General features: G+C 37.5%; 2 protein-coding genes and 1 pseudogene across 2 annotated transcripts; 2 read left to right on the top strand and 1 right to left on the bottom strand.

The window, feature by feature from the left end:
• The first annotated feature begins 40,609 nt into the window (after positions 1-40,609).
• Positions 40,610-41,227, top strand: LOC142520173 (uncharacterized). Its single transcript, XM_075623173.1, has 2 exons — positions 40,610-41,009; positions 41,106-41,227. The coding sequence occupies exons 1-2, from the start codon at positions 40,610-40,612 to the stop codon at positions 41,225-41,227; spliced, it is 522 nt and encodes a 173-aa protein (XP_075479288.1).
• A 7,151-nt stretch (positions 41,228-48,378) lies between these two features.
• On the bottom strand, positions 48,379-50,874 carry LOC142520172 (uncharacterized). Its single transcript, XM_075623172.1, has 2 exons — positions 49,521-50,874; positions 48,379-49,271 (listed from the first exon to the last, which is right to left on the bottom strand). The coding sequence occupies exons 1-2, from the start codon at positions 50,872-50,874 to the stop codon at positions 48,379-48,381; spliced, it is 2,247 nt and encodes a 748-aa protein (XP_075479287.1).
• A 2,881-nt stretch (positions 50,875-53,755) lies between these two features.
• LOC142520804 (cytochrome P450 81Q32-like) lies at positions 53,756-57,421 on the top strand (annotated as a pseudogene).
• Positions 57,422-72,089: the final 14,668 nt, after the last annotated feature.

Here is a 72,089-nt window from a genome sequence, read left to right as displayed (position 1 = left end):
TCGAACCAGTCAAACGATCAAATTTTTCAAAACTCAAAACATGAAAGTTTTAATAATATGTATTAGCTTTATAATGAAATTGGTCTCATTTCATTTGGACTAATACTCAGACAATTATGCTTAAAATCATAACATGTGTCACTAATTACCATTTTAGCCTTAAAATTAATTAATTATTTTTTAACTTATTTACAAAAATTCCATCAGAATAAATTGAATATTTTTCAACTTATTTACAAAAATACCATCAAAACTATTTTAAAAGTTATTGGACTATTGTTTATTCTCGGAGTCTCACATTTCCCCCAAACTGAAAAGATTTCGTCCTCGAAATATCAAACATCTCTATATACATAACATTGGCAAACATATAATATGTCACCAATTGTACATATCAAAACTAAAATCATTAAATGGATCATTATACATTGAATACAATGGAACCGATGGAATAGAATCAAACAAGTGCGGATATGATTCTCGCATCTTGCTTTCCAATTCTCACATTGACTCTTCCACACCATGTCGTTTTCATTGCACTCGAACTAGAGGAATCGATTTATTATGCAATACTTTCTCCTTCCGATCTATAATGCAAACAGGTTGTTCAACATAGGAAAGAGAAGGATCAAGTTCAACCTCATCAGGTGCAAGTACATGTGATGGATCTGGTTCATGCTTTCTCAACATAGAAACATGAAATACATCATGAATGACAGATAAAGCTGGTGGCAATGCTAACCGATAAGCAAGATCCCTAACTCGATCAAGGATGTCGTATGGACCAACATATCGAGGTGATAACTTCACTCGCATGCCAAATCGAACAGTGCCTCTGAAGGGAGATATTTCAAAACACTTTATCACCTTTCTGCAATTCTAAGGGTCGTCTTCGTTTCTTCGCATAACTCGTTTGACGATCCTGAGCAGCTTTCATCCGCTGTCGAATCAACTGAACCTTATCATTCATTTCTTGTATCATTTCAAGCCCAGTCAATTGTTTTTCACCAATTTCATCCCATAATAACGGTGACCTACATCGTCTCCCGTATAGGGCTTCAAACGGTGCCATACCAATACTCGTTTGGAAGCTATTATTTTAAGAGAATTCTACCAATGGTAAGGCATCTTGTCATCCAATTTTAAAATTCATCACTATAGCGCGTAACATATCTTCTAACGTTTGAATTGTACGCTCGGTCTGGCCATCAGTTTGAGGATGATACGCAGTACTCATAGCCAAACGCGTACCCATCGCTTCTTGGAAACTATCCCAGAGTTTAGAAGCTAACCTGGGATCACGATCTGATATAATTGAGACTGGCACACCGTGCAGTCTCACAATATTCTCAATGTATAAACGGGTCATTCTCTGATAAGGAAAAGTCCGCTCATACGGAATAAAATGTGCAGATTTCGAAAGCCAATCAATAATAACCCAAAATAGCATCACAGCCCTTGGGCGAACGAGGTAAATGAGTCTCAAATCCATAACAATATGTTCCCAATTCCATTTCGGGATTTCAAGACTATGGAGTAATCCTCCCGGTTTCATTCTCTCGGCTTTCACTTGATGGCATACAAGGCATTTCGAAATAAATTCAGCAATGTCCTTCTTCATACGTCTCCACCAAAATTGAGGTCTCAATATCAAATACATATTTTGGCCTCCAGGGTAAATACTGTATTTGCTACAATGTGCTTCTCGAAGAAGGGCAGATTTCATATCAGAATTATCAGGAACTACCAGCCGACCATTACGTCGTAAAGAACCATCAGAAGAAATCTGAAATCCAGACTGATGTTTTGCAGATACAAGTTCTTTTGACTTTTGGATCTGAGCATCGCTTCGTTGGGCCTTTCGTATTTTCGATATCAAGTTTGGCTCAATTTGAAATGCTGAGAAATTGACAGAATTTCAATTCGAGTGAAAAGTCCAACAGGAAATACATATATATCCTCGTGTACTTTGGCGACATTGACAGAAGCTAAGGGGGGTGTATTCAATCTTGGAAATTTGATTGATTTTATTGACTTTTGTAGAGTTTAAAAGTATAGAGGTATTGAACATAGATTTTTATAATCTCTATAAAAGTTTAGTGGTATTCAAATTAGATTTTTTTAGAGTCTTAAAAAATATAATGGTATTCAATCTTAACTTTTTAAAAATCTTTAAAAATCTAGAGGTATCCAATATTTCCATAGATTACAATGATTCTATTATAATTCTTTATGTACAAACCTTAAAACTCTAGGTACAGCTATAGAAACTCAAAAATTGTCTTCTATTCACTCTAAAGATTTTGGCAGACTTTTAATCAAATAAAATATCTTTCTCACTCATATATCTCTCTTCTTCTTTCAAAGACGATGCTTTTCTCCTCTAAAGATAAGTCGAGAGTTCCTCGAATTTCAGAGGTATGATTCCTCTCTTAAATCATTATTGATTTGATAAAAAAATATTATGATTTCTATGTATTTCTTTTTGTGTTCCGTTCGTTGTTTGTTTATATTTGTTTATATGTGTGCTCCAAATTTTTGCATAGATGTTTATCGTTTGAATCAAACGGTGTGTGATAGATAAATAAATTTTTTACTAGATTGTTCTTATAACGTTGGAAAACTAAAAAAATAATAGTTTCAAATTCACGGTTGTTTTCATAATTTACCAGATACATTTGTATTGAAGTTTTTTTTCAAAATCTGATGTATTGAGTTTGTATAGATAATACAATCATTTGTTTTGTATTGAGTTTTGTTTTCAAATTTTCTCGAAAAAGCATTTATAAATCTGTTTTTATATTGAAGTTTGTTTTCAAACAGATTTTGATACATTTGTATTGCAGTTTGTTTTCAATTTTCTCGAAAGTTTGTTTGATATATTCTATAAACCCAATACATTTGTATTCATAATTTAAAAAGCCAATTCCCCTCGTCTCTATGCCCAAGTCTCAACTCAATAAAACAGAATTTGATTAGTTATTTATCTATATTGATTAAATTTTTATATATGCTTATAAATTAAAATTTTAATGATTAATCATTTATGCATGTTGAATAGACATGGGGATTGAAATTTTGATTTTGTTAAATTAATTGTGATTTTTTACATATATTAAACGTATTTACTTTTTAAATAAGTAAATTTATTTCAAAGTGATGATACGCATTCGCATCGTACCATCTTTCTTTCGAACAAATAAAACCGGAGCTCCCCAAAGTGATACACTCGGTCGAATATATCCCTTATTGAGAAGATCTTGTAATTGTTCTTTCAATTCTTTCAATTCCAGAGGTGCCATGCGATAAGGAGCTTTTGATATAGGCGCAGTTCCCGACATAAGATCAATACTAAATTCAACTTCTCGATGAGGAGGAAAGTCAGGAATCTCATCGGAAAATACATCCGAGAATTCTTTCACAACAGGAATATCATATAAAGAAGGCTCCTTCTTAGAGACATCAATAGCATAGATAAGATAACCCTCATCCCCGCTAAACAAAAGTCGGGACATTTCCAAAGAGGATACCAATGGAATTTTGGTTTGGGAAACCTTGCCATAAAAATTCCACTTGGGTCTATTAACAGGTCGAAATCGAACCACTCCATGAAAACAATCGACAGTAGCTCGATTTGTTGTCAAGATATCCATGCCAAAAATACAATCAAAATCGTGCATTGGGAGGACAATCAGATTCAGGAATATCACATTATCATCGTATATCAATACACAATTATGCGCAACTTTATCAGACAGAATAATCTTTCCTACTGGCGTGGCTATCGATAACACATCATACAATTGAGTACACATAATATCATGAGATGAAACAAATGCATGAGATATGAATGAGTGGGATGCTCCTGTATCAAATAAAACATGTGCAGGATAATCGCAAAGCATGCAAATACCTACAATCACACCACCTAGAGCTTCTTTCGTCTGATCCTCGGTCATAGCATACACTCTAACTTGAGGAGGGACTTGGGCACTCTGACCACTAGGTCCTCGATATTGTGGAACACTCGACTGCTGGAAAGAAGGAACAAGAACAGCAGGTCTCATCATACTAGGGCCACCTCGAAATCCTGGCTGGGGTTGAGAAGAAGTCGTACCCCTATTCGGACATAATCGAGAGAAATGACCTTCATGTCCACAATGATAACAAGTACCAAACATACCTCGACACTGCTCGATAGTATGTTTGTCTCCACAATGACTATAATAATGAGCAATCACTGGACTCCCTCTCTGGGATCCACTGGAACTCGAAGAAGATGAAGAAGCAACAGAACCAGTTTTCTTAAACTTCCTACCTTTCGGATGCAAGGTAGGCTGCTGAGCTGATACTGGAGGTAGAGGAGTGTACCGAGGACCTCCTCGCCGTAGACCAGCTTCGGCTACCTTTGCTCATTCAACTTCCTCCGCATAGCTCGTAGGCAAATCAGAAATGACAAAAGTATATATAGCAAGATGCAATCCATTTACAAACCTGTTATATTTTGCTTTTGCATTCGCAGCTACATGAGGTGCATATTTCAACAGTGTAGAAAACTTTGAAGCATATTCTGCAACAGTCATCGTTACCTGCTGCAGGCTATTAAATTCATTCTCTTGGGCAGTATAATAAGAAGGAGGGGAATACTGCTTAAGAAATTGGGCATTGAAGACATCCCATGTGACTTCAATCCCGGCCTCTTTCAGTCCAATCTCAGCGGCTTCTCACCAAGATTTTGCTCGATATTTCAATTGATAGAGGGCAAGTTTCATTCGCCGAGCCTTAGAGTATTCAACAATATTGAACAAGTGCTCGATATCTGAAAGGATCGGTTAAAAGATGATAAGTGTTTAGAAGGGGGGTTGAATAAACACTCACGGATTATATATATTTTTCGAAAAATTGGGTTCAGTTTAGTGACAAACTGACACTCAGTATCTCGTCAGTCGATAACAATCAGTTTAACTAAAAAAACAGTTGCGGAAGTAAACTGACTGAGAGATAGAATAACTGACTGAAAATAATAACTGAAATAAAATGCACACGGTTTGTTTCTGGATGTTCGGAGATAGAATAACTCCTACGTCACCCCTTCTATCACGAAGATAGGATTTTCACTAAAAGACTTTGATCGAATACAAAAGTTGTACTGACCCACTTCAGTTTGTACTTAACACTGCCAAAACTGAAACTCTTAGTTCACAAAAACTTTTACAGTGCGTGACTGAATTTAACACGACTGAATGAATCTAACAAAGATTTCAAAATGCTAACAAGCTCATAAATATAGCCTTGATTGCTACTGATATATCTGATAAGAGTGAGCTTTTGATATTTGAATATGATTAGTGATTTTAGCAGCGTAACAGCAAGCTTGAATAGAATAGTTGTTCGTTGTGTTGTTTCTCGACTGCTTTTCTCGCCTATTTATAGGCTTATCTTCCAACGGTAACATTAAATAATATTTGAATCTTTATATCCGTTGATTCAACGTCAATATTCCTCTTACAACCGTACACTGCAATCTCTGAAATGCGGCGTTCCACTAAGTAACATTCTGCTGTGTACTACTGTCGGTTGAATGTCTTTTCCCGATAACTGATGACGTGTTCAGCTGAAGAATCAGCTGCTGAGCAATAGCTGGTAAGGTTTAAAACTGCTGTTAGTTTGACTGCTCGTTCAGTTGCGTAAATCAGTTGCGTAGTTCAGTTGCGACTTCACACGTTCAGTTATTATAATCAGTTGGTTCGAGCTTCCTTCAGTTTGTCAAACGCCGAAACATAGTTTCCAACAATTTTCCCTTTTTAGGTGTTTGACAAAACTAAGCAAATAATAACTGAACAACTTAACTCATTGTAGATAAGATAAGAATTCGATTAACTGAACTTCTTCTTAGAGAATAATAATCCATAATCTTCAAACAATAAAAATTGCTACTCGAAACAGTTAACTTTTGACTGCTCTTCAACGAGAATCTAGCTGAGCTTTAATCTCTTCCCCCTTTTTATCAAATACATCCATCTTATTTGATAACCTCCGAACATCAACTGATAAGAGGCCGAGAGTAGTGGACACGTTTGAGATTGCATTAAGCACCGTGGTTTGCATCAAATCTATTTTCCTTGACACAGACGTCTCCGCAAAGTCAACTCGTTTGCTGATTGTGTCTTGAGTTAGGGAGAGACTCTCAACTAAGCCTCAATTCTTTTTAAGTTCCTCTATTGTAAGAGAGATAGAGGTCACAACAGCTTGAATTTTCTTCAGCCTCTCTGAATTGAATTCAACTGAAGAGTTTAGTTTCAGAGAATGAGCAAGTTGAGTGTTTTGAATTTTCTCGATATCATCCATCATCTGTAACATGTGATTCTGGATGTCCTGAATCTCTTCAAGTACTAAATCCATGTCTGATGATGGATGAGGAGATACAGGTTCAGTCATCCTTGGTTCTTGTTCCCTGGTAGTTTGATCAAAGACCGCCAAAGTCATGTCAGATACTACCGTTTCAGCATGTATCAGCTCTGGAACGTCTTGCATACTGGCTTCTTCTAGAATAGGAGGAGATGAAGATTGATGCAGAGCAGCAGATGAACTGTCCTGCTGATTAAGTTGATGAACTGTGGGAGTTTCAGTTGGAGGGTCAGTGACTGGTGCTTCTGATTGTTGGTCAACTGAAACTTGTTGCGGCTCATCTGTTGGAAAATTTTCAATAGCGTGCAACTGAGCCTCCACAGTGTCAACAGTTTCTTGATTTGTCACGACAGATGATCGAATGGGCACATTAGTTTGAACACTTTGTTCAGCAGAGACAAAAGGCTGAACTGGTTCCTCAGTGAAAGAGATAGGAGCAACTGTAGCTACTTGATCTGTTGGGAGATCAACTGATTCAGTTGAAGGCACATTTGTCTGAAGTTCTTGGGCTACTGACTGAATGATCTCATCGATATTAGCAAGTGTCAAGTCAGCGTCCGAATATAGTTGAGGATCAGCAGCAGAAGAAGATTGTGGCACATCCTGAATTGGCTCTACAGTTGTAGCAGCAGGTTGTTCTGGGGATGGCTCTTTGTGCTGTGATGAAGGTTTGTCTTCTTCTTCTTCTTCTTCTTCTGAAACGCCTTCATGAATGACTAATTCCTGATCCATTTCCCAGTACTTTATCTGCATTTGCAAATTCGTAAGATCTATGTCTAACTGAGTAAGCACAGCTCGATCATTGTAGGCAGTTGGATTTGTAGGAATGTAGTTGCTCTTGAGCTTCTCAATCAGTTGAGCCAACTTTTTGGCTCTTACTTGATCAAAGAAATATTTTTTCCTCTCTAGTGCCTGAACAATGGTAGCAGCTTTGACCACTTTGAGAACAGCTTCTTCCAATTTGATGAATTTATTCAGTTGAGACTTTCTTTTCAACTCTTTGGCAAGGATGTGAGTTCTGAAACGCGTCCAAGCATCATAAGTTTTCAGTTTGGATTCAGCAAATGCATTGACCTGTTCCCAGATAAGGTCAATGTGAGTTTGAATCGAGTTTGTTGGCCTGGGCTCTTCGATCAACTGGCCCTTGCCTTTCTCATCAGAGAGAATGTGCGGAATGTTCAGTCAAGAACGAGTAGTATCCACCAGTTCCTGAATTTTGATTCCTTTGGGTCGAGCAGGAGCAAAGATGGTAGGTCGATTTACATGGATCAAAAGAGCTGTAACTCTAGCTGAAATGGCTTTCAGAGGAATAGCCTAAATAGGCTGTTGAACATCTGATTGCTTTACACTTTCAGCCGGGATGAATTCCAACATTGCAGCCAGCTTGGTTTTCTGTGTCCTTTATTTCTTTGCAATCTTCGGAGAAGGTGTCTTCTCAGAATCTGATTCACTGACAATCAATTTTCTCTTGCTTGTCTTCAGCTGAGCCAAAGTTTTGCCCTTCTTTACTGACTTGGGAACATCCTGCTGCGTCCCTATCTCCTTTTTGATCTTTACAAACTGATCAGGAGAGATGTTGAGTTTAGTCTTGGGTGGCTGAACGTTCTTGGCGTTGAAGATTTTGAACTTGACTGATTTCTCAGCATTATCAGCCACTAGCCCCTTAGCCTTCAAAAGATAACTGATTTGAACTACATACCCCCTTGACTGCTTGGTTGATTTGAGCATGTGGCGCAGAATGGTGAAGATGATATGCCTCCAATTCACCTTCTTTTCAACCATAATTACAGTCATCGCTTGAAATTTTTCAAGAGTAAGGGCAGCAAAAGAACCGGCCTTAGCTAAGATCCCCTTAGCCACAATATCAGCCAGCAGTTGGATTTCTGGCTTCAACTCTTTCTTGGGATCGGAAACTTTGATTTTCCGACCATCAGTTGACAACAACGATTGCATCTCCTCAATATCGGATGTATTAACCTCAGAAACGTTGTTGAGCCCATCAGTAGGCAATAAAAACAGTTCTCCAAAATATTCTTCAGAAATGATCAACAACTGACCATTGATAGTAGAGATGATGTTTCCATCAGAATTGATATACCCATTTGAGTAGAAATCATGAAGTTCCTTCGGGTAGATTTCCCGAGAAGATTGTTCCAGAAACGTCCTCAAACCAGCTGCTTCCAATTTTAGAAATACGTTCTTGATATCTGCCTCGTTGACTGATAGAACTGATTCAAAATCAATAGCCATAGCATTCAAAATGTGTGCTGGAATTTGATTTGCCATTTCTGAGAATACGAAATCCTGAAAGTTTGCAAGATATAAGCTCTGAGTATGAATTTGCTCTGAAAATTTATATTCACGTAAGGAAGAACTGAATTGGAGCGGGAAAGGTACATATGTAGGTGACTGTTCAATTTCTGGACATGTGTCAATCCACGAAAAATTTGAATAAAAATGCGTGTACGTGTGCTGCAAGCGTGTGTACAATTTCAAGTAGTTCAAATGAGGCCATGTTTTAAAGATGCTATTTAGCAGAAAAAAACAGTCACATCACTTGATTTGGAATATAATGTGGTTAATTAGTTAACATATGTGAGAAGATTAGTAAAATAATCAGCTGAACGATCAGTTGTGAAACTGTGTCTTTTCAATTGAGGATTTACTAACTGCTGTCTTCTCAGTTAACCTTTTAAAACCAATATTCCCCCTTAATAAATGCATATAAAAATTACAAGAATTTAAGCATGATATAAAATGACTAATTAAAGTAAATCTGATGCTTAGTAGGTTAATCGTCTGCCGTAATGATTTCGTCCTTTCAGCTTCCTTGACCCTGGGCTATAAATGAGTAGTTTGGTTAGTCTCAGTCATATTATCAAATACTTATTCAAAAGCTATAATGTCAGGTGCAAGTAGCTCGAAGATTCCTGATAAGGCCGAAGCATTTATGAACTCAGCTCTGGAGAAAAGAAAGACTGCTATGGAAGATGAAGTCTTCCACAAGATTCTCCGATACTGGGAAGAGCTTCAAGAACTCCAGTTCCTCCAGGAGTGTGGAATGGCTACCACCCCCAAACTGGTGGCAAAAATGAAGAAATATCGGCAGCACTTGCACGTTGCTGATGAGGTGGACATCTTCGCATATGAAGGTGTCTGCCTACTAATGTTCCAGAAGGAAAGGAAGATCTTAGAACAAATTGCTGAATCAGATAGCTTCCTTAAGACTTCCACCGGAGTTTTAACCTGTTGGTTGGCCAAGTGAAGGTCTGCTGTTGAGGAAGAATATTTCACTGTACTCCGTGCTTATTACTTTTAAATGAATAAAATGTTTATCTTTGTCTTTTATCTTTCTGCAAGAGTTAATCTCATCAGTTGATAAGTAAATCACGAACTGAACATAATAGCTGACAAATAACAAACTGACAAGCTGACATCAGTTAAAAATTAAGAACTGATAGATGACACAAATTAATTAACAACTGATATACTAGCAGTAAAACTGATTAGGATAAATCAATGAATCCAAGTATATTGCGAAAGTGAGAAAACTTAGTCTCGGGCAACGGTTTGGTGAAGATGTCAGCTGCTTGTTGTTCAGTTGAGACATATTCCAGTCTTATGTCCTTCTTCAAGGCATGATCTCTGATAAAGTGATGCCTGACATCTATGTGCTTGGTCCTTGAGTGAAGAACTGGGTTTTAGGTAATAGCAATCGTGCTTGTATTGTCACAAAATATGGGCGATTCTTTGGCAATAACTCCATAGTCTTTCAGTTGTTGCTGAATTCAGAGCAGTTGAGTACAGCCACTCCCAGCAGCAAGATATTCTGCTTCAGTTGTGGAAGTTGCAATGGATGTATGCTTCTTGCTAAACCAAGAGATCAGTCTGTCTCCAAGAAACTGACATGATCCACTTGTATTTTTACGATCAAGCTTACATCCTACATAATCTGCATCTGAATATCCAACTAGATTGACAGAGAAGTCTTTAGAATACCATAACCCAACATTTTGAGTGCCTTTTAGATATTTTAAAATACGTTTGGCAGCTGAAAAATATGATTGCTTAGGGTTTGCTTGAAATTTAGCACACATACAGACAGCAGATACAATATCAGGACGACTGGCAGTTAGGTACAATAATGAACCTATTAAACCTCTGTAAAGTGTCGCCTCAACTGATATTCTCCCTTGATCAGTGTCTGGTTTGACTGATGAACTCATGAGAGTACTTGCAGCTGAACACGATTCCATGCCAAATTTCTTCAGCAACTCCTTCGTGTATTTATTCTGACTGATAAAAATTCTTGTCTCCAGTTGCTTCACTTGTAGTCCAAGAAAAAATGTCAGTTCACCCATCATGCTCATTTCAAATTTATCCTGCATCAACTTAGCAAATTTCTCGCATAATTTGGGGTTAGTTGACCCAAATATAATGTCATCAACATAAATTTGAACGAGTAAAATGTGATCATTCTTTGAAAATTTGAACAATGTCTTATCAACTGATCCAACAGAAAAATCGTGATCGGTTAGAAATTTTGAAAGAGTTTCATACCAAGCTCTTGGAGCTTGTTTAAAACCATATAAGGCTTTGTTCAAATGGTAGACATGATCAAAAAAATGATGATTGATGAAACCTGGAGGTTGTTCAACATAGACTTCTTCTTGGAACTGACCATTTAGGAATGTGCTCTTTACATCCATCTGGTAGACTTTGAAATTCTTGAATGATGCATAGGCAAGGAATATTCTGATAGCTTCCAGTCTTGCAACTGGTGCATATGTTTCATCATAGTCAATTCCTTCTTCTTGCATGTATCCTTCTGCTACTAGTCTCGCCTTATTGTGCACAACTGAACCATCTTCGTTCAGTTTATTCCTGTACACCCATTTTGTACCTATAACAGTTTTTGAAATTGGTCTTGGAACTAGGTTCCAAACATTGTTATGGGTAAACTGATTCAGCTCTTCTTGCATTGCATTTGTCTAGTTTGGATCAGCAAGAGCTTCATCAGTTTTCTTCGGTTCCAATTGCGAAACGAAAGCTGAATGAATAAATAAATTGAGCATTTGATTTCTTGTTCTTACCGGGTCAGATGGATTACCTATCACCAATTCTGGAGGATGTGATTTCTTCCATCTGAGTTCAGCGTTTGTTGCTTATGTATCAGCAACTACTTCTGTAGACAACTGAATGTTTTCAGTTTCAGTTGGAGCTGTTTCAGTTAAGAACTGAATATCATTTGTTTGCTCTACCAACTGACTTTCAGGAACTATTTCCTGTTCAACTGATTGATCCACAATTTCAGGTTCAGGTGTTTGAAGGATGTTTCGATTGTTCATCCTCCAAATTGATATCTGTAAATCGATCAACTAGCTCAACTGGATCAGTTGGCTTATCATTTATACAGTTTCATCAAAAACAACATGTAGAGACTCTTCAACATTTATTATGCTCTTGTTAAAAACTCTATAAGCTTTGCTGACTGAATAGTATCCCAGAAATATTCCCTCTGCAAATTTAGCATCAAAGGCTTTTAAATGATTTTTGCCATTGTCAAGAATAAAACATCTGCAGCCGAATATTTTGAAGTAAGAAACCACATTTTTTCGTCCATGCCAGATCTCTCTCATAAGGTGTTTTCAAATGATTTTTATTAATCATCGATCTGTTCTGAGTATAACATGCAGTGTTTACTGCCTTTGCCCAAAACTTTTGAGAAATACCAGAATCAGCAAGAATTGTTCTAGCAGCTTCTTTAAGGGTTCGATTTCTCCTCTCAGCTACACCATTTTGCTGTGGAGTTCTAGCTGCTGAGAGCTCATGCTTAATTCCAGCATTTTCTAAAAAATTTGAAAGAATTTGATTGATGAATTCAGTTCCTCGATCGGATCTGATTCTATCAATTCCAACTGATTCTCATTTAATAGTCTTTTGAAAAGCTTGATCAGTTGTGCAGCAGTTTGTTCTTTGGATTTGAGAAAAATAACCCAAGTAAATCTTGAAAAATCATCCACAAACACCAAGGTGTATTTCATTCCCCCTAAGCTCATGACTGGTATTGGACCAAATAGATCCATATGTAACAGCTCTAAGCATCGGGAAGAAGATTTATGGCCCTTGTTTTTAAAAGAAGATTTTACTTGTTTACCAAACTGACATGCTGAACAAATTTTATCTTTTGTTAAATCCATTTTGGGCAAACCAGTGACAAGATCGTGATTACTTAGATATGCAATAGATTTAAAGTTCAGGTGGTTTAATCTCTTATGCCGCAACCAGTTTTTAGAAGATTTTGAAGCAATAAAACATACTGGTGCATAAGGTTGATCATTCCAACTGACTTTTAAGTGTTTCCACACCGTTTGCCAGTTAGGATGACCTCATCAGCTGAGTTTCTGACTGAACGAGAATGTTTGTCAAACTGAACTGAGAATCCATTATCGCATAACTGACTGATACTAATCAGATTATACTTGAGATTCTCAACTAAGAAGACATCATTAATGGTAAAGTTATCATGGATAAGCTTGCCCTTACCCACAGTTTTACCTTTGGAATTATCTCCGAAACTGATGTTTGGTCCATTGTACTTGATCAGTTGAGATAACAAGTTGCATCTCCCGTCATGTGTCGTGAGCATCCACTATCCAAGTACCAGATTGATTCCTTGCTTGTACCTGTTACCTGCAATCACACAAAAGATATAATTTTGGTACCCATTTCTATTTGGGTCCTAAACTGATTAGTCCTTTAGGAATCCAGACTTGGATCAGTCTGACTGACTGTCCAGTTGCTGTATTCCAAATGGTCTTTCCCGATTTGTGTGTGCTTGGTGTGTAGTGTGCAGATGAGACAACATGTGTTTTAGCTTTGTTCAACTGATTGTTCAGCCGATATCTTTTCTGAACTGGCTTGTTGTTATAGTAATTGGAGTAGCCATTTGAATAATTCCTGCTGAATCTTTTTGATGACTGACTGCGTGAGTCAGTTAAAACTTTTGGGCTATAACCAATATCATATCTTCTAGCCTTGTTCGTCCTTTCAATAGGCTGTTCAACCAGTTTACTTGGCTCAGTTTGTTCTTGTACCACAACCAGCTAAAAGCACCTCATGCTTTTTCCTGAAAGACTTCTTATCATCCTTGGATCTCCTTTTGTGCTCATATGACTTCTTCTTTCTTTCAGTCGAGCCTTGACTGTCCTTCTTGGGTTTGGGACAGTCAGCAATGAAGTGACCGGGTTTTCCACAATTGTAGCAAGCATTTGATTACTCTTTAGAATTGTTTCTCTTATAATGCTTCTGGAAGTTCCCTTGATTATTCCTCATAAACCTTCCAAATTTTTTGATGAACAATGACATAGCATCATTGCTCAGTTGATCAGCAACCTTCTCGACTGAACAAGTTGGTTCTGTTCTGACAGCAGCTAAGGCAGTTGTGGCTGCTGGAGTAGAAGGTTCTCCTTCTCGAGTTTGCAGCTCAAACTCATAAGCCTTCAGATCAGCGAATAGGTCATGAATCTCAACCTTGTTTGGATCCTTGGACTCCCTCATTGCCATGGTCTTAACGTCCCACTCCTTGGGAAGACCTCTGATCACTTTTAATGCAACTTCTTTGTTGGTATACACTTTTCCAAGTGCATTTAGCTCATTGATGATACAACTGACTCTTTCATCATACTCATGCATCGATTCTCCAGCTCTCATCTTGATGTTGTCAAACTTCTGAACAGCAACAGAAAGTTTATTCTCTTTTGTTTGTTCAATTCCTTCACAAAGCTGGATCAGTTTTTCCCAAATTTTCTTAGCTGTCTTACACATCTTAATTTTGCTGAAAGTTACTTTATCCAGAGTTTTGTACAGTATATCCTTTGCCACATTGTTCAAATTTGCTTTTCTTTTATCCTCAGCAGTCCATTCCTCTCTGAACTTTTCAATTCTATGAGGTGTCCCATCGGTGATTGCAACTGCTGTGTTGGCTTTCAATATTTTCATCGGACCTTCAGTGATGACACATCACATGTCATCATCTTGTGCAGCTAAGTGAGCATGCATCCTGATTTTCCAATCATCAAAGTCTTCTCTGGAGAACATAGGGATTTTATTGGAAGATGCCATGATAATCAGTTTGAGTAGACATATTCTGAGATGAGATACAACCGCTTTGATACCACTTGAAAGGATCGGTTAAAAGGTGATAAGTGTTTACAAGGGGGGTTGAAAATCACTCACGGATTATATATATTTTTCGAAAAATTGGGTTCAGTTTAGTGACAATGTGACACTCGGTATCTCGTCAGTTGATAACAATAAGTTTAACTGAAAAAACAGTCGCGGAAGTTAACTGACTGAGAGATAGAATAACTGACTGAAAATAATAACTGAAATAAAATGCACATGGTTTGTTTCTGGATGTTCGGAGAATATAATAACTCCTACGTCACCCCTTCTATCACGAAGATAGGATTTTCACTAAAATACTTTGATCGAATAGAAAAGTTGTACTGACCCACTTCAGTTTGGACTTAACACTGCCAAAACTGAATCTCTTAGTTCACAAAAAATTTTACAGTACGTGACTGAATTTAACACGACTGAATGAATCTAACAAAGATTTCAAAGTGCTAACAAGCTCGTAAATATAGCCTTGATTGCTACTGATATATATGATAAGAGTGAGCTTTTGTTATTTGAATACGGGTAGTGATTTTAGCAGCATAACAACAAGCTTGAATAGAATAGTTGTTCGTTGTGCTGTTTCTCGACTGCTCTTCTCGCCTATTTATAGGCTTCTCGTCCAATGGTAACATTAAATAATATTTGAATCTTTATATCCGTTGATTGCCACGTCAATATTCCTCTGACAACCGTACACTGCAATCTCTGAAATGCGGCGTTTCACTAAGTAACAGTCTGTTGTGTACTACTGTCGGTTGAATGTCTTTTCCCGATAACTGATGACGTGTTCAGCTGAAGAATCAGCTGCTGAGCAATAGCTGGTAAGGTTTAGAACTGCTGTTAGTTTAACTGCTCGTTCAGTTGCGTAGTTCAGTTGCGACTTCACGCGTTCAGCTATTCCTTCAGTTTGTCAAACGCCGAAACTTAGTTTCCAACAATGTCCTTTAACCAGGCCTTTGCTCTTTTTGCACTCTCAGTGCCGAAGAACCTCGGTGGTTTCAAATCCTGGAATCGAGCCATTACCAAATCCATGGACATTCCTTCGAACTGTCCAACAATCCTCTCAGTACTGCTATTCGCAGTCTCATTCCTGGGATCCATCTACAAATCATAAGATGAATAGCACAAATACATATCAACGATACATCATTATCATATCAAATCATCAATCTTATCAACTTACTCAAACTAAATCAAGTAAGAGCAGTAATACAAATAAAACAAAAACATACGCACAATTCATTTGTGCCTATTCACATGTACACAAGACTCAATCGAGCATTCCCAGCTATGCTCTGATACCATGTTGTGTGGGGCCCTTAGCTCCTAATCGTTATTATAATGCAATCTGATTAGGGTTAATTAATTACAGCGGAAAACAAGTTTAAATTTTCTTTACAATGAGCCCAAAATATCTTATTTGAATACTGAAAATAGTATTTCATCCCACATCATAAAATATGCCCACACATAATCAAACCCAAATATAGACAAACAATCATATCCTCGGGACATGCCCTGGTATATAGATACATATACATATACTGGGAAAGACCACTAAACCTCAGCCCAAACTATGACTCCCTCCAGAAGTATCCTCTCCGGTCTCATGATATCCTGGAGTACATGTCATTGTCCATACACAAAGACAACAACAGTCCCATCTGGGGTGAGCAAAGCTCAGTCTGAAACAACCACAATATATACCACAAGTATCTAAATAATGATATATGATATACAATACATGTATGTCGTGGAGGTATCAGGTCAAATGCTCATCCACTGAGCATATATCAGAATCAATCGAAACGCTATCAAATCAATGCTCGAGCTGGCACATCGGCCTCAATCAGGGATACTCATATGATAACGTCGACAAAGCGCTATCAAATCTCAAATCTCAATCAATCAGCGGGGCCACTAATGACTATATTTTAAGGGCCACATAATGCCAAACATAGCATCGTGTTCACAAACCCAGAATCAAATCCAATCATATCAAGGTATCCAAGGATCATAGCTCAACGTGTAGGTCATGTATGCCATATCAACTCGACAAATAAGGCATATAGACATATATTTTCAATCAAATAAATCAAACATATATCATATGATACAGATACATGTCGTATGTTACTCGGTCGCAACATACCTCAACTCTTCGTTCCAGTCGATGTAGCTTGAAGATATCAGTATAAAATCTATCTACATCAATAACATACTCATTTCAATCAACAACATCATTCAAATTCAACGATATAAGTTTCAAATATCTTTTGAAACTTCAAAAATTCATATCAAATCAAAATCATAACATAATTCAATTCCGACTTCAAAACATAGTTTCTTGTCGGTTATTCTACAGCATATATAATCAGAAGTAATAACAACTGACAAATAATTCTTCAATCTCAATCCAACGATTAAAATTCCCTAATTATAATAAATTGAGAATAATTCAAAATAACATCACTATATTCATCTCTTCTTCGTTAAAATCATAAACTATTCAACAATCTTCAATTTCTGTATGATTTAACAATTTATCGGATTTATTCCAAAAATCGATGAATTTCAAACATCACCAAAAATATAAAATTTATACCTCAAATCGAAGACCTCGTGCCAACGATCCCAGAACTGAAATCGTTTTGTCGATTGGATAAACCGATAAGTCGCAAGATCGAAAAGAAAAATCAAAACCCTATTTTCTCCATTCTCTCTTCTTTCTGTTGAACTTTCTAATTTCTCACGTAAAGTCATATTTATCTTTTTTTTAAAAATATTATATTATATTAATAATAATATAATATATAATATTTAATATTTTGACACCGGTATATCCCTTTGAACCTGTGAAACGATCAAATTTTTCAAAACTCAAAACATGAAAGTTTTAGCACTATGTATTAGCTTTCCACTGAAATTAGTCTCATTTTATTTGCACTAATACTCAGACAATTATGCTTAAAACCATAACATGTGTCACTAATTACCATTTTACCCTTAAAATTAATTCATTATTTTTAAATTATTTACAAAATGCCATCAAAATAAATTGAATATTTTTCAACTTATTTACAAAAATGCCATCAAAACTATTTTAAAAGTTATTGGACTATTGTTTATTTTCTGGGTCTCACATTACTACCACTACAATCCACTATTGTATGATTCTTTGCTAGCTAGTACATTCCTAGGATGACATCAAATTCCACCACATGGAGTCGCATCATATCAACTTTGAAAACATGTTTCTCAATGTTGATTATGCACCCTCGAACAAATTTATGTGTCTCTATAGTTCTATTGGCAGGAGTTACTACTCTAAATGGTTCACTATATGTTTGAGGTGTGAGTCCTAACTTCTTAGTGGATCTTTTAAATATGAATAAATGTGTGGTACCACAGTCAAGTAATACATAAGCAGATAATTTATTGATAAAAATGGTACTTGCCACAACATCATTCGCGCCATCGGTTATTCTTGAGTCATTGCAAACACCCGACCATTGAGCTTATTATGTTTCGATTTATTCTAGGTGGCACCAATGTTCAATTTGGTTCTAGTATTCTTGGGTTCACGACAATCAGCAATGCAATGTCCATATTTTTCACAATTAAAACATGCTCCAGTCTTCTTATGTCATTGTTCATCATGTCGTAGATGACAAGTATGCCGTTATTATATTTCTGGTTTTTATCCTCTGGTCTACTGATAATGTAAAACCCGTAAATCAGTAGACGTATAAGCCATGCATAATTCTAGATTTTTAAAAATTAATTGACTTCATTGCATGATTATTTTAAATGCATTTCTTTGAAGTTAATTATTTATTATTTCAGTTCAGTAGTTTGATTTTTAGCATTTCAGTTATTTCATTGAGGCCGGACTGGAGTGGGAGTTTTGAGATAGAATTTAAGATTTGAGAAATATTTCCAGAAGTTAATTTAGCTAGCAAGTAAGTTCATTTAAGTTAAAAAGAAGGTGTGAGGATTTAATTTAAGTTGCTTGAGGTGATTAAGAAATAAGCCCATTTAAGTTGCTTAATTAAGGGGTTAGCTCACTAAATTAATTAAAGGATTAGTAAGGCCTTTAAGGATTATTAGTTGACTAGATAATCAACATCTCCCCTACCTTTTTTTTTTTTTAAATTTCGGCCCCCCTTAGATTTTTGATCAACTCATTTGCCAACTCACCCTTGACCAATTCTTTGCCATCTTTTAGCATGCTAATAATTCCAATTATATATCAACCTCCATTTATTAATTAATTAGCATGATCCTAGACTAGATTAGGATGGAAATAATCGGCCACTACATCTAGGAAGCACCAACAAATCATTTGATATCAAACTAGAACTCAAAATTCAAATGAGAAGACTTAGTCTTGATATGATCCTATTATAGTGCACCCTTCTCCTCACCTTCATAACCATCATTTCTCCCCTCTCCTTTTCGAAATTTAGAGTGTATTCAGATTAGAAAATCGTGAGCCATATCTAGGGAGAAAGGCAAGAAAAATCGAGAGCCAAGAAAGGTAGAGAAGCAAGCAACTCCTTCTCCTCCGCGCCGTCTCGTCTCTTCTTTTCGTTTCTATTTCAACCGATAACCAAGGCATGTCTAGATCCTTTCAAAACCTCAATCAAGTCCTATTATCATATTTTTAACATTACATGATCATCATTTTATAGCATAACCGAAATATATCAAGAATTTTCAGAAAAATACAAAGTGCAGATTTCGGCCCCTTCATGATGCTCTTCACGGTTGTGCTTGTTTGTGTATATTCAGGTGGATGGTTCGACTCCAGGCTCCCAAGACGACATCTATACACGTAATAGGATGCATTAGGATCAGATTTGTCCGTTTGTTCAAGCCCCTGGTTGCTGGAAATTCAGAAATGGACAGCAACCTCTCATTTGGTCCATTATGAGTTTCGAAATTCAGTTTTGATGGCAAGGAAGAAGGATCTGATCTTGGCTGCCCCAAGGGCCTATAGCCATGGTTAGATCACTCCCCTAGCATGTTTAAGACGTGACTAAGTCGCCCTTTTGGTGGCTTGGTCCATGGCTCATCGGTTTTAATAAAAACATCACAACAGCCCCATGTCCCTTCGGCCCCTTCAAATTTCAGCATATGCATTTCGGTTTTGGGTTGCTTGGTATGGATCTTGGTTGGCCTATGGCTCATAGCCACGGTTCATATCATGCTCTTAGATGTCTAGATCGTGCCATGGTCAATCAAATGGCCACTAGAACGACGCAAGACATCGATCAAAGCAAAACACTACACACGCATGCACGTTGGTTCTCGGTTGGAGTTTCGGTTGAGTTATGGTGTGACGCGGATTGTGGCTGGCCTAGGGCCCTTAGCCATGGTTCAAATCACTCCTTGGGATGTTGGTAAGAGTCTCTGGTCGGTGGTTCACGCCTCCAATGGCCGGTAGTCTCGAAAACAACACAAGTTACCCAATGGTACAGTTGCTGGAATTTTACAGCAAGTTGCTGTGTCGGTTCGGTGGCTCGTTCGAGTTCTCGGTTGGCTTTTAGCCTATGGCCTTGGACTGGACAGTGCCCCTTTGAGTTGGGAAGGTCGTGTTTTTGACCGTTTGTGATTCGGATCATTTTTGAGGTCGTACGAGAATTTACGGTGCGATGTGCCAAATTGACTCTCGGAAGAGCGTTTCATGTTTTGGCCTTCATTTCACCTAGATTTCGACCCTCATCATTTTATGAGCATTAGTTCATAATTTTAAACGTATTTTAATCATGACTATACGTCGGTTCAGTGTTGGTTCTGGTTGGTTCGGAGTCATGATTAAATACGAAGTCGGTAGACGTAATTGTCGCATTTTCAAATGTAAATTGCATAGTTGGTCAAGTTTAAGCTATTGCATATTCTTCATGACAGTTAGGTTGCAGCGAGCCTGGGGACGATCCAGCCCAATCCAGTTGGTAAAATTACAGGATTTTTCATTATGCCAATTAATTATATTACGTGCATGAAAATAGAAAATACTTATTTTTGAGATTTATGCGATATGGCTTGTGGTCAATTCACTATTATGGGAGCATTATTTTATACGGTCGCCAGTGACCGATCAGTTCAGTTTGGTACCACCCGGTCGCCAGTGACCGGCCAGCTCAGTTCAGTTTGATACTCCCCGGTAGCCAGTTACCGATCAGTTCAGTTCAGTGCAGGGGCCACAGGCGTAGACCATAATCTCAACAGAAAATTTTTACCAGTTATTTCAGTACAAGGCTCCAAGGAGCAAACATTTTTACTATGATTTCAGTTCAGTTATGCACGTATTATAATTGCTCAGTACAAGTTATTTTCAGTATGCCTCAGGACAGGATATGTTAACTCATGCATATTTTAATTCAGATTTTTACTCGTTACCTGCGATTTATGCATGCTGAGTCTTTAGGCTCACTAGACTTGATTGTTGTAGGTACTGATGAGGCCAGGGCTGAGGGCGGGGACCAGTGAGCCAGCTTGGGTCGGCAGTAGTGGCACCCGAGGACCTCAGTTTTAGCACTTGCCACTTTTTATGCTCAGACATTTTATCAGCTGTTGAATATTTTTAAATTGTTATTTTCGGCAAACTTTATTTTCTTCCGCTGCTATATTTTAAACATTGAACTTGAGTTATCAGTTGATTTTATGAATGAGGCACTCCATTTATTTTTAAAAAGAAAATTTTTAATTTTTCGCAAATTTTTTTCAAGCAAGGAGTTCTAGGGCCTTTCGCAGTTGGTATCAGAGCGGTGGTTCTGTATAGAGTTACACTACTACTGACCACGAGAAGCTCACGAAGCCACGCCTTCGGTCTGTAAGTTTTACAGTTCAGCATTTTATTTATAGCATGAATTATTTTGACAGCATGCTTCCATGAAATAATTTCAACCAGATTTTCAGCATTTCAGTGTTCATTTAAAATAAATTATGGAATTATGCATGTTAGTTACGTATGGGTTATGTTTGGAACAGTATGCCCACTAGACGTCAAGTAGGATGCCCGAGAGGTAGTGGCGAACACCGTCGAGAGGACGATGACGATCAGAGACAAGAGAGGCAGACACCTCCTCCTCCTCCTCCACCTCCACCACCGCCCCCACCTGACATGAGTGCCCAGATGCTAGCTGGGATGACACAATTCTTCGCACAGTTTGAGGGGAACAATGCGGTGGTGACTAGGCCGACAGGGCCAGAGGCTGTTTACGAGCGATTCATGAAGATGCGTCCAAAGGAGTTTTCTGGGACGTCTGACCCCATGATTGCCGAGGGATGGATCAAATCCCTCGAGGTTATCTTCGAGTTTATGGAGCTGGGAGACGCAGACCGAGTCCGATGTGCCACCTATCTGTTCACTGGAGACGCCCGCTTATGGTGGGAAGGAGCGTCAGTAGCCCTGACCTTGGCTACACTGTCATGGACGCGCTTCACGAAGGTTTTCTACTCCAAATATTTTGCCGAGGAAGTGCGCACCAGGTTGACCACTGAGTTCATGAGCCTGAGACAGGAAGATATGACGGTTACGGAGTTCATCCGTAAGTTCGAGAGGGGCTGTCATTTTGTGCCCCTGATCACGAATGATGCCAAAGCCAAGTTGATGCATTTCCTGGTGGGTCTACGGCCGATCTTGCGCCGGGATGTTAGGGTGTCTGACCCTGCTACTTATGAGATTGCTGTCTCCAAGGCCCTAGCCGCAGAGCAGGATCTGCGGGATATTGAGAGGGATCGCCAGGGCATGCGCCCAGTTCAGGTACCACACCGCCCTCCTCCTCATCAGCATCAGGAGCAGAACAAGAGGCCTTTTCATGGACCGCCTAGAAACAGAGGCCAGCAGCAGCAGCAGCGGGGACGCCCAGCCCCGAGGACTTATGAGCACCCAGTATTTCCCAAGTGCTCACGCCGCCATCCTGGAGCATGTATGTCTGGCTCAGGAAAGTGTTTTAAGTGTGGCAGTCCAGACCACATGTTGCTGGAGTGCCCTCAAAGGAATCTGCCTACCCAAGGCAGAGTTTTTGCTCTCCATGCCGCGGAAACCAACCCGGAGACTATGTTGTTGACAGGTACCTTTAAACTTTAAGTTATTATTTGAATTTCGTGTTTTGGGAATAAGGATTAAGATTGAACTTAGAACTGTGATAGGATTGCATGCTCTACTCAGTAGTATTTTGGAGATTTAAGTTAGAAGAACTTTGACCATTGCATGTCTATAAGTTTAGTTCTTGTAGCTACTGGATTCAACTTAGAGCTCCGCTCTTTCAGGGAGAATTTTTATATCTGGTTCCGCTACAAAGGCCTTGATAGATTCAGGGGCCACTCACTCGTTTATTTCGGAGGTCTTTGCAAACTTTCTCAAGATCAAGACCATTGGGCTAGACATAGCCTTTTCAGTAGTGTTGCCGTCAGGCGAGGAGATGGCAGCCACCAATGTTATCCGAGATATAGACCTTGAGCTGCACGCCAATCTTGTTTATGCGGATCTGATTGTGGTACCGATGCCGGAATTTGACATCATCCTAGGGATGGACTGGCTATTGAGGAACAGAGTGTTGATAGACTTCCAGCGGAGATCTGTTCTTGTCCGACCGCCTGGAATGGAGCAGTTCTTATTTGAGCCGGACAGGTACTTTCCTTTACCGCGCATTATTCCTTATGTTCAGGCCAGGAAGCTCATGCATAGAGGGTGTCGGGCATTTCTAGCGACATTTTTATCTGTCCCCGAGGAACCCAGCCAGTCAGCCTCAGATGTTCCGATTGCCAGAGATTTCTTAGACGTTTTTCCCGAAGATGTCTCTGGTATGCCACCCGAGAGAGAGGTGGAGTTTTCCATTGAGCTTATGCCAGGTACGACTCCGATATCCAAAGCGCCGTACCGACTAGCACCGACCGAGATGGCAGAGCTTAAGAAGCAGATACAGGAACTTCTGGACAAGGAGTTCATTCGCCCTAGCTTCTCACCTTGGGGCGCGCCAGTCTTGTTTGTTAAGAAGAAGGATGGCTCTATGAGACTTTGCATTGACTATCGGGAGTTGAACAAGGTTACAGTGAAGAATAAATACCCACTTCCGAGGATTGAGGATCTGTTTGACCAGTTGCAGGGAGCTTCGATTTTCTTCAAGATTGATCTGCGCTCTGGTTATCACCAGTTGAGGGTGAGAGATGCTGATATTTCCAAGACCGCTTTTAGGACTCGTTATGGCCACTACGAGTTCCTTTTGATTCCGTTCGGATTGACGAATGCGCCAGCGATCTTCATGGATCTCATGAATCGCGTATTTCAGCCGTATCTTGACCAGTTTGTGATAGTGTTCATAGATGAAATTCTCGTCTACTCCAAGAGTCGGGAGGAGCACAGCAGACATCTGACCACAGTGTTGCAGACATTGCCGAAGCACAAATTATTCGCAAAGTTCAGTAAATGCGAATTCTAGTTAGAGAAGGTGGCATTCTTAGGCCACATTGTATCCAGCAGTGGTATCGAGGTAGACCCAGCGAAAGTTGCAGCAGTCAGAGATTGGGTTGTACCGCAGAATGCATCAGAGATCCGCAGTTTTCTTGGCTTAGCAGGATATTATCGGAAGTTCATCAAGAGATTCTCCTCGATTGCAGTTCCACTCACAGCACTGACCAAGAAGAATGTGAAATTTGTTTGGAGCGAGGAGTGTCAGAAGAGCTTCGATACTTTGAAGCAAGCTCTTACCTCAGCACCAGTTTTGGCCGTGCCGTCAGGGTCCGGTGAGTTTGTACTGTATACCGATGCTTCGAAGCTCGTTCTTGGCGCCGTATTGATGCAGCATGGGAAGGTAATAGCTTATGCTTCTAGACAGTTGAAGACTCATGAGAAGAACTACCCTACCCATGATCTAGAGTTGGCCGCCGTAGTTTTTGCACTGAAGATTTGGAGGCATTATCTGTATGGAGAGAAATGACAGATCTTTACCGACCACAAGAGCCTCAAGTATTTCTTTACGCAGAAGGAGCTGAACATGCGTCAGAGGCGTTGGTTGGAGCTTGTGAAAGACTACGATTGTGACATTAGCTACCACCCGGGTAAAGCTAATGTAGTTGCGGATGCATTGAGCAGAAAAGTCGCAGTGATGGCTCATTTGAAGATTCAGAAACCTCTTCAGTTTGAGATACAGAGGTTTGATCTCGAGACTTATCCTCGAGGTAGAGTTCCTCGTCTATCTACCTTGACCATTCAGTCTTCCCTTTTGGACCGTATTCGCAGTGGTCAGTCAGCAGATGAGCAATTGGCACAGTGGAAGAAGAGAGATGAAGCCAAGGGCAGTGTCTTGTATTCAGTCATTGATGGTATTGTGAGATACCGAGACAGGATATGGGTTCCTAGCAGTGATTCTATTCGAGCAGATATTTTATCAGAAGCCCATACGTCGCCGTACTCTATTCATCCAGGGAGTACGAAAATGTACAAAGATCTGCAGCTATTGTATTGGTGGCCTGGTATGAAGAAGGACATCAGACGTTTTGTGTCCGAGTGTCTGACCTGCCAGTTAGTGAAGGCCGAGCATCAGAGACCACCAGGTTTGCTCAAGCCTCTCCCTATTCCCGAGTGGAAGTGGGAGAATGTTACCATGGACTTTGTGACCGGATTACCGAGGTCAGCCAGAGGATCGAATGCTATCTGGGTGATTGTAGATCGTCTTACCAAGTCAGCGCACTTCTTGCCTATTAAGACGACTTTCACCATGGTTCAGTATGCAGAGCTGTATATCCGAGAGATAGTCCGACTCCATGGTATTCCAGTTTCGATCGTATCTGACAGAGATCCCAGATTTACTTCCTCATTTTGGAAGAGTTTGCATTCGACTTTAGGTACGAAGTTGCTGTTTAGCACAGCTTTCCATCCGCAGACAGATGGGCAGTCAGAGCGAGTTATTCAGATCTTAGAGGATCTTCTCCGTGCTTGCGTCATTGATTTCTCCGGGAGTTGGGAGTCGAACTTACCATTGGTAGAGTTCACCTATAACAACAGTTTCCAGTCGTCTATAGATATGGCTCCGTATGAAGCGCTGTATGGACGCAAGTGTAGATCTCCTGTTCATTGGGATGAAGTAGGAGAGAGAGCAGAGTTGAGTCCAGAGATTGTTCAGCAGGCAGCAGAGGTAGTAGCCAAGATCCGTGATAGGATGAGAACTGCTCAGAGCCGACAGAAGAGTTATGCCGATCAGCGGAGGAGAGACTTAGAGTTTGCAGTGGGCGATCATGTCTTTGTGAAAGTGACACCTATGAAGGGTGTCATGAGATTTGGCAAGAAAGGGAAGCTCAGTCCGAGATTCATTGGACCGTTTGAGATCCTCGACAGAGTTGGGACGCTAGCGTATCGTGTGGCTCTTCCGCCGAATCTGGCCGGAGTACACAATGTGTTCCACGTCTCCATGCTGAGGAAGTATATGGCAAATCCTTCGCATGTGCTGAATTTCGAGCCGTTGCAGCTTACTCCGAACTTATCTTATGAGGAGAGACCCGTGCAGATCCTAGACAGGCAGGAGAAAAAGCTTCGGAACAAGCTGGTTAAGCGAGTCAAAGTCAAATGGCTTAACCATTCTGAGGAGGAAGCTACGTGGGAGTCTGAGTCAGAGATGAGGGAGCATTACCCCGAGTTATTCGGTGAGTTCTAATTTCGAGGACGAAATTTATTTTAAGGGGGGAAGGATTGTAGAACCCGTAAATCAGTAGACGTATAAGCCATGCATAATTCTAGATTTTTAAAAATTAATTGACTTCATTGCATGATTATTTTAAATGCATTTCTTTGAAGTTAATTATTTATTATTTCAGTTCAGTAGTTTGATTTTTAGCATTTCAGTAATTTCATTGAGGCCGGACTGGAGTGGGAGTTTTGAGATAGAATTTAAGATTTGAGAAATATTTCCAGAAGTTAATTTAGCTATCAAGTAAGTTCATTTAAGTTAAAAAGAAGTTGTGAGGATTTAATTTAAGTTGCTTGAGGTGATTAAGAAATAAGCCCATTTAAGTTGCTTAATTAAGGGGTTAGCTCACTAAATTAATTAAAGGATTAGTAAGGCCTTTAAGGATTATTAGTTGACTAGATAATCAACATCTCACCTACCTTTTTTTTTTTTTTTTTAAATTTCGGCCCCCCTTAGATTTTTGATCAACTCATTTGCCAACTCACCCTTGACCAATTCTTTGCCATCTTTTAGCATGCTAATAATTCCAATTATCTATCAACCTCCATTTATTAATTAATTAGCATGATCCTAGTCTAGATTAGGATGGAAATAATCGGCCACTACACCTAGCAAGCACCAACAAATCATTTGATATCAAACTAGAATTCAAAATTCAAATGAGAAGACTTAGTCTTGATATGATCCTATTATAGTGCACCCTTCTCCTCACCTTCATAACCATCATTTCTCCCCTCTCCTTTTCAAAATTTAGAGTGTATTCAGATTAGAAAATCGTGAGCCATAGCTAGGGAGAAAGGCAAGAAAAATCGAGAGCCAAGAAAGGTAGAGAAGCAAGCAACTCCGTCTCCTCCGCGCCGTCTCGTCTCTTCTTTTCGTTTCTATTTTAAACGATAACCAAGGCATGTCTAGATCCTTTCAAAACCTCAATCAAGTCCTATTATCATATTTTTAACGTTACATGATCATCATTTTATAGCATAACCGAAATATATCAAGAATTTTAAGAAAAATACAAAGTGCAGATTTCGGCCCCTTCATGATGCTCTTCACGGTTGTGCTTGTTTGTGTATATTCAGGTGGATGGTTCGACTCCAGGCTCCCAAGGCGACATCTATACACGTAATAGGATGCATTAGGATCAGATTTGTCCGTTCGTTCAAGCCCCTGGTTGCTGGAAATTCAGAAATGGACAGCAACCTCTCATTTGGTCCATTATGAGTTTCGAAATTCAGTTTTGATGGCAAGGAAGAAGGATCTGATCTTGGCTGTCCCAAGGGCCTATAGCCATGGTTAGATCACTCCCGTAGCATGTCTAAGACGTGACTAAGTCGCCCTTTTGGTGGCTTGGTCCATGGCTCATCGGTTTTAATAAAAACATCACAACAGCCCCATGTCCCTTCGGCCCCTTCAAATTTCAGCATATGCATTTCGGTTTTGGGTTGCTTGGTATGGATCTTGGTTGGCCTATGGCCCATAGCCATGGTTAATACCATGCTCTTAGATGTCTAGATCGTGCCATGGTCAATCAAATGGCCACTGGAACGACGCAAGACATCGATCAAAGCAAAACACTACACACGCATGCACGTTGGTTCTCGGTTGGAGTTTCGGTTGAGTTATGGTGTGACGCGGATTGTGGCTGGCCTAGGGCCCTTAGCCATGGTTCAAATCACTCCTTGGGATGTTGGTAAGAGTCTCTGGTTGGTGGTTCACGCCTCCAATGGCCGGTAGTCTCGAAAACAACACAAGTTACCCAATGGTACAGTTGCTGGAATTTTACAGCAAGTTGCTGTGTCGGTTCGGTGGCTCGTTCGAGTTCTCGGTTGGCTTTTAGCCTATTGCCTTGGACTGGACAGTGCCCCTTTGAGTTGGGAAGGTTGTGTTTTTGACCGTTTGTGATTCGGATCATTTTTGAGGTCGTACGAGAATTTACGGTGCGATGTGCCAAATTGACTCTCGGAAGAGCGTTTCATGTTTTGGCCTTCATTTCACCTAGATTTCGACCCTCATCATTTTAGGAGCATTAGTTCATAATTTTAAACGTATTTTAATCATGACTATACATCGGTTCAGTGTTGGTTCGGGTTGGTTCGGAGTCATGATTAAATACGAAGTCGATAGACGTAATTGTCGCATTTTCAAACGTAAATTGCATAGTTGGTCAAGTTTAAGCTATTGCATATTCTTCATGACAGTTAGGTTGCAGCGAGCCTGGGGACGATCCAGCCCAATCCAGTTGGTAAAATTACAGGATTTTTCATTATGCCAATTAATTATATTACGTGCATGAAAATAGAAAATACTTATTTTTGAGATTTATGCGATATGGCTTGTGGTCAATTCACTATTATGGGAGCATTATTTTATACGATCGCCAGTGACCGATCAGTTCAGTTTGGTACCACCCGATCGCCAGTGACCGGCCAGCTCAGTTCAGTTTGATACTCCCCGGTAGCCAGTTACCGATCAGTTCAGTTCAGTGCAGGGGCCACAGGCGTAGACCATAATCTCAACAGAAAATTTTTACCAGTTATTTCAGTACAGGGCTCCAAGGAGCAAACATTTTTACTATGATTTCAGTTCAGTTATGCACGTATTATAATTGCTCAGTACAAGTTATTTTCAGTATGCCTCATGACATGATATTTTATCCCATGCACATTTTACTTCAGTATTTACACGTTGCCTACGATATTTGCATGCTGAGTCTTTAGGCTCACTAGACTTGATTGTTGTAGGTACTGATGAGGCCAGGGCCGAGGGCGGGGACCAGTGAGCCAGCTTGGGTCGGCAGTAGTGGCACCCGAGGACCTCAGTTTCAGCACTTGCCACTTTTTATGCTCAGACATTTTATCAGCTGTTGAATATTTTTAAATTGTTATTTTCGGCAAACTTTATTTTCTTCCGCTGCTATATTTTAAACATTGAACTTGAGTTATCAGTTGATTTTATGAATGAGGCACTCCATTTATTTTTAAAAAGAAAATTTTTAATTTTCCGCAAATTTTTTTCAAGCAAGGAGTTCTAGGGCCTTTCGCAGATAAGTCTTCAGCTCCACATGGCCCATGGGGACGGGTACTAAGCACCGCCATGGAAACACGATCGTCGGGCTCCCTCTGAGGCTTTTTCCCGTAAACGTGCTCCCTCTGGGACCTTTTCCCACACGACATTCCCACAAAATTGTAAGTTCATCGTTCCTTCTTAAAACGGATCCTCCACATTTCCTCTATCATTTATCACAGTCAATTCACGTCCCTGAAAATATTTTTTTTCTTTTAAAAGCATAAAATAGCATGACTTTTCAAAATAGTATTTTTAACAGTAAAAATTCCACAACTTTACCATAAATCATAAAATATCATATTTTCATAAAAATCATCATTTTAAATCATTTAACATGTGTTATGATCCTTAGGGACGCTGTCAAGTTTATTCGTATTTCCCAAGTGTAAAATGATGGTTTTTCCCTTAGATGTAAAATTTAATGATTTTGATTTTTTCTTACTTTTAATGACATGGACTTATCCCAAATAATTATTTAAGATTAGATCTAATTTTCCATAATTTTATTTAGCTTAACTCGAGGCTTTCGATTTAATTCTTTAATTAATAATTCGTGAGGCGTTTTAATCCCGATTTAATTCAAACTCGAATTTTTTCTTCCCAAACTTTAAACACAGACTTTTTATTACCTAAACTACCATTGTGAGCCATAAACAACCCCCGTGGACCCATGGTTCTAACTTTCTTTATTAATTTAGCATTTTGAACCATGATTGAACTCACCGAGCCATCTCTCAATTTTGTCGAGCCATGGCCGAGCCACCTCAAGCCAGACCCTGACCAACCCACCTAGGTACCCTACTGACAAGCCCTGACCCAAGGACCCAGCCCCTAACTCATTCTAACCCTCCTGGACAAGGACCCGAAGCTGCTCTCTTTCCATTCTACACGCCTAAGACTCCTAGTCACTCTAGGACTCTCCTGCTGGAGCCACAACCGAGCACACTTGACCCTCACCAACCCTGGACCATGCTCAGACCAAACTGAACCTAGCCCAAGTCCTGAACCAACGTCGTGAACCCTGCCATCAGAAACAAGAGTCGCGCGCACTTCCCCTTCCACAGCCGTGGTTGCCTTCTGTCTCAAGCCACCGCGAGCCACCGTCAACCCAGCCCAGGCTGTGACTCCTCACCACCTCCCTTGGACCCTATTGGACCAGCCTGGCTCTCCCCTAGGCCAGCAGCAAGCCTCCCCTCACCCGTAACAATCATATGCGTGCATGGGGGAGAGTCCTAGTTCATTAGGACTCTTCCCTATCCACTCCCTCGAACCCTAGCCACCCTAGGACCCAACCTAGCCCTAGGCCGAGACCAAACCTGCCCCTGGACCAGCCCTAGCTGAGCCCCTCGTGACCATGCAAGATAGCCGCACCCCTTGAACCCCCTAAGTTCCATGACAAGCCCTAGTTCTCTATAATACCATGCACGGCCTCCTCTTGCTCGACCAGCCCTTGTTTCCTCTCAATTTGTTCATGTTTCAACCATATTTCATCCTATGTTGGCAGCGTACTCGTTGGAAATCATAACACGATCATATATACGTAAAAACATTGAAAACTTTGAAAATAATCGTCATATCGTTAAATCATCGTACGTAAATATTTTTCATGTAAAAACAATTGAAACATGCATATTACGGTTTGAATGATGCGTAAAATGGTTTAGAAAATGTGTCTTTGCGTTTAAAACGCTCGAATACGCGATCATCGGCTGTTGCAAAATTTCCCACTCGCAAGCGCACGGTTGTCAAGTTTTAATATATGTGAGTAGAGTATCGTTCCCACGAGGAGTGTAAACTAAAAAATATATCAATGCTTGTAATTAGAATATTCCCGACTTTATCTAGAAAATTTAGTAAAATGTTTGGGTTGCTTAAACGAATTAATTGAAAACAAAGAATTAATCTAATCACCGAGTTGAGAAATATCAATGAGAGAAAATATCTAGAGAAATGATTTCACTAAGTTTACACGATAATTATTCCCAGTTAAATTTATATTCATGAATTCCAATTATTTAATGGCCAAGAACATTTAATTATTTTATTCTCCCTTTCCCAAGTGGTGAATAAATTGCATCATTCAAACCTCGATTCAAACATTCCTGATAATAATCTAAATTTAAATGATAAATGCAAACGATGTTCTTGCCTAAACCTCGCTAAAGTTATACGTCTTTTGAACGATATAAATGTGTCTCTAATGATCTATAATCCTAATTCTTCTCCCGAGTTGTAGAATTAATCAGAAAACACACAATTTATGGCCAATAAATTGCAGTAAAATAAACATCGAGAACACAATTAAACAACGACGGAATTCAATCAAATAAACCACATCAAATCATCGTGTCCACAAAGCTACATCATTCTCTAGACTGGAAAATTAGTTCATGACGAATTCTAAATAAAAGAAAAACATGTTTGAATATTTAGACATCGAAACAATAGAAAATAAAGATGAAGGAATCAGATAACAAATTGGAAGTGGCGTCTCCGTCCCCAGATCCGTCGTTCTTCGTATTTGTGATCGTTCTTCGCACTTCGGATCTTCGTCTCGTATTCGTGCCTGCTCTCCCGTGTGTTTTTCTATCCCAAAACGACGTGCTCTTTTTGAACCCAGGTCTCTCCTTTTATTTCCGCATCCGGGCCGTAAGTTGAAAGCTCGTTTGCTTGTTTCGCCGCCATTAGCGTCGCGGCGCTGGGTATGCAACGCCTAGGCGCCCGTCATTTGTGAGTGTGACCGCCTTAGCGCTTGTTCATTAGCGCCTAGGCGCTTGTTCTTCGTAGGTGAGGCACCGCGGCGCTTCTTGGGCAATGCCTAGGTGCTCGTTCCTCGGCCTAATGAGTGTTGCGGCGCTGCGGCTCTCGTCTATTGCATTTTCACGCTTCAAAGCACCTCTGTTTGCTCTAAACTGCCCAACAGTTGTTTATCCCCTTCACGACAAAAACGCAACAAAAATCAAGCGTAATTCTGTTTGAAACCAACATAAATCAAATGGATTAACGTATAAATTAAGTGCAATTCTTTCACTTATCATCGGCGAGGAAGGACGAACGGGCGACGAAGACTCCTAGATTTTCCTCTTTGATATTTTTAAAATTTAGGTCTGTGTATTGTGTGAAAATCGGCTGCTGAATGGAGTGTTTAGAAGCCTAGGTTTCAATTTATAAATTTTAATTTGCAAGTTAATGGGCTTTGGTTTTGGGCCTCCAAGTATAGAAGCAATTGGGTCTACTCAATTTAGTTAAATTGAGCCCAAAAACTCTTATTTAATTAAAACATAAATGTTTATAAAATTTAGTTTCCAAAAATAACATTTTTGATCTTTTAAAAACCTCTTGTTTGCCCAAAACCAGCTTCCCGGGAAAAATCGAGCTTGACTCGTAAAATAATTTGAACTCTACTATTTTTAGAAAAATTAAATCACTTTTAATCACCTTGAAAATATTTTGTGAAAAATACTTATTCTTGTCTTGGTCGTTCCCGGTCTCCTTTCCCCCAGCCTATTATCGAATATTCGGAATCCTTCAATTTCATGAAATCATGTTATATAATCATTTAATCATGCAATCATATCTTTAATCATTTAAATATGCATCAAGTAAGCATTTAAAATCAATTAAATAAAACGTTTAAGGAATTCAAATAATTTGCATGCATGTGGTTTACGTAGGTTGGTTTTTCGGACGTTACAATTTTAAACTGAATTGATCAGTTCGAGCTGATATCAGTCCAGTTCTCACCATAACTGAACTGATACAAGCCATAACTGATCCCCCTTATTTCAGTGAATCAGTTAACACAAGCTAAAAGCTTTAAACTGATCAGCTTTCTTAAAAAATGATTACTTCGAGTATTTTCCGCTTGGTTTAAAACCAAACTCGATTTAATTCGTCGGTGTTTATAATCTTAGAACACGAGCTATTGCAGCTCATTGAGAATATTGTGTTTGAAGCACCTTCGCATGTGCCCCCGAACCGATCCATCATATACTCATCATGTCAGATGGGAAAGCAAGTCAGATCGACTTTATATGGATCTATTTGGCCATATACCAGTAACGAGCTTAGGGAGATTGAGCTACACTATAAGAATGATTGATGATTTTTCAAGATTCACCTGATTTATCTTTTAGATTCAAATGATCATACCAATTCATAATTTATAAAAGATACCACAACGTCTACAAAATGAGAAAAACCTAGTGGTGGACATGATAAGAAGTGATCGAGGAACTGAGTTTGTTGGTAGGCTGCTTGCAACTTATTTGGAGGACAATGGAATCAAACATGAGTGCTCTGTTGCCGGATCACCTTAGCAGAACGGTGTTGCTGAGAGACTTAACATAACACTCAAGGAAGCAGCTCGAACCATGATAGTAGACTTTTGAATTTCTCACTGCTTTTGGGATGAAGATGTCAACACTTTTATATCATACTCACTAAGTAATTTGAGCAGTTTTTGCACTTAGAACTAGTTTCTATTAGTTCAAATTACTCAGTTAGATAAACACAAATTAAGAGTTTTGACCAATTGAGCTAGAGCATCCGGATAAAACACCTACTAGTAAGTGTCTTAGTTGGTCAAATCACCTAGTAATTAATAATCTTAATTGGATTCTACACGATCCATGATGTCTTTAAATGAGATATCACACATCAACGTTTGACACAACTATTTTCTTTCTCATTTCCACTCGAACTTTCGGCCACTTGCCTTTGAACAATACCTCTCGGTCGAACACTACCTCTCATCACCGCACGATGTTCATTGCATAACCATTAGACCACTGTGATGCTGCCTTCGTCCTTCTTTTTTCTAAATGCGAAGAATCTTCTAGATTTTCTAGTGCAAACTAGATGATGAACAAAGTTATCAATCGTAGACTTGATTTAACGATTTATAAAAGGTGATACTCCAATAGATTGTTCGTAGATATTTACAACAAGAGCTATTTTTGCTAATCTCGGAATAGTTGGTGTCAAGTGATTGATTCACTAAAGGTAAAATACAATAACCCTATATTGTTGGATTATTGTTAGAGTAGATGCCCTGCAAGCCAACTGTTGGCTAGAGATTTTATTGACTCAGTTGTAATTAAAAATCTTTATTTTAATATAATTCATTATTTCATGGTTTGTTATTTCTTTATCTGTATACCCATGTTATCAAACAAAGATAAAGACCTTGATTATACTTTAATACAAATGAATCGTAATTCGATGTTGAAACTCGTTTGTAAACACTGTATGATCTAAATTAGTTCCTAGTTGATTCAGCCGCCTAGCATCTGTGACTTGTGTACTGCGTTTCTTGGTAAGGGCATAGAGATGTCCAAACATGCAGATGGGTAGTCATATGATGATTATACCGAACAACCCTCCCTCGGACTTTCCAAGTGGTTATCATTCATCGAGATGATGAGTCCGTGGTTATGATTGTACACCATTAGTCCTTACGACCCGGGACAACACTGATGCTCTATATGCTAGGATTGTGCTTTGACTCATTTATCGGATCCAGGGAGTCAACAGATGGCGAGGTTGGGTATAGTTGCGACACATATAGGAGCCAGTGCATTGTAGTCGGGGATTCACCGCTCACCGACGGGTGTGGATATCCTATGTGATCTGATGTAATAATAGTGCATGGAATCTCTGGCCAGAGTATGAGATGTACGTTGGAGAAGGAGTTCTCCAATAGTACACGCGATGCCACTATTATTGTAAGGCCCGAGATTTTATTTACAGTAATATGAGATTAATCTTAAATGATTTGGCAATAATTAATACGAATTATGGGTAAGTGAGAGGTGATTAAAGACGGAACAGATCATACCGGGACAGACGAGAAAAGACACGAATTAGGTGCGAGGGAGGTGCCACTCGCGCACATGCGCGACGTGATGCGCGAGCTGTGCGCGAGTTGGGCAGAAGATCCCGCGCATATGCGCGGAGTGATGGCGCGCATATGCGCGAGCTGTAGTATGCTTTGTCCAGAGAACCTCGCGCATATGCGCCGAGGTGAGGCGCGCATATGCGCGAGAGATGCCGAGACACACGCGCCGAGAAATGGTGTCTCGCACATATGCGCCGAGTGATGTCGCGCATATGCGCGAGACGTGTTTCTTAAAGGAACGAGCCACGTTTCCTTGAGCATGCATGGGATATATGTATATTTAAGTATTACTTCGATTTTTTCTTCAGAAGTTGATAAAAGGAGCACCGAGGAACTTCGTGAAAATCCTTATGCCTTTTCCCACTCAGATTGTGATTTATGAACGATCCGTCCGTCTGATTCTTAATCCGACTTCAGTACTGTGTTCTTATCAACGCAGGCTACAACTGGACGTAAGTTTTGTTACGTTTTGACAGGTTCTGAAATTATGATGTTGTTGGAATTGAATACACGTCATATATGATGTTCTTGACATGTTAGACATCATAGAATTGAAGTCAGAATAAGAAACGGACTGATTATGTAATTGTTATGATTTTTGGAATTGATTAATTGAGATTCGATATCAGATTGGTGTTGTTATTGAAATTATGAATTGCACCGATATTGATTATGAGTTCTGGTATTATATCTGTGGTGTTGGACTTGACGGGGTTATCGAGACTGTATTGTTATACCGTCGAAACATCCGTAAATTGATATTGATCAGACTCGGTATTGGTTGAGATTGTATGTGGTATCATATGTCGATTCGCATTGATCAGATTATGTTTTGATTTGAATATTAATCAGAACAGGTTTTGAACTGATTTATGTACTGATATTGTATCTATTCGATTGTCATTATCAGATTGGGTATGGACAGAGTTGACTTCAATACCTCGTCTTCGTCGGACCGAGAAGATAAAGGTATAAATTAATGTTGAGTTGGGATTGCACAACTCGAGTGAGGTTTGGCTCGAGTTTCCCTAAATCACATACTTTACCTTATTGTATTGATTTGATTGATATACTTGTTCTCTTGATTGATAGACAGCAGGTATTAGACGAGTAATCTTGTGACAGAAGTGCCTGATAGTGGTGGGATCGCCACGGGCACATTGCACAATGTCACAAGATAGTGTATTGGCGATTGTGCCAAAGTCTGTCACCGGATGTTTGGCTATCGATGTGGATAGAATTATAACTTCTTCTATTACTGATGATCGATATTATATCGATGTGGATAGAATCGGAGCTTCTTCTATTACTGGTAATCGGTACCGTATCGATGTGGATAGAATCATAACTTCTTCTATTACTGATGGTCGATATCATATCGATGTGGATAGAATTGGAGTTCTTTCTATTACTGGTGATCGATACTACACCGATGTGGATAGAATACGAGCTTCTTCTATTACTGGTGATCGATACCATATCGATGTGGATAGAATTGGTATTTCTTCTATTACTGGTGATCGATACCCTATCGACATGGATAGAACTGGAGTCTTTTCTATTACTGTTGGTCGATATGGGAATGCTAACTTCTGGAAACCGGGATCCCTAGACTAGGATTGAATCTAGTCTTAAATGTGAAGTCATGAGTCTAATTGACAGTTTATATCGAGTTATGTTGATTATGTTCCTGAATATGGTACATATTGATTTATGTTCCTGATGATGGTACATGGTTAGAATAGGATTTATTCTTGATATGGATTTATATTCTGATCTGAATACATGTTAGACATATCTGTTATATGCTTTTATATTGTTTTTATGATTGCATGTATACATGATTTATACTGAGAATGTAATTCTCACCGGAGTTATCCGGCTGTTGTCTTGTTTGTATGTGTGCATGGCAACAGGTAGGATAGGATCAGGGTTAAGAAGAGAAAGAGGCTAGACTAGATAGCGTGGAGATCCGGGCTTCGAGGCAACTTAGGATTCAGCACTGAGATATAGTAGAACCTAGTTGAATTCTTGTAGATAATACAAGATTGGTATATTTATGTTTAATATATAATTTGAATTGAATTACATTACGTTTCCGCTTTGTATTTTAAAAAAAAAATTTAGACCCTTTTTATATTAATTGATAATTAAATCTCAAAGATGATTAAGAAGATGATTAGCGTCCGGGTCCCCACAATTATAGTTATCAAATAGTGATCGAATTAATATGCAACCCTTGATGAACCAATGGTTGCAGATTCGATCGGGAAATATAAGATGAAGGGACCGTACTGTACGTTAATCATAATCGACTGGTTCTTGCAGGCACTATCAGTGATACATAGGGGATCATGGGACGATGCTATTAGACGCTCTTACCATGATCCGATGGGTTTAATCAGAAATATGATTTCTGAAATTCTCATGATCAATTGTTGATACATAGAATGGGGCAAATAAGGGTAAGCCCGCATAAAGGATTATGTCCTAAATCACAAGGAGTTGTAAACCCACGGTTAGCTGTATCCCTGAACCATTGAGGGTCACACAAGTACTGGATCATTTGTTCCCGTTGAGAGAATAAATTCAAAAGTTGAATTTATATTATATCATAAATTCAAGGAGTTGAATTTATGATAATTAAATTTTGAGAGGATAAATTCAAGGAGTTGAATTTATAAAATTTGAGAATTTAATTTATTAAACTCAAAATTTGGGTTTATTAAATATTAAATTTTGGAGGTGATAAAATTCAAGTAGTTGAATTTATAATTTAAATAATAAATTCAAATGTTGAATTTATAATTGATTTAATTTATTAAACTCAAAAGTTGAGTTTATTAAATATTAAATTAAAATTGGTGGGAAGTATGTTTAATGAGCTTGTAGGAGTACAAGTCCAACATACTAAATAATTAAAGTTCTTAATGGACTTTGATTAATTAATTAATTTAGTTGGACTAGCCCAATTAATTAATCAAGCCCATTAATGTTAATTAAAAAGCCCATATATTATTTTATGGTAATTAGGTCATCACTTATTATAAATAATGGTTGATGAGCTAAACCCTAAAAACAATCATAGCAATTTTCGAAAATTGCATCTCCTCCACCTCAAGAATTTTCGGCCACTTCCTTTTGCAAAGAGGGTTGAGCCGCTTCTCGTTTTTAATCTCCTACGTAAAATATCTTTCATATTCTCTAGTGTAATTTGGAAGAGGATCAAGCGATCTAGTCGTGGACTTGATAGAATGATCAAACAAGGAGTTCATCGAAGAAAGTTCGTAGGGATTCATAAAGAGCTAATCCGTTTATACCGGATTAGTTGGAGTCACGTGATTTATTCACCAAAGGTATAAAATTCTTATGCGCTTTGAATGTTGATTCTATAAACCATACGAGTGCCCAAACAAAACCTATTTTGATTGTCAAAATAAAAATTTAAAATTTTAAACTTCCGCTGCGTTTGGGGCACGAGAAAAACGAGATCCAACAGTGGTATCAGAGCCAAGGTTTTTCTAAATCGTATGGTTTGATATTGAATAATTTATTTCTAATTACACAAGAAAATTTTTCAGAAAATTATAGCATCATTACAATTATTTTTTTTCCAGAAACAAAAAAAACAAAATTTTCAGATCTGCCCGGAACTGTTCTGGACAGACCGCGCGCAGCGCCTTTCGCGCAGAAACGCGCAGCGTGCGCGCGCGCGGCACGGCGCAGCGTGCGGAACGCACCGCGCTGCGCGGCGCGGCGAGCGGAGCGTCCGCACGCTGCGCGCGGCGTCGCGCACACCTGTGCGGACCCTGCGCGCACAGGAGGCCTTACACTGCCCGAAACATTCGGGTAGTGGGCGGGCAGCGGTGACGGCTGCCCGGGAGTGTTTCGGGAAGCGTGCTGTATGACCGGCTTGAATTGTTTGGGCCTAGGGTGTAATTTTCTGATTTTTCAAACTTTTGGGCAAAATTGATATTTTTGAAAATTGGTTCAATTTTTATTTTGGAAAACTAATTTTTGGAAAATTAAAAATTTTCTTTTAAAATAAATAATTAGAAAATATTTTAATTATTTATGGTAAAATTGAGTTTTACAAGAAATCAATTATTATTGATTTAATTGAAATTAAATAAAGTTGTTTATTTAATTTATTAAATTCTTTAATAATTGTGGTGGTTAGTGATAAAATTATTAGATATATGATTTATCAATTAATTAAATTATTTAATTAAATTGATGTTAATATTTGATATTAAATGCATGAAGGATGATCGAGAGCCTTGACCAATGTGTTAGGTATATGTTATGATATTTTACTGTTTTATTCGGTTTTTAATATTTGATATTATTAAAGTGGACCTGGTTTATGGCCCGTTCTCACCCATGAGATGTATCCTTTATGTGCCATGGCTATTTAAATGTAATTATTAAAAATAGTGGGAGATAAAGACTGGAAGATGGTGGGCCCGATGAACAAGATGAAGACATGTAAAATATTGGAAGCTCTTGTAATAGTTGCATTTGCATCCCTGCATTCACCTAGGTTTTGGACTTGGATTCATGTATGGCTCACATGGATCTAATAGTGTTGGCAATCGATCATCCTTATTTGTTGTTGATGTCATATTATGATATATGCGATCTATAGTATTATGCATATATGTATATTATTAAATAATATAGTTGCATGAATCCGGCAAACATACAAACTCGTGGCACGCGATTTTTAAATTAAAATGATGAGACAATTTTAAAATTAAAATCCCTCATTTTGAATAAAATTCAAAATTTATATCAAACCGAAAAAATAAAAATTAAAAGAGTTTAATTTTTCCTTGCCTTCCATCAACCGTGGTTGCATGTTGATCGTTACCCGCGGATAGTTTCTAGCTCATATTATTGGGGAGGCCTGTACGCCGGAAAACTGTGACTTCCACCAGACATATGATGTGAATTGAGTAGAACTCCCATGACTTCGGCTCATATTATTGGGGGGAACCCATGGCGACCGTCCACTACAATTCAATATTGATTGGTTGGTTTGACACGTGAAAATAAACGGCGTCATATTATTGGGTCCTTATTAAACATGAGGCAAAACACACGGAGGTTGCATAAGGATGCAATTGGATTCTACCTTTTAGAAATTATAATTGGCTGATATTATTCGGGATTATAATTGGCTAATTGGACTCTACGTTCCTACTAAGGAAATACGATTTTCCTTTTTCATCAAGGGTGGTGGAAATGTCAAAATAGTATGAGGGAAATTTATAAAATGAAATCCATATTTTATATCTTAGAATTATTTTAAAATTATCAGTAGTCATTATATGTTTTTGTTTTCAGTATATTTACGATGTCTACTCGTAACCCGCTTTCAATCATTCTCGATCAAAACAAATTGATTGGCCCTAACTATCATGACTGGTTTCGAAATTTAAAGATTGTTCTGAACTCCGAAAGGATTGCATATGTGCTTGATAAGAAGCCACAAATGGAGGCGGCTCCTGATATCAGTTGGATTGAATTAGCTAAGCTTGAGAAACATTGGGACCATGATCTTCAAGCTAAGAGCTACATGTTGGCTTCTATGTCGAATAAACTTCAGAGGAGGTTTGAGGAGGCGGTGAATGCTGCTGACATTCACCTTCATCTGAAAAAATTGTATGATGTACAAACTCGTTCAGAGAGACATGCTACTGTTAAAGAACTCATGACTACACGCTTGCGAGAGGGGACTTCGGTCCATGAGCATGGTGTTAGGATGATTGAGCTCATCGAGAAGTTGGTGGGACTCGACGTGGTTATTCCTAGTGAGCTCTCGACTGATATTATCTTGCTTTCTTTGCCAGCCACGTTTGATGAATTTGTGGTTAATTTTAATACGAACAAGCTTGAGGCCACCCTTGAAGAGTTGGTCAATATGCTTACTAATTATGAGCCACAATTAAAAAGGAAAAGCATGTTCTTCTAGTGGGTTCTTCGTATGGTACGAAAAAGGAGCCCCAAATAAAGGCAAGAAACGTTCTGCCCGTCCAAAGAAGAACAAGCCCAACAAGAAGCCATACAAAAAACCTAAATCGGGGCCCACAAAGCCTGACAAGTCAGAACAAGTCTGTTTCCACTGCAACAAGCCTGGACATTGGAGACGTAATTGCGAGGAGTATCTAGCCCAGAAGCGTTCTGGCCATGGTATGTTTTATATTGAAGTTAATGTTTCTATTAATTCCTCTTCTTGGGTATTGGATATCGGATGTGGTTCTCATCTATGCAATGATTTGCAGGTGATGGGAAGAAGCAAGAGGCTTAGAGATGGTGAGACCTTTCTAAGACTAGGAAATGGAGCAAGAGTTGCTGCCACTGCCATTGGAGACGTTACTTTAATTTTGGACAATAATTTTAAGTTGTTTTTGAGAGACGTTTTATTTGTTCCTGAATTTATTAAAAACATTATTTCTATTTCTATGCTTGATGGGGATGGTTATTCTTGTGTTTTTGCTAAAGGTGTTTGCAATTTATACAAGAATGAATGTTTGATTGGAACTGGAGAATTAACAAACGATCTATATAACTTAAAATTAAAAGATATTCCGTTAAACAATATCCAAGCGCATACGAAAACAACAACAAACAAAAGAAAAATAGAAGACCCAAATCCCGCGCAAATATGGCACGCTAGACTAGGTCATATTTCCTAAAGAAGGATGCACAAGCTAGTGGGAGAAGGCATGTTTGACTTGTCAGATATAAATTCTCTACCAACTTGTGAGTCCTGTCTAAAAAGAAAAATGACTAAAATTCCATTCAATGGAAACGTGGAACGTGCTCATGGTCTACTTGATTTGATCCACACGGACGTTTGTGGCCCGCTAAGTGTTAGCACAAAATTTGGGCATTCCTACTTCATTACCTTTACTGATGACCATTCGAGGTATGGGTACATTTATTTGATGAAACACAAATCTGAAGCATTTGAAAAGTTCAAAGAGTTCAGATCTGAAGTAGAAAATCAGCTGAAAAAAAGTATTAAGGCACTTCGATCTGATCGAGGTGGAGAATACTTAAGTGCTGAATTTTTGGGTTATCTAATAGAGAATGGGATTCTCTCACAGTGGACTCCACCAGCAACACCACAATTGAATGGTGTTTCTGAACGTCGAAATCGAACCTTGATGGACATGATTCGATCCATGATGGGATTCACTGAATTGCCTACATCGTTTTGGGGCTTTGCGCTGGAAACTGCAGCAATGTTGTTGAATAATGTTCATACTAATGCAGTGGATAAAACGCCATATGAGATATGGATGGGAAAAACTCCCAAATATTCTTACATGAGAATATGAGGATGTCCTGCTTACGTGAAGCAGACAGTGGGAGACAAATTGGATAGTAGATCCACTTTGTGCTACTTTGTAGGATATCCAAAGAATTATGTTGGATATTATTTCTATCATCCCAATGAAGCAAAAGTGTTTGTTTCAAGAAATGCCACCTTTTTGGAAAAGGAATTTCTATTAGATAGAAGAGGCAAGATGATAAAACTTAAAGAAATTCAAGATACTCCCTCAACTATAGAAGTTGAACCCATTTCCCAAGAACCAGTAGTTGAAGTACAAGCTCCTAAAAGGTCTGATAGGGTTATTAGACCACCTGCAAGATATACGCTTCTTCATGAACAATGCCATGATGAGCATTGTGTTGGGTGTGATCCAATGAATTTCAAAGAAGCAATATCTGATACTGATTCAACCAAATGGCTTGAAGTCATGCAGTCTGAAATGGACTCTGTGTATTCAAATCAAGTCTGGACATTGGTGGATCCACCTGAGGGAATCATTCCCATAGGATGCAAATGGATCTACAAAAGAAAGCTTGGGGCGGATGGAAAGGTAGTGACCTTCAAAGCAAGATTGGTTGCAAAAGGTTATACTCAAAAGCAAGGAATTGACTATGAGAAAACTTTTTCACCAGTTGCTATGTTTAAGTCCATTATAATACTACTAGCCATAGTAGCATGGTATGACTATGAGATATGGCAAACGGATGTAAACACTGCATTCATCAATGGAGACATCAAAGAAGAAATTTAAATGTCACAATCTAAGGGATACACATCAGTAGGAAGTGAGCATAAGGTATGCAAACTTCAGAGATCAATATATGGTCTCAAGCAGGCATCAAGGAGTTGGAACCTCATATTTGATAGCACTATCAAAGAGTTTGGTTTTGCTAAGAATCTTGAAGAACCGTGTGTGTACAAGAAAGTTAGTGGGAGTGCAGTGACATTCCTAGTACTTTATGTTAATGATATCCTGCTCATTGGGAATAATGTAGGATTATTGCAATCAACTAAAGTATGGTTAGCAAGTAAATTCTCCATGAAAGACATGGGTGAAGCATCCTATGTATTGGGAATACAAATTTATAGAGATAGATCAAAAAGGATGTCGGGACTCACCCAAGCCACCTATATCGATACCATTATAAAGCGATTCTATGTGGAAGAATCCAAGAGAGGATATTTACCAATGTGTCATGGTGTTACTCTATCTAAAGCTATGTGTCCAAAAACTGATGAAGAGATAGAGATGATGACACGTATTCCATATGCGTCAGCCATTGGTAGTATCATGTACGGTATGATATCGACACGTCCTGATGTTGCTTACGCTTTGAGTGTTACAAGCAGCTATCAGGCGAACCCTGGTCCAATGCATTGGAAGGCCGTGAAAGATATTCTTAAGTACTTGAGAAGGACTAAGAACTTGTTCATGGTCTATGGGGGTGGAGAATTAAAATTGGAAGGCTACACTGATTCTAGCTTGCAATGTGATGTAGATGATTCGAAATCGACCTCTGGTTTTGTATTCATGCTTAATGGTGCGGCTGTCTCTTGGAAAAGTTCCAAGCAAGACACCGTTGCGGATTCCACCACTGAAGCTGAGTACATTGATGCATCTGCTGCAGCCAAAGAGGCAGTTTGGATGAGGAATTTTGTCCAAGAGTTGGGCGTTATTCCTAATGGAGTTGATCCAGTCCCGGTGTACTGCGACAACACTGGTGTCGTTGCGCAAGCAAAGGAACCAAGGTCTCATCAGCGATCCAAACATGTACTGAGGAAGTTCCACATCATCCGGGAGATTGTGGGAAAAGGAGATATATCAGTCGAAAGAGTCCCCTTTGCAGATAACGTTGCTGATCCACTTACAAAGCCCTTGCCAAAACCATTGTTTGAAAAGCATCGCGAAGCAATGGGATTAAAGTTTATGGGTAGTTGGCTCTAGGGCAAGTGGGAGATTGTTAGAGTAGATGCCCTGCAAGCCAACTTTTGGCTAAGAATTTTATTGACTCAGTTGTAATTAACAATCTTTATTTTAATATAATTCATTATTTCATGGTTTGTTATTTCTTTATCTGTATACCCATGTTATCAAACATAGATAAAGACCTTGATTATACTTTAATACAAATTAATCGTAATTCGATGTTGAAACTCGTTTGTAAACACTATATGATCTAAATTAGTTCCTAGTCGATTTAGCCGCCTAAAACATGGATAAAGGTCACTTGAGCTCGAGACTAGCATCTGCGATGTTGTGTACTGCGTTTCTTTGTAAGGGCATAGAGATGTCCAAACATGCAGATGGGTAGTCATATGATGATTATACCGAACAACCCTTCCTCGGACTTTCCAAGTGGTTATCATTCATCGAGATGATGAGTCCGTGGTTATGATTGTACACCATTAGTCCTTACGACCCGGGACAACACTGAGGCTCTATATGCTAGGGCTGTGCTTTGACTCGTTTACCGGCTACAGGAGAGTCATCAGGTGGCGAGGTTGGATATAGTTGAGACACATATACGAGACGCTGCATTGTAGTCAAGGATTCACCGCTCACCAACGGGAGTGGATATCCTATGTGATCTGATGAAATAATAGTGCATGGAATCTCTGACCAGAGTATGAGATGTACGTTGGAGAAGAAGTTCTCCAATAGTACACGCGATGCCACTATTATAGTTATCACATAGTGATCGAATTAATATGTAACCCTCGATGAACCAATGGTTGCAGATTCGATCGGGATATATGAGATGAAGGGACCGTACTGTACGTTAATCATAATCGACTGGTTCTTGCAGGCACTATCAGTTATATATAGGGGATCATGGGGCGATGCTACTAGACGCTCTTACCATGATCCGATGGGTTTAATCAAAAATATGATTTCTGACATTCTCATGATCAATTATTGATACATAGAATGGGGCAAATAAGAGTAAGCCCGTATAAAGGATTATGTCCTAAATCACAAGGAGTTGTGAACTCACGGCTAGCTGTATCCGTGAACCATTGAGGGTCACACAAGTACTGGATTATTGGTTCCCATTGAGAGAATAAATTCAAAAGTTGAATTTATATTATATATTCAATTCAAGGAGTTGAATTTATGATAATTAAAATTTGAGAGGATAAATTCAAGGAGTTGAATTTATAAAATTTGAGAATTTAATTTATTAAACTCGAAAGTTGGGTTTATTAAATATTAAATTTTGGAAGTGATAAAATTCAAATAGTTGAATTTATAATTTAAATAATAAATTCAAATGTTGAATTTATAATTGATTTAATTAATTAAACTCAAAAGTTGAGTTTATTAAATATTAAATTAAAATTGGTGGGAAGTATGTTTAATGAGCTTGTAGGAGTACAAGTCCAACATACTAAATAATTAAAGTTCTTAATTTACTTTGATTAATTAATTAAACTAGTTGGACTAGCCTAATTAATTAATCAAGCTCATTAATATTAATTAAAAAGCCCATATATTATTTTATGGTAATTAGGTCATCACTTATTATAAATAATGGTTGATGAGCTAAACCCTAAAAACAATCATAGCAATTTTCGAAAATTGCATCTCCTCCACCTCAAGAATTTTCGGCCACTTCCTTTTGCAAAGAGGGTTGAGCCACTTCTCATGTTTTAATCTCCTACGTAAAATATCTTTCATATTCTCTAGTGCAATTTGGAAGAGGATCAAGCGATCTAGTCGTGGACTTGATAGAAGGATCAAACAAGGAGTTCATTGAAGAAAGTTCATAGAGATTCATCAAGAGCTAATCCGTTTATACCGGATTAGTTGGAGCCACGTGATTTATTCACCAAAGGTATAAAATTCTTATGCCCTTTGAATGTTGATTCTATAAACCATATGAGTGCCCAAACAAAATCTATTTTGATTGTCAAAATAAAAATTTTAAATTTTAAACTTCCGCTGCGTTTGGGGCACGAGAAAACCGAGATCCAACATAATACTATACGAGTGTCCTAGTACGATTTTGCATGTCAAAATAAAATTTTAAGATTTTCATTACGTCTTGGGCACCGGTTGCAATGTGTCCTGTTAGACTAACTTTAATTTAACCTTTATGCTGTAGTATTATATGGAAAATCTTCTGACTATAAAGTTGCATCCTATATATGTGTTGGTTTTTTGTACGTAAAGCTGAAAAATTGCATCTTTTTTCATCTTACCTTAGGTTGTTTGGGTTCCTGGTAGTTTTGAAATCGGCGTGGTTGCTGAGAAACTTGGAAAATCGCAAAAATACCAAGCAATCGTGTGTATTGGAGCTGTGGTAAGCTTTTTCAACACAGGTTCTAAGTGATTGAAGTTTAATGGTTCCCTCCCGCCTCCTGCTCTGCTAATAGTGATGTCCTTTTTTGCTGCTCATATATGTAACTATTCTTGTTATTGGTTGATGTACTTATTGCTGCCTTTTATAAGTAATAATTGACTTCTCTTTTTGTATCCTTTTTGACCAGTAGATTAGAGGTGATACCACCCACTATGATGCTGTGGCTAATTCGGCTGCTTCTGGAGTATTATCAGCTGGCCTGAATTCAGGTGACATATATGGCAGAATAAAATAAAAAATTGGTGCATTTAAAAGCCACCTCCCATTTTCGGGCATTTTGAGTTCACCGTAGTTGCTGGTAGTTTCGAAGGCATACGAATGGGGGCTAATTGTATGTCTTTGACACACTTCATTCAATTTATTAGGCTCAAAAGGGAATACTAGAGATATAAATGATGCATTGGTTAGGCTCGAAAGGCTCAAACGGTCCAAGGATCGTCTAAATCATCCCTAAGTCATTCTCTTCCGTATTTTCGCCTCGAAAGATAATCAGACAAGGTCTAGATTGTTTTTTTTATTTCTCTTTTTTTTCATGAGCTCACCTCTTTCTAATTCACAATTAATTCATATAAGTATGACTCAAAGTGCATAGATGATGTTTCAAAACATGATACAAAACTAGTTTGTGCTCAAATCCTTCGGCTACAACTACAGCTCATCTCAATCAATTCTACGTGTGATGTAATTTCTTGAGTGTTCAAAAATCTAGAAAGTCAATTAGTGTGTCATGTAATCACAAGTGCAGTTTCTCAAAGAATAACCAGAAAAAAAAATTTCATGCTTGAGGATTACACATTGAAGCACATGCTAAGTGTGGTGATGTGAAACAAACACAAATCAAATCCCCCCCCCACCCCACCCCACCCCACCCCACACTTTAGATTTACACTGTCCTCAGTATCATGCCATTCAAAAAGGATATAGAATTTGGATGTAGAATAGTAAGAGAACACTTCACTGACAGTGTGCTTTAATATCCATGGAGTACAACATGGGAATGGTGGAATTCCTCAATGCTGGAAATCTTTTATTTCAACAGTTTAGCTTTTCCAGAATCTAAATCAAATTCATTTATTCCAATATTCCCTACACACACCAAAATCACAGAGAATTAACCTAATAGAATGAAAAAGTAAAAAAATAAAATGAAACGAAATAAAATAAATCACTGGGTTGCCTCCCAGCAAGCGCTAAATTTCTTGTCTATAGCTTGACTACGGAGAAGCATCCATCAAATAGCGGCTTCCGCCCATAGTAAATATCATACAATATTACATATGGGTCTTGATTATATGTGCCCTCAAGCTTGGCATGATATTGACATTGCACGCTCGTCGCTCCAACAACACTCGGCAAAGACTGATTATTAGGGGAAGAACAATATAATCTATGATAAAGCTCGTAGAGGATGTAATATTCTTAAGTTTGCGTTGATGAAAATAAATAATCTGCTGGTGGAATATATGTTAAGACCATATATGAGTTAAAATCCTTCGACTTGTGTTCTTCTACATCCTCCAACTTCTCTTCTGTCTCATCTTCGTATAGGAATTCCTCGAAGAATTCTTCTTCCTTCAAAAATAAATATTTTAAATGAGGAGGAAGTGGTTTGAGTTCGAGGAATTGGGGTTCTTCTATGGAAGGTTTAAGTGATTTTGGAATATGTCCAAGCTCCCCAATCTTCGAATTCACAGATCTTGGCAGAGGCTTTGATCCCTCCAAGTAGTTCATACATTCCTCCACCTCTTCTCTGTCTGATTCCGTGGACTTTGGGTTCACCAAAAGCATCTCCAGTTGGTCTTCAATAAAAGTATCCTGCACACTACACTCAACAATATTTTCAATAGCATCTATTCTATAACAATCAGAAGATCCAGGATATTTCATACTACGAAAAACATTAAAAGTTACCTTCTCATCATTCAACCTCAAAACTAACTCACCTTTTTCCACATCTATGAGAGCTCTTCCAGTAGTTAAGAAAGGACGACCTAAAATAAGGGGGATCTCACGATCCTCCTCCATGTCTAGCACAACAAAGTCAACTAAAAATATAAATTTATCAACCTTAACCAAAACACCATCTACAACCCCTCTAGGATATTTAATAGATCTATCAGCAAGTTGAAGGGAAATAGTGGTTGGTTTAACTTCTTCAATCCCCAATTTCTCAAAGCAGGAATAAGGCATAAGATTTATATTAGCACCAAGATCACACAATGCTTTGTTAAAATTAGAATTACCTATAGTGCAAGGAATGGAGAAACTACTTGGATCCTTAAGCTTAGGAGGTAATTTATTTTGCAGAATTGCTGAACATTCATCAGAAAGCTTAACAGTTTCAAAATCAACAAGTTTCCTCTTTTTAGTCAAAATATCTTTCAAGAATTTAGCATAAGAAGGCATTTGAGCCAATGCCTCTACAAAAGGAATATTTATGTGCAATTTCTTAAAAACTTCAAGAAATTTCGAAAATTGCTGATCCAATTGTACTTGCCTTGCTCTTTGAGGAAAAAGAAGTGTATTAATATCAATATTATCATTAATATCAAATTCCTTACCTGTCTTCCGTGTAGTCTGAGGGTTCTGTTCCTTAGCATCTTCCATTTTTGGTTTCATTCCTCCATCATTCTTTGCCTCCATATCTGTAGAATTCTGCCTCTTTGGCTCCTCTTCCTCAGCCTTGACCACTGTACTCACTGCATTCACTCCTTTCGGATTTTTCTCAGTATCACTTGGTAGTGTTCCAAGGGGTCGATTTTCTAATTGATTGGCTATTTGACCCATTTGAGCATCCAACCTTCGCAAGATAACGTCATGATTCTGCAGTCTCGTCTCCATTCCCACAATATGTTTCATCATAAAATCCTCATAAATTGGTCTTTGATCTTCTTGTTTGAATCCTGGAGGTGCTGCAGGTACCAATAATCCTTGTTGTCTCACTTGTTGAGGAATGGGCAGTGGAAGAATATGTGTTGGATTAAGGGAATTCTCCGTATTCTTCCAAGACAAATTAGGGTAATGCTTCCATCCTGGATTGTATGTGGAACTGTATGGATTTGATTGCTGTCTCCATTGATTCCCCACAAAATTCACTGCTTCTTCATAAAAAATGGGTTGTTCCTCGATGAATATTCCTTGGACCTGATTTGCTTGATTTGATTTCAGCTGAGAGAATTGATGGGCCAACCCATCAATCTTAGCAGTAAGTGCATTCAACACATCCATTTCAAGAACTTCAGCCTTCTTTTCTCGTTTAATATCTGTCCATCCCGCACTATTTTCAGCCATATTTGAAATTATTTCAAGTGCAACTCGTGGATTCTTCCTGTATAAGCTACCATTGGCTGCCGCATCTAGCATGGGACGCACGGAAGGATCTACTCCGTTATAGAAAATCTGAACTTGTTCAGATGAAGAGAAACCATGTTGAGGACACCTCCTCAACATCTTTCTAAATCTTCCCCAAGCTGTATGTAATGTCTCCCCATCCTTCTGGCGAAAAGATGAAATATCCATACGCAGTTGTGCTATCTTGGTGGGTGAAAAATATTGATTCATGAACATTTCCACCAAACCATTCCATGTAGTAATAGAGCCAGCTGGTAGATCTCTAAGCCATTCTGCTGCTTCACCATGCAAAGAGAAAGGGAATAGTCTCAATCTTATGGCATCCGTGCTCACTCCATTGAATTTGATTGTGTCACAGATAGATAGAAATCCCTCCAGATGTGCATTAGGATCCTCGGTCTGCGATCCTTTAAATCTCACTTGATACTGTATCATTTGAATGATGGATGGCTTCAACTCAAAGTTATTTGCTTCCACAGTAGGACGAGTGATGCTAGAACCATAACCTCCAGTAGTTTGTCTAGTAAGATCATAGACAGTGCGATCATCCTCCTCGTTCTCCATTGCTTCAATCCTTGCTGTTTCAACTTTCTCCTCTTGTTTTAATTGTTCTTCCACGTCAGAATCTGAGGATTTCTCCCTTTGTGCTCTACGTCTCCGTCGAAAAGTATTCTCAATCTCTGGATCAAATGGCTCTAATTATGTGTCTCCTCTAGCACGGCTCATGCACAGCTAGATAAATCCTGAAGATAAGAACAAACTTCAAACGTACGAATATGCGTAGAATCAAAAAATTAGATAAAAACCTAATCTCAAGAAAATAATAAATCCTAATATTAAACAATTTAATCCCCGGCAACGGCGCCAAAACCTGGACCGACGATTTCGGTTGGGAATAAATCTAGCAAGCACACTAGGTCAAGTAATAGTATTTGGAGATGAGTCCAGGTATCGTACCCACAGAGATCGATGTTTAATTACTAGAATATGAATTATTTTTCCTAATTTAGGCTAATAAAGTTCAAATGATGGGAGATAGATTAATCAAAACTAAATTAAACAATTTAAATAAATTAACTAAAGCAAAAAAATCCAAATTATTAAATTAGACGAAAACTCAAATTATTTAAAAACGACTAAGGCGCACAACGATATCGAGACAACTTATAATCTACGTGTCAAATTCATATTCATTAAATTAATTATTTAATTCACGACGAAATTCCCAAAATTATTTATTAAACGATTCCTCGAATTAATAAACATAATTAAATCTAACAGTCCAATTATTCCTAACTGAATTTAATTAGATTCAACCGCATTAGATCGCTGTGAAATTCCAGTTTTTCAACCTAAAGTCGCACACTGAAATCGAATACTATTTCTAGTCAATTTAACCATGTGTTGATTGATGTGTAAAGCAAATATTAATCTATCGCCTTTCGATTTTAGATTAACCAACAAATATTCAATTTAATTGGCCAGATTAAAAGAACACGTAATAAACGACATCAATCAATAAATAAAATAAATAATCTAATTGAATTAAAATCAAAACATCAAAAAATAATATGTCTCGGCCCTATCGTGGCCTTGGTCTATAAAAATCTACTCCATAAACTTAAAATAAAAGTCAAAATCAGTGTTTAAATTCAATGAAGAAAACATAGTTAAGAAAAAAGGAAAGAATTCTCAGTGATTCGTAGCGTGTGCGTGTAATTCCTCTTGCTTCTTTTCTTTCTTCCGCGCTGATACTACTTCACAGTAGTTTCTGTTCCCCTCTCTTCCCTTTGTTCTGCACTTCCGCCTCTCTCTTCCGCACTCTGTCTTTTTTTTTTTCTCCTCCCTGTTACGTTCTGCTCTCCTTCTTTTGTTCGCTTCTGCCTTCACTCTTAATGGGCCTCCTTCTTCCTTTCATTATAAGCTCATGTCAAATAAAGAAAGTGATAAGATATTTATCAAGATTCACATGGATTTTTCAAGATTTCAATATAACCAAGGAATAAAAATATTTTATTTCCTTTCTTTTGATATTTTTTTCTTGGAAGTCTTGTAAATTCATCTTTTATTCCAAATTTAATAATTTTCCTCTTTTATTCAAATCTACAATTATTATTCAATTAAGCACATAATTAGAGATAAAAATATTAGATCAGGGCAAATATTATTAAATCAAATCCCTAAAATCTTTTCAAGATTTGGCCTTATCAGTAATTTTAAATTTTCCTGTATTTTATATTTATATTAGTTTAAAATCCGCGACCTCGCAATTTATGTGCTAAGAGTCTTGTTTACGAAGTTTATTTAGTAAACAAAGTCGATTTCACCGGGTTCGGCTGTGAGACGTGACATTTAGTCCATTAACTTGCATTTTTTATATTTTTTTAGTCTTTTTCTCAATGGAATGATAACATAACACCATGAAATGATGATGTAACTATGAGCATTACCGATGTGTCTGACCCTATGTCAATATTTTAGTGAAAAATGACCAAAATTGAAAACAAGTTTAAGTTAGTGAACTAAAGATTATCAATTGACTGATAATATGATCAAAAATGAAAAACAAATACAAATTATAAGGCCAAAAATGTAATTTTTCCAAAACTAAAATTTGACGACCAAAATCGAAAAAAATAAATTTCAAGAACTACATTTGCAATTTTCCCACAATAATAACATTTAAGAATAATTTTTTATGACATGCCCCTCGAGTTGTAAACTATAATTTTAAACAAAGTTATATATTTTCAAAAGTTTTGTGAAACAATCTAAAAATATATTAAATTAATATATGGGTCAAAGGTGTAATCGAATCAGAACTCGTATTTAAAATTATCGAAATCGAATATTTTTCGAACCTTTTGGAGGTGAGTTTTAGTATAAATTGTTTTCTTCAATATGTCACAAGTCTTTAATATTTTATTAATATAATATTATAATAAATAATATATTTTGAGCCATTATTTAAAAATAAGTCGAATATCTTATAAATAAGCTCAAATATTTCAAGTCGATGTCAAACTCCACCTCAATACAATAAGATTTTGAACAAAAATATAATTAATTATTTCATATTTAAATCCAACTTGGATATGAAAATTAGAAAACAAACATCAAATCTTGTGGCATTTTAAATGCGAGTAGATCTTTCGTGAGACGATCTCACGAATTTTTATCTGTGAGACGGGTCAACCCTACCGATATTCACAATAAAAAGTAATACTCTTACCATAAAAAGTAATATTTTTTCATAAATAACCTAAATAAGATATTTGTCTTACAAAATACGGCTCGTGAGACTTTATCACCTAAATTTTTTCATTTTGAACGCACTATTTTTAGTTCCTTCTTCTTGTTTTGTCTTTTAGCAATTAGAGGATCTTTTCTTATTTGTTCTTCTTGTTTGTGCTATTAATATATGTTAAAGACAAAGTCCAATGAATCTCCACAGACCTTCGTCTTCCCCGAAATGAATACTCAGTTTTCCTTAGTTCTGTACATTCCACTGATTCTTTCCGTCTACGTCTTCACCATACATTTCCTCGACAAAATTAGAAACTTCCCACCCTCTCCGGCCGTCAATCTACCCATTCTCGGCCATCTCCACCTCCTGAAGAAGCCACTCCACCGATCTCTTGCCAAGATTTCTGATAAATTTGGCCCAATAATTTCCTGCAGTTTGGCTCCCGCCGTGTACTCCTTGTGTCCTCACCTTCAGCCGCCGAGGAATGTTTCACCAAAAACGACATCATCTTCGCCAACCGCCCTCGTTTACTCGCCGGGAAATATACAGGCTACGACTACACTTCTTTGGCCTGGAGTTCATACGGAGACCACTGGAGGAACATCAGAAAAATTTCATCCATCGAGCTACTGTCAACGCACAAGCTTCAGATGCTTCATGGGATCCGAGCCGACGAGGTGAGATCCATGATCCGTCGGCTGCTTCATCTCTCCGGTGACGGAAAACATGCGGTCGACATGAAGAGCGTCTTCTTCGAGACGGCGATGAACGTGATGATGAGGATGATTGCTGGGAAGAGGTACTACGGCGAAAAAGTCGAGGAGGCGGAGCAGGCGAAGCGTTTCAGGGATATCGTGTCCGAAACTTTCCGGAACGGTGGCGCATACAATATGGGGGATTTCCTGCCGTTCTTGAGATGGGTCGGGGCAGTCGAGGGGGAGAAGAAGTTGGTGGAACTGCATAAGAGAAGGGATTCGTTTATGCAAGAACTGGTGGAAGAATGCAAGGAAAGAATGAAGAATAATGGCGGAGACGAAGGGAAGAAAAAGACGACGATTGAAATGCTATTGGGACTTGAGGAGGAGGAACCACAGTATTATTCTGATCAGATTATTAAAAGCCTAATGCTGGTAAGTTGTGTTCTTTGGATATAAATATTTCCTGATATGGTTTTTTTTTAAATAAAATTTAAATCTTAATTTTTGAAGTTATATTTTTCAGTACTATTATATCATTATTATCCTTAAGAAAATTTTTAACATTGTTTTCCAAATATTTTCACTTGTTTGTAGATAGATAGATAGATTCATGCAACAAAAAATAAGGAATATGAGTATTATTATTAGAGTGTGTCTCATCTGAGACCGTCTCACGGATCCTAATATGTGAGACGGGTTAACCCTACCCATATTCACAACAAAAAGTAATACTCTTAGCATAAAAAATAATATTTTTTCATGGATAACCTAAATAAGAGATTCGTCTCACAAATACGACCCGTGAGACCGTCTCACACAAGTTTTTGTCTTATTATTATTCCTAGTATATCGTGACACACATGTTGTATGTATTCAATAAAAAAAATTCTTAATGAAGTAGTTTTTTATTTAAAATAAAATTTATACATTTTTTTAAATTGAGATTGAAGTAAATAAAACAAAATATAAAGAAAAAATGTTGTTATATATAGTATAGTAAAACCATATAGTTAATTTGATAAGATAAACATTGTTTTACCAAAATCAAAAATTACACCATGACAATTTTGAATAGAGTGTCCGAGTTGGTAGAATATGAGAACGTTTGACTAGTGGTCAGTAATGTGAAAAATAATATTTTCACTTGTTTGTAGATACATAGATAGACAGATAGACAGATATATTCATGCAACTAGGGTTTTTCTTCATGTTTTCCAAATATTTTCACTTGTTTGTAGATAGATATAGATATATTCCTGCAACTAGGGTTTTTCTTGATTTCTCTGAGGTACGTTCTTGAATTTAACAACAAAAAACTCTCGAGTCCTAGCAGTTTTTGCTCAATAGAAAAAAAAAAAACATAATCAAAATCGAACGGCAACAGATTTAAAGGGTTCTTGTATTGTAATAAATCCTAAAAGGAAGATGAACTTTGAATTTCTATACGGAATTTAACGTTTTTACATTATACAAGTATCGATTATCTGCTTGCCATCACAGAATTGAATTAAAGGATCTTCTCTTATGGTCTATGGATCGAATGCGAGAACCGCGGCGTATGCAATTAAAACCATAAGTTTATAAACATAAAAATTAATCACCTGGCAACTCTCCTATGGGGTCAAAATGAACTCTATGATCAATAACCCTTTGAATTAACTTCATTCCAATTAAGAGTAATTAACCCTCTAATCAAATGATTCGTTTAATTTACACAAACCATTTTCTTGGATATATTACTCATTTTTTGTTAAATTATACTTATTTTTTTAGTGTTGCTATATAGATAACACCTTACTAGAGGAATGAAATATGCTTTTAGAGCTGTCCTTACATTTTTATATGAAGCCTCTTGATTAGAATGATACTAGCTTCCACTTTCTCTCGTCCATGAATTTTATTGGCATAAATTTGGCCTTTTTGGAGATGGAATTCCTAGCACTTTTAGTCCTTTATAACTTCTGATCTGATATACGACCACCCTCCTGTGCTAAAAAAAAAAGCAGCTAACTGATCCATTAATGTTTGATATATATATATATATGTTTTGATATGTTATTCATCTTATACCATGCTCACCACTAAAATAGCAATCTCCTGTTGGAAGTGATGAATCATAACAAAAATGTGCATCTAACAGGTGATTATCATCTCAATAATACACACATATATAAGTGAGCACGGTGGATAAACAACATATCAAAATTGTGAATATACCACCAATATTCTCTCTTATACCAAATCTTCGATATATATATTGAATTTTGTCCCGTACTTAAGTTTTTTTCTGAAAATTTTGGTTTTTTTTTTCATACGTAAATCTCTGTGTTTCTTGTTTTATGTATTCTTTTATACTTTCATATATCTTATTGCATCATTTTCATCTTTTAGTTTTTGTTATAATGTTTGAGAAGCAGTGAAATTCCGTTTATTTTAATTTATGAATTTTTGAGAGTTTGGACCAACTAGGTTTTGTGGTCTTCAGAAAAAAGTTTTTGTAAGAGTTTCATAATCGATTTTCTGTACCAGAATTTGTTGGCTGCCGGGACAGATACTTCAGCTGCAACAAGTGAATGGGCTCTATCACTTCTGCTAAACCATCCACAAGTCTTGAAAAAAGCACAGATGGAAATCGAAAAACACGTTGGACACGAACGCTTGATCGATGAGTCGGATATATCCAACCTCCCTTACCTACGTTGCATCATAAATGAAACCATGCGACTGTACCCTGTTACCCCTTTGCTCGTCCCTCACGAATCATCTGACCAATGCACGGTCGGAGGCTATCACATCCCGAAAATGACAATGCTTCTAGTGAACGTATGGGCAATACATAATGATACCAAAAATTGGGAGGAACCAAGGAAATTCAGGCCCGAGAGATTTGAAGGGGTGGAGGGAAGCAGGGAAGTGTTCAAATTAATGACGTTTGGATCCGGAAGGAGAGGGTGTCCCGGGGAAGGATTGGCGTTGCGTATGGTGGGATTGGGATTGGGATCTATGATCCAGTGTTTTGAATGGGAAAGGATCGGGGAGACTCTAGTTGACATGAGTGAAGGAACTGGAGGGTCCATGCCTAAAGCACAACCGTTGTTAGCCTACTGTAAGGCTCGTTCCTTTGTGCCAAAGCTTTTCTCTTGAATGGGCAATCTTTTCATTTTCCCAATGTGTTAGGTGAGTTTTTAATGAGGGGCCACGTGGAATTTAAAAATCAGGAAATGAAATTCCACATCGGGAGATTTTCTGTTTTGGCTTAAGAATTCTGGTTATAAATAGAGCTCGACTCCTTCAGTTATTGTATCCCAAAATCAAAAGCTTTTCAGCTTTGATAAAAAAAGAGAGTGCATAGAAAAAAGAGTGTATTTTTTTCTTGAGTGCGGGAATTCTCTTGTGTGAGTTAGAGAAATTATTTTCTCGGTATCCTCGGGTTTGGGAGTGTGAGGAATATTGAGTGTATTGGTGTATACACTTGTTGTAATATTTCTTCCAGTTATAAAAGTTGCAGTGCTCCGTGGACGTAGCCTATTTTGGGTGAACCACGTAAATCGTTGTGTTCTTGTTGATTGATTATTTTATTCCGCAATTTGGGTACTATATTATCTTCGTGGTCGGCATCGCTTCGGGGTAATTTCCCAACAACTGGTATCAGAGCCTTGTTGTGAAAATTCTTAAAAATTCTGAGTATGCTCTGTGGTTGCAGCCTTGTCTGATCTTCCACATCAGAAAAGATTTTTTAGATTTTTTTCTAAGGCTAGAGAAGTGATGGCCGGAGATGATGGATCGAGACCGGGAATCAACAAGTTCGACGGAACAGATTTTTCGTTCTAGCGGTTACAGATAAGAGATTATCTGTACAGTAAGAAGATGCATCAACCTCTATCAGGAAAGAAACCAGAAAATATGGAGGATGATGATTGGGAGCTCCTTGACCGACAGGTGTTAGGTGTGATACGACTGACCCTAACGAAGAACGTGGCACATAACGTGGCGGAGGCAAAAACAACGGAGGAGATGATGTCCATTTTGTCGGACATGTACGAAAAGCCATCGGCAAATAATAAAGTTCATCTCATGAAGAAGTTATTTAACTTGAAGATGAGAGAGGATGCATCGGTGGCTAAACACATCAATGAATTCAACACGATTGTCTCTCAGCTGACATCGGTGGACATCAAATTTGATGATGAAATTCGGGCGCTTATTCTTCTGGCGTCTTTACCAGACATTTGGGAACCGATGCGGGCAGCGGTTAGCAACTCTGTTGGAAAAGAAAAACTACAACTCAATGATGTTAGAGATCAAATCCTTGCTGAAGAAGTTCGCAGGAAAGACTCGGGTGAAGCAACATCATCGAGATCTGCTCTAAATCTTGATAACAGAGGAAGAGGCAGGAATGGTGAAAGGAGTTCAAACCGATGGCGTGGTAGATCCAAATCAAGAAATGAAAAAGACAAAAACATCCTTGAAAAGAATATGAAGTGCTGGAGCTGTGGTGAGAATGGTCACCTGAAAAAGAACTGCAGATCAACGAAAAATAATGCCAATGCTGTCACTGAGGAAGTACATGATGCTCTGCTATTATCCATGGAAAGCCCTGTTGATTCTTGGGTTATGGACTCGGGAGCTTCGTTTCATACCACTGGTGATCGCGATGTATTTGATAATTACATCGCTGGCGATTACGGAAAAGTTTTCCTGTCCGATGGAAAACCCTTGGAAATTGTTGGTATGGGTGATGTACGGATGAAGATGCCAAATGGATCTGTCTGGAAAATCAACAAAGTCAGACATGTACCAAAATTGACACGCAATCTGATCTCAGTGGGACAGCTCGATGATGAAGGCCACAATGTGACCTTCGGTGATGGTTCCTGGAAAGTGAACAAAGGAGCCATGATCGTTGCTCGAGGAAAGAAAACTGGAACACTGTATATGACTTCCAGTTGCAGAGACACATTAGCAGCTGTGGATGCTGGAGCGAATTCAAGTCTATGGCATTATAGACTTGGACATATGAGTGAGAAGGGAATGAAGATGTTGGTGTCAAAAGGAAAGCTACCAGAATTAAAGACTGTTGAACACCAACTATGTGAAAGCTGTATTTTTGGAAAGCAGAAGAAGGTGAGCTTTTCAAAAGGCGGTAGAGAACCGAAAGCAGCAAAGTTGGAGCTGGTTCATACTGATGTATGGGGACCATCTCCTGTGACATCCCTTGGAGGCTCGAGATACTATGTCACATTCATTGACGATTCGAGTAGAAAATTTTGGGTTTATTTTCTGAAAAATAAATCTGATGTTTACGTGACCTTTAAAAGGTGGAAAGCCATGGTGAAAAATGAGACCAAATTGAAGGTGAAGTGCTTACGATCTGATAATGGTGGAGAATATGAAGATGATGAGTTCAAGAAATATTGTGCACAGAACGGGATCAAGATGGAGAAAACCATTCCTGGTACACCTCAACAGAATGGTGTAGCTGAAAGGATGAACAGGACCTTGAATGAACGCGCAAGGAGCATGAGATTGCATTCTGGATTGCCAAAATCATTCTGGGCTGATGCTGTTAACACTGCAGCATATCTGATCAACAGAGGACCTTCGATACCGCTTGACTGCAGAATACCCGAAGAGGTATGGAGCGGCAAAGAAATAAATCTTTCTTTCTTGAAAGTGTTTGGATGTCTATCCTATGTTCATATTGATTCAGCAAGCAGAACAAAACTTGATCCAAAATCAAAGAAGTGCTTTTTTATTGGTTATGGAGATAATGAGTTTGGTTATCGTTTCTGGGATGACCAAAATCGAAAGATCATTCGGAGCAAGGATGTAATATTTAATGAGAAACTTCTGTACAAGGACAAGTCAGACATTGGAGGCTGAGATGAATGTCCTGAAGTCAAGAAGACTGATGAAGTGCCATTGACATATATTCCTGTGAATGAATCGAAAACCAGTAACCAGGAAGATGAAGAAGAAACTGCACAAGATGATGACCCACAAACTCCGGTGATTGAACTCAGGAGATCTTTGAGAACCATTAGACCACTTGAGAGGTACTCCCCTGCACTTCACTATATTTTGCTGACAGACAAAGGTGAACCGGAGACCTATGAAGAGGCAATGCAAAATGATGATTCAACCAAGTGGGAGTTGGCCATGGAGGATGAGATGGATTCACTGTCATCCAATCAGACGTGGGAGTTGACAGAACTTCCACAAGGCAAAAAGGCGTTACATAACAAGTGGGTGTACCGGTTAAAAGAAGAGCATGATTGTAGCAAGCGGTACAAGGCAAGACTTGTTGTAAAAGGCTTCCAACAACGGGAAGGAATTGATTACACCGAAATTTTCTCTCCGGTGGTTAAATTAACCACTATCAGGACAGTACTTGGACTAGTGGCGAAGGAAGACTTACATTTGGAGCAGTTGGATGTAAAGACTGCGTTTCTTCACGGTGACCTAGATGAAGAAATTTATATGAAGCAGCCACAGGGCTTTGAAGTACGGGGAAAAGAGATAATGGTGTGCAGACTTCAGAAGAGCTTGTACGGTCTCAAACAAGCTCCAAGACAGTGGTACAAGAAGTTTGATGGATTCATGAGTGAAAATGGTTTCCTAAGATGTCAAGCTGATCACTGCTGTTATGTGAAAAGGTTTGACGGTTCTTATATCATAATACTTCTATATGTAGATGATATGCTGATAGCTGGAGCTTGTCTGGAAGAAATTGATAAACTGAAAAAAGATTTATCAAAGGAATTTGCCATGAAGGATTTGGGTGCTGCAAAGCAAATCCTTGGAATGAGGATCTTAAGAGACCGGGTGAATGGATTCTTGAAGTTGTCTCAAGAAGAGTACGTGAAAAAGGTGGTTAGCAGATTTAACATGGATGATGCTAAACATGTGAGTACTCCTTTGGCTAGTCATTTCAAACTAACCAAAGCACAATCACCATCGACGGAGCAGAAGAAGGCTTATATGAATAAGGTTCCTTATGTTTCTGCTGTCGGAAGCCTCATGTATGCAATGGTGTGTACAAGACCAGACATAGCACATGCAGTTGGAGTCGTGAGATGGTTTATGAGTAATCCAGGAAAGCAACACTGGGAAGCAGTTAAGTGGATTCTCAGGTATTTGAAAGGTACTGCTAGTTGTTCTTTATGCTTCAGGAGGTCAAAATTGGGCTTACAAGGTTTTGTCGATGCCGATATGGGTGGTGACCTGGATGGCAGGAAAAGTACTACTGGATATGTGTTCACATTAGGTGGTACAGTTGTAAGCTGGGTGTCTAAGCTGCAAAAGATTGTTGCGCTTTCGACTACAGAGGCTGAGTATGTTGCAGTTACAGAAGCTAGCAAGGAGATGATATGGTTGAGATCCTTTCTGGAAGAATTGGGTCAGAAGCTTGAAGATAGCACGTTACACTGTGATAGTCAGAGTGCTATTCATTTAGCAAAAAATCCTGTTTATCATGTTAGGACAAAGCATATACGGGTTAGGTACCATTTCATCAGATCGGTGCTGGAAGATGGAATCTTGATGCTGGAGAAGATTCCTAGAAGTAAGAATCCAGCCGATATGCTCACAAAGACAGTAACCATTGACAAACTGAAGTTGTGTTCAACTTCAGTCGGACTGCAAGTATAAATGGAGATATATGAGCTGCTGCAATGATGGTGTGAAGACATGATTGAAATCAAGTCTTCAAGTGGGAGAATTGTTAGGTGAGTTTTTAATGAGATGGGGCCCACGCGGAATTTAAAAATCAGAAAATGAAATCCCACATCGGGAGATTTTCTGTTTTGGCTTAAGAATTCTGGTTATAAATAGAGCTCAACTCCTTCAGTTATTGTATCCCAAAATCAAAAGCTTTTCAGCTTTGATAAAAAAAGAGAGTGCATAGAAAAAAGAGTGTATTTTTTTCTTGAGTGCGGGAATTCTCTTGTGTGAGTTAGAGAAATTATTTTCTCGGTATACTCGGGTTTGGGAGTGTGAGGAATATTGAGTGTATTGGTGTATACACTTGTTGTAATATTTCCTCCAGTTATAAAAGTTGCAGTGCTCTGTGGACGTAGCCTCTTTTGGGTGAACCACGTAAATCGTTGTGTTCTTGTTGATTGATTATTTTATTCCGCAATTTGGGTACTATATTATCTTCGTGGTCGCCATCGCTTCGGGGTAATTTCCCAACACAATGTTCCTTTTTTTATTGAACAAAAATAAATAAAACAGAAATAATTGGTGTTCTTATTGCTACTACAAGATGAATTTTTTAATATGTTATTGAATTTGCTGACAACCCGGATTAGTTGAGCACCAGGTCGGCTATCCACCCATATTTGCTAACAACCCTGATGGAATTGCCCACCTGGATTGGTTGTCCACTTGGATTTATTGGTTGATCACTCGGATCAGTGGTATAAGAGATAAGGGAGGGATTGATAAATAATTCTTCTTATCTCACGTTTAATTTGGTACAAAGCTCATGATATTCTCTTGATAAATAACTTTATATAAGGATAAAATATCCCTTCTATTAGGTATGATAATTTTAATATAATGATAAAAACACCACAAATGACTTAATTGCTCTCGATTTATAAAAAACTTAAAACCTATTGTTTTCTCATTTCACTTTTAGGTAGAAATTAAAATCAAATAAATATTTTTATTATTTTTATATATTATATATTATGATAATTATATAAATAAACTCGAGATAATTATATAAATGAACTCGAGATAATTATATAAATGATTTGTATAAATCTCAATAAAATTTTTAGTATCACTCGATTAACCTTAAAAATTGATATTTGACTTGATTCGCAAAATTAAAGGCTCAATTATCATATTATATAATATATAAAATTAGGTAAAAATAAATAAATCATGCAAGAAATATGAACTCAAACAACAATTTTGAAATTATAAAATTTATTATGATAAGATTAATTTTGTCATTACAATCTAATATATAAATTTAATCACTCTTATTAAAATCATACCAAACATTAAATATAATATCTTACATCTTATTTATGCTTAATTTATCCTTATATTATATATCACATGTTTATCCTATGATGTGTACCAAACTATGCCTAATAGAATGGTTGATCATTCATCAGCTGGATCGTTTCATTTCGTGTAATATTACTTTTGGGTTACATCAACTTGACGCCCTTTGTGGAAAATGTTAGTCACTGAGAAAGAAAACTCATTCGCAGATGAATGACAACGTTAACGGCGAAAACCGATGTCGGCTTCGCAGTACTCCTCGATAGAACCCAGATTTATATGTCAACGCCTGATAAAAGATTCGTCATCTCCCCATTTGAGTGGGGATGCGGGAAATAATGCACCAGTTGGAGTAAATGGTGCACCACCTGTCAATCCCAGAAAAGGGATAAAATACGAAAGAGGATGAGTTCGACATGAGCTACGCACCACATTCTTGGTCTCGGTCTCGCATTTGCGTATGAGAAGAGAAGCCATCATCAATTTTGGCCACTCGATATCGGCCCCAACAAGTCACAGCGACCGATGTTTTCAAAATGGAATCGATAGGTTCTACCGAGAACTAGTCATTGGTGCGATCCGGATATCGTCTAAAAATCGTTTTACCAGTCAGACCGGTGTTGAACGGATCAAAATCGGTCAAAACCAGTTGGACCAATTCATGAAGTTTTTTTAAAAAATTAATCTAACTTTTTTTAAAAAAATTGTATATAAATTATTATTTGGATTTTGAACTTTTGTTAAAAATATTACTTTTGTAGTATCAAAGCTTATTTGATTTTTTAAACATGAAAAATATATACTTTTTTATTATGTATACATTTAAAATGTTTAGAATTTAAAATATATTATTTATTATATTATATATTTTCATTTTATATGATACAGAAGTGTTTCGATCCGATCGTCTGGTTGAACCGATCGCTATTTTAAGGTGGAGCGTTTCGATCATCGGTCCGATTACAAAAACAATATTTTTCATCAACCTATAAATATGGCATTTCCTCTCATTTGGAAAGTACATTTTCTTTTATTACTCTAAAAGCTCTCTAAATTTCCGAGTGCATATCTTGAAGTGATCACTGATTTGAGCGTCGAAGCATTTTCTTCGGGCATATCTCGGTGCCTCTAATGTTGTTTGTTAATCAAGTTACAACCCAAAGAGTTTATTTGTTGCAGCACTGAAGTATCATCTGGTCACCTAGAGACTAGAGTGGTTGTCCACCTAGATTTGCTGACCAACCGGATCAGCTGCCCACCCGGAGTTGCTGAACACCCTGATGAGTTGATCGCCTGGATCGATTCTCCACCCAGATTGGTCGTTGACCGAAGATTTCGGTTGGGAATAAATCTAACAAGCGAACTAGGTCAAGTTATAGTAAATGGATGATGAGTCCAAGTATCGATCTCACAGATGCTAATATTTAATTACTAGAATTTTTATCAGTTAACTTAAGCTAGAAAAATTAAATAAAAAGATGATACATAGATTATTAATCTAAACTACTAAATAAAATAATTGCAATTAAAAATGAAATATTCAAATATCAAGAAGGGATTCAAATTCAAATAAATAACTAATACACACAACGGTACCAAACCCTACTATATTTGTACGTGTTAAAATCTAATTAATTATTTAATACTTGACAATCACGGTGAAATCCTCAGTTTTATTTATTAAACGATATCAAGAGTTAATAAACTTATTTAAATCTAACAATCCAATTATTTCTAATTGAATTTAATTAGATCTAAATGCATTAATTTTTTGTGAAATTTCAGTTTTCTACTAAAATCTCACACTGAAATCGAATATTATTTCTATTCAGTTTAACCATGTGTTGATGAAGTCTTTGTTGCTATATTTAATCAATCATCTTCCGATTCGTGATTAATCAATTAACATGTAAATAGTTGATCAAACTATTAAAAAAATATTAAACCAACATCAATCAATAATTAAAATCGAGAAAATAATATACTGAAGAAACCAAATATCAACAAACTATTGTTTGGTTCTATCGTGATCTTAGTTTAAAGAAAATTAATCCATAAATTCAAAATAGAAGTGAGAAGTCATGTTTAATGTAGTGCCCAAAAATCAATACACGTAAACCGCATTCATAATTTTATAGGTTAATTAATTCAATTGATTTAAAAGAATAAAATGATGAAATCAACATGTTTAATTTATTTTAAATATTTAATGTTTATTTTTATAAGATTTAAATGAATTTCTTGAGTTTGAGTTTTTCAGGTGAATATTGAAAGTGTGGGCTTATAATGGATCGTAGCCTAAATTAAATATTTGGACAAATAAAATTGAGTTTCATACCTTGTAAATTAGTATGGTTAAACATTAAAATCATAAAATAAATCAGATCCAATAAGATTGAAGTCAATAAGAATACCCATAATATTTTTCATAGGCATTTCCTCCCATTTGGAAGGTAAATTCATTGTCGTTTTATACTCTAAAAGCTTTCTAATTTTCAGAGTACATATCTTGAGGTGATCACTGATTTGAGCGTGGGAGGATTTTCTTCGAGCATATCTCGGCGCCTCTAATGTTGTTTGTAACTCAGGTGAAAACCTACAGAGTTTATTTGTTGTAACACTGAAATATCATCTTGCCATCTAAAAACTAGAGTGGTTATCCATCTGGATTTGCTGACGAACCGAATTGACTGTCCACCGGGAGTTGTTGAACACTCTGATGAGTTGATCACCTGAATCGATTGTCCACCCGATTGGTCGTTTACATGGATTTGTAGACCACGGGGATTGGTGGATCACCTGGATCGGATGTCCACCCAGAAATGATTGATCATCCATGTAACAACCCAAAGATAATAATAATAATAATAATAATAAAATATACTATAATAATAAAAAATATATATATATATAGTATGAAAGTAATAATAAATTAATATGTCAATTATATTAGGCACTTGGCATCATGTATCAATTATATTAGATACATGGCATCATATCCTCATCTATATTTGCCTATAAATATCATCATGCAATCAGAAAAATATTAAAAATTCGTAAAAAATAAATTCAGAAGCAAAGAGAGGAAAAAAATGGATGAGAAATTGCCAAAAAAATGAGAAAAATACTTGAAAATTAGAAATCAGTGTCAAAAAATTCTGAAAAATTTATCTAAACTTGCTATCACACCCAGAAACAAGTTGGTGCAGGAGATGTAGCAAAAAGATTCACGAATTACTTCAAAAAAATCAAAAACCATGAGAATTTACAAATGTATATTTCCAGAAATAACATTTTTAGATTGCATGTTCATGCACTTGAAACTCTTGCTCATTGCTTTCTTTAGGTTTCGGTTATAACATAAATGTTGTTATATGTGTTGAGTAAAATTTATACATGTCGGAAAAACGGTCGGAAAGTCAATGGAATTGATTATTTTAGAGTAACGAAGTTGCTAGTAATCCAGTTTTAAAAATTTAAATTCTAGCCAAAATATTTTGGTTTTCTTGAAAAACTTTGTATACAAAAATTGTAGATCTTGATGAATGGATTCCTTCCAGAAAAACTCAGCTGCGCATGGCGTCGGAATCATCTCCACGTGTCGCCCCGATGGCCGGACTTTTCATGTCCAAAGGTTTCTGCACTTGTTTTACACTATAATTTCAAATTTCAAAACTATTGGACTAGTCTATGAATTTTTGAAGGAAAAAACAAAATCATGTTCCACAAAGTTTTGGAATGGTTATCTTCAATTTTGTTGTTTATGGATTTCAATCATGCACACTGTTTTTGAACTTGAATATAGAAAGAAAAATGTTAAACATGATGCCAAGTATGCTCAAGGTTCAGTCAATGGCCAGAAACAGTTTCGCAAGCCTTCTTTCTCGGGTCAGAAATACTCATTGTCAAACAGCTTGAAAATTTACGATCTGGGTAAAATTAGTTTAGAATTAGAAAAAAACTTTCTATTCAAAAGTTATAGCATTCTACAAAATACACTTTCTGTGAAAATTTCAGAATTTTGGAAATATTTTCAAATTATTATGATTTTTTCCATAATTTTAAAGTGTGTCCAAGCACCAAATTTAATCAAAATCTGAACTTAATGTTGCGGATCTCTTGAACGTGTTCTTGTAAAATCCACACCAAAATGCATTACTCTTATATTTTTAATTTCCCGGGAAAGGGGAGAATAGATTTCGTGATGTTACACCAATACAAATCTTGTCAAACCCAAAGTTTTCGGCCTCTTTAGCTTCCAACAAGTGTTCTATTTTGTTGGGTTTTGAACCAATAATAATTTGATTGATAAAATTAAAAACTGACTTAAAAATTGAAATTTATATTTAAATAAGTATTTTTAGAATATTAATTTCCTTAAAACCGATTTCGAGTAAATGATATATTAATTATTAAAGCGAACATGATAAAATGAAGGTGAAGGAATACAATATGTTTGGTTTATGTGCTTTGTGTGGTTGTCACACATTGGCATAATATGGAAAGTAACTATATTATGTAGCCTTTCATTTCACGAGTAGGTCTTTTGTGAGACGGTGTCACGAATTTTTATTTGTGAGACGGGTCAACCTTACCGATATTCACAATATAAAATAATATTTTTAGTATAAAAAATAATATTTTTTCATTGACGACCCAAATAAGAGATCTGTCTCACAAAATACGACATGTGAGATCGTCTCACATAACTTTTTGCTTCATATCACCATTTATCAACATAAATTTCTCCATCCTACAAGTTATAATTTATTAACTATCTTCTATTTTAAATATATAAAAAAATTAAATGCTTACAGGAATTATTGACAATTATTTTTCCTGCACATATGTTTGTTTTAGGATTGAAATTATTTGTCAGCGATATAACCACAAAAAAATCGAGTCATTAATTAATTACTAGCATAATTAACTCTTAGATATATTGTATTTAAGATTTTCAATTTTATTAATATTGTTATGATTTTCAATTTATTAATATTGTTTTTAATTGTTTATATTTATAGATTACACTTTTTTTAGAAGTATAATAGAAAATGTACATATCAATTAATGATTTAAAAAAGCATTCAAAAACTTTTTATGAGTTGAAAAACTGTTATTTATCTATTTATCCAAACATAAAATTAACAAAAATTTTACTTAAAAGAGCATTTTTAAAAGTACAACTTAATGGAAAAAAACTTTTGAAATCAAACGCATTGACGAACTCTAAATCTAAACCAACAATCAGATCTAATCCCGAAAAATCTCTTCAAACTCTGGGAAAATATAAATAGGCTCACATCTCGTAATATAATTTTTTTGACAATCAGTAACTTCATGATACATATATTCTCATCTAATGCATATTATTGTATATAGTTTTCGTTTGTTCATGCAGAGAGTTCGAGAAGCATCTACAAGTTCGAGCAATCAGAGGTATTTTTTGAGTGTAAACCTGTGATAGACGAGAGCCGCAGCGCCACAAGTTAGTGCCGCAGCGCTCATTTGTTCGAAGGACAAGCGCCTAAGCGCTGCCCAAGAAGTTTCGCGGCACCTCAAATACGAAGAACAAGCGCCTAGGCGCTAAGGAACAAGCGCCGAGGCGCTTACACTCACCAATGACGGGCGCCTAGGCACTGCACACTCAGCGTCGCGGCGCTAATGGCGACGAAACAAGCAATTGGGCTTTCAACTTACGGCCCGGACGCAGAAATAAAAAGAGGACATGACAGTTCAGAAAATGGAGGCCGTTTTGGAGAAAAAAATACAGGAGAGAACAAGATGAAACACGGAGGTGACGATCTGGAGCGGAAGGATCGATCACGAAGACGAAGAACGACGAATTTGAGGATAGAGACGCCAATTCTGATTTGTTATCTGATTCCTTCATCTTTATTTGCTCGTGTTACGATCTCTAAATCTTCAAACATGTTTTGTTTTTATTTATAATTCGTTATGAACTAATTTTTCAGTCTAGAGAATGATGTAGCTTTGTCGATACGATGATTTGACGCGGTTGTTTATATGATTGAATTCCGGTTAGTTTAATTGTGTTTCTTGTTTTTATTCACTGCAGTTTATTGGCCATAAATTATGTGTTGTTTGATTAATTCTACAACTCGGGAGAGGGATTAGGATTATAGATCATTAGAGACACATCGTTGAATGTTTATATCGTTCGGAAGGCGTATAAATTTAGCGAGGTTTAATGAGAACATCCTTCAGTGAAACCTGGATTTTTATTAGGATTGTTTGAATCGAAATTTGATTGATACAATTTATTCGTCACTTGAAAAATATGGAATAAAATAATTAAGTATTCTTGGCCATTAAATAATTGAATTCATGAATATAAACTCAATGGGGAATAATTATCGTGAAAACTTAGTGAAATCATTCCTCTAGATATTTTTTATCGTTGATATTTCTCCATTTGGTGATTATATTAATTATTTATTTGCAACTTTGTTGTTTTTAAACAAACCAAACATCTATTGATTTTTCTAAATAAAGTCGTGACTATTTTAATCAAAAGCACTTATTTATTTTTATATACACACTCCTCGTGGGAACGATACTTTACTTACATATATTAAAAATTGACAACCGTGCACTTGCGAGCGGAAAACGCACAACAATCACCAACTTCAAACTACGTGAGAAATTCATTGTCGGTAAATTTTTTGACTCCGGAAAGAGTAGATTTATTGTATATTAAAAGTAAAATAAATAATAATAATAATAATAATAATAATAATAATATATGACTAGTCTAGGACGGTGACTGTAGATTACCCGTCCCACCCATCTCAATTTAATGCCCACTAACATGACTCCAATTCGAGAGCGGCAGACACACCACCGAGAATTCTGCGATGGCGGACTCAACGAATCTCAAATCCGACGCTATTATGGAGCAGATGAAGCTCCACATGTCCACCGATGCCGGGAAACAACTCAAGGAGAAGATTGGACTCGTTTATCAGATCAATATAGCTCCCAAGGTTGATCATTTTGTTTTTTCAAATTTCTGTTTGGGTCTATTGTTGAATCGACTTATTAAGAATTCGAGTAGCACTAAAATATTTGTTGGGATTTAAGGGGATTCTACCCCGAACTCTGATTTAGCACAATCCCGGCGATGCCCAACGAAGCCTGCAACAAATAACTTCAAGAACATGTTAAGAACACATTTTCGGAAAAACGCAGTTTGAGCAGTCCCACGAAATCAGCCATAACTCACTCAATTCTTATCCAAATATTTCAAATTTACTGTCAAATCGAAGGTATTAAAAATTTCTACGTTTTATATGTTGAATGATTTTCCAAAAAGTCGACCGAAAAGTCGCAGTATTTAAAATGACAGCAAACTTTGAGTTTTGAGATCCAAAAACGTTTCAAAATCGATCCAACCATTTTTTCTCAAACTTTTACATAACATACACATGGTTTTCGTACAATAAACATCAAAATATTTACAATATACATGCCTTTTGACGATTTGAAATACCGAAACGACGATACCAAAGCGGGAAGGATGCGAGAGACGATCCGGGACGAACGTGGCACTATTTTCCTTGAAGAAAACCAACGAAAATCGCTGGGAAAAATCGGAGGAGAGGGGCGGCTGAACTCTTGCTAGGAGAACCCTAGGTTTTGCTCTCAAAAATATAAGAAGGAAATGTGTGTGTGTATTAAAAACGTGTATGTGTGTGTGTGTTTAGTTAAATTAGGGGATTAAAATACTGCTTAAATGATAATTAGCATGATATTTAAAAATACTAATAATCACTTAATATAATAACTAAAATACTAACTCCCCACGAAATACTAGCATCTTAAAAATTGAAATAAAATACACAATAGGTACACCTTTTAAAATTTTGAAATTTTAAAATCACCTAATAACCAAATTAGGCTTTTAAAATCCTACAACTAAATAAATTATTTAAATACCCCATCCTTAACTTAAAATAAAATACCACATTTTAAAATTGTCAAAATCGTCGCCGGTCCTTTTTTCCTCGATCTCGCATCGAATAATCACCTGAAACATGAAACTCCAGAAATATTTTAACGTGCATCACATAAACATAAATAATTTAAAATAATGCAATTTCAAAAAACATGCATCGATGAAATCATTTTAGAAATAAATAAATGATTTAACATTTAAATAAAAGTATGAGTTATACGTGTACTGATTTTGGGCTCTACAGATTTAGAATAACATTTATTCTTATTCGGGTTTACCCTAGTTAACCTCATTCTTTTCATCAACTCTTTGATCAAGAATGTCAGAACACATTTCTGATTGCACTCATCGGATCATGGTAAGAGCGTCTAGTAACATCGCCCCATGATCCCCTAGGTATCACTGATAGTGCCTGAAAGAACCTTCTGTCATGGTTAGCATACAGTACGGTCCCTTTAACACATATATCCCAATCGAATCTGCAACCATTGGTATATCGAGAGTTGTATATGAATTCGATAACGATCCGATTTATCTTTGAGTACTAACAGTGGCATGGCATGCGCAACTAGGAAAACACCTTTCTCTAAAGCACATTTCTTGCTCTGCCAGAGACTCCTTGCACTATTGACTCATCAGATCACATAAGATATCTTCACCCGTAGGCGAACGATGAATCCCTGACTACAATGCATTTTCTCCTACGTATTTCGAAACTACACCCAACCTCGCCACTTGATGAGCCTCGATGGAGTCGGTAAATGGATCAAAGTGCATGCTAGTACGTATAGCCCCTACATTGTCTTGGGTCAAAGGACTAATAGTGTACAAC

This window comes from Primulina tabacum, chromosome 12, assembly GCF_025594145.1.
Source record: "Primulina tabacum isolate GXHZ01 chromosome 12, ASM2559414v2, whole genome shotgun sequence".
In the NCBI taxonomy this organism is placed as follows: Eukaryota; Viridiplantae; Streptophyta; class Magnoliopsida; order Lamiales; family Gesneriaceae; genus Primulina; species Primulina tabacum.
The sequence above is the reverse complement of the archived record's forward strand: the minus strand, read 5'-3'. Positions and strand labels throughout refer to the sequence as shown.

Bases quoted from the DNA above. Each gene is read 5' to 3' on its own strand.
- LOC142520172 (XM_075623172.1), bottom strand. From the start codon at position 50,874: ATGGAGAACGAGGAGGATGATCGCACTGTCTATGATCTTACTAGACAA. The intron at 49,272-49,520 runs GTAAGGAATTTG...ATGAATGTTCAG, and splicing joins TCAGACTACACGGAAGACAG to CAATTCTGCAAAATAAATTA.
- LOC142520173 (XM_075623173.1), top strand. From the start codon at position 40,610: ATGTCTACTCGTAACCCGCTTTCAATCATTCTCGATCAAAACAAATTG. The intron at 41,010-41,105 runs GTGTTAGGATGA...TTTCTTTGCCAG, and splicing joins GACTTCGGTCCATGAGCATG to CCACGTTTGATGAATTTGTG.